This window comes from Carassius auratus, chromosome 16 (genome assembly GCF_003368295.1).
Source record: "Carassius auratus strain Wakin chromosome 16, ASM336829v1, whole genome shotgun sequence".
Classification (NCBI taxonomy): Eukaryota; Metazoa; Chordata; class Actinopteri; order Cypriniformes; family Cyprinidae; genus Carassius; species Carassius auratus.
This window is the reverse complement of record NC_039258.1, coordinates 21,902,068-21,974,156: the sequence shown is the minus strand read 5'-3', so window position 1 is coordinate 21,974,156 and position 72,089 is coordinate 21,902,068. Positions and strand designations below refer to the sequence as shown.

The window sequence follows — 72,089 nt, the reverse complement described above, 5'->3', positions numbered from 1 at the left end:
CCGTTAATTATTCATTATCACCAGCTGCTACTCATGCCCTGTCTTTCCTCTTGTGTTTGTCAGAGCGTTGAAGTATCGTTGTTACAAGTATCCAACTGGATGATGCAACAGCAGCCATATTGCGCCAGAACGCCACCACACAACAGCTTATTGGGGGAGAGGAGACCGAATGATGAAGCCAATCAGTGTATGGGGATGATTAGGAGGCAATTATTGTCAGAGGCCAATGTGGAAATTTGGCCAGGATGCCGAGGTCACACTTCTCTTTTTGAAGGACATTTAATTAAAATTTAATTAACATTGCTACTAAATTAATTAAAAAATCCACATACAGCTATCAGCTGTTCCTTCATTTTGGCTGAGCTTTCAACATTGTTACGAAAAAGGTAAGGAAGTTACATGACCTGCAGTGGGCTTGCGGCATTCTGAAAAGTTGAGATGTTTTTAACTTGATGCGGTGAGGACGCGCCTGGAAAAATTAGCTCGTCGCGTCGCTTCCATTATGACCACGCACCTACATTTGAAATAACGAACTTGAGCGCGCAAAAGATGCAATATGTGAATGGCCCCTTATGTGTGTGTGTGCGCCGCGCTCGTTCTTGTTGTGTGTGTGTGTATGTGTGTGTGTAACTGACAGACAGCCTCCGCAGCGTGCATGAGAGATCTCACAGATTTCACAGACAAATGTCTTAATATCGCAAATTAGAAATGTTTGGTTAGATAAAATGTGCACGATAACATTATTAAGCAAATCTCTTCGCCATCGACACTCTTTATTATTAAGCGGGAGTTTTCATACTGTTGAGCGTGCATCGCGCTCATTGTGGTGTGTGTGTGACTGACAGACAGCCTCCGCGGCGCGCATGAGAGATCTTGCAGATCTCACAGACAAATATCTCAATATGATCGCACATTAGAAATGTTTGGTGAGATAAAATGTGCACGATAACATCAGGCAAAAATACATAGTACATTAATTTTTTCCCCTCCAGTACCGAAAGCAGAACCGATACCGTCAGATCTTACTGATACTACGGTTTTTCATAATTTAGCCCCAGGGCCATTTTAATACTGGGTTTCAGTACCAAAATCGTACAGGAGGATTCATCCCGCCTTCCATGTTTTCAAGATTACGCCCGTGTTTTATTAATGAATTAACCTGCCCACCCCAGTTCCCCCACCGCCGCAACTCGTAGATAGATACAGACGGTTGGTCTGGGAACGACCCCGGGAATGCCCCGTCACGTGATGTGAATTTAGCCCGTTGGGGAAAACATTGCTTTGGCGACAATTGAAATACACGGGACAATCACGCCGAAAAGAGTTGATGTGTCGTTTTGTGTACCTCCAATAAACTAACAAATTATGAATTGAAGTTCCTTCCTAATAAACATACAGAGCCGGAAAAGATTACAAAATGGCTACAAGCAATAATAATAATAAGTTGTGAGGATGATCAAGGGAAGTTGTGGAATCCAAAGACTAAGCATGTGTGTGTGTGTGCAGTCGGCATTTCATCACAGGCAGGCTATATTAACACCGTGTTCATTATTAACATTATTAAAACTGTGTAAGGTTGTTTCAGAAAGTGGAATGCATATATAATTAGCCTTATCATTCTACCTGAAGCAAAACTATGTAACGTTAGCCTAGTGTCAAACATAAACCCACATAAAAAAGCATGTGGACACGTAACAACTTAGTTTTGTGTCAGAACTTTTACACTTTCATTCATAAATTCACCCCGTCTGTGTTTGCGAAACGATTGAATCGCAGAATCCAGTCAAAAATAGAGCTTGCTGTATAAAGCAGAACGTCACGGGATTTGGCAATTTTTTAATGAATACATCCATATTAGGGCTGTAAAATGAATCAAATATCATTATGGACTAGTGTATATGAATATTAAAGTTAAAAGAGACTACAATTGTTCTACGTGTCTCTGTGAATGAGTGCTCAATATGTGCATTTTGCCATTCAGATACACACGATGCTCGCAGTGTTTTCCCCCATGCCGACTCCGCCCTCACCACGCCCCCAGCTATGACTAGATGCCGACTGTATCTATGGGGAACTCACCTATTCGGTTAATCGTATTCTGGACTCGAGGTGAAGGGGACAAGGATTCCAGTACTTGGTGGACTGGAAAGGTTACGTTTTGGAGGAGTTGGGTACCTGCTAGGGACATACTTGATCACTCCCTGACTGATGATTACAATCAACAGGTAGGGTCGTCTGGGAACTCCAGGAGGCATTCCTAGAGGGGAGGGTACTGTCACGGTTGGTAAACCGTGGCCTCTGGTTTTGCACCAGAGTGGAGTGTGGTGGAGTGTGAGTGCGTCAGCACTGATTGTTTCATGTGGGCGTCTCCGTTAATTATTCATTATCACCAGCTGCTACTCATGCCCTGTCTTTCCTCTTGTGTTTGTCAGAGCGTTGAAGTATCGTTGTTACAAGTATCCAACTGGATGATGCAACAGCAGCCATATTGCGCCAGAACGCCACCACACAACAGCTTATTGGGGGAGAGGAGACCGAATGATGAAGCCAATCAGTGTATGGGGATGATTAGGAGGCAATTATTGTCAGAGGCCAATGTGGAAATTTGGCCAGGATGCCGAGGTCACACTTCTCTTTTTGAAGGACATTTAATTAAGGGATTTTTAATGACCACAGAGAGTCAGGACCTCGGTTTAACATCTCATCCTAAGGACGGTACTTTTTACAGTATAGTGTCCCCGTCACTACACTGGGGCGTTAGGAACCACACAGATCACAGGGTGAGCACCCCCTGCTGGCCTCACTAACACCTCTTCCAGCAGCAATCTAGTTTTCCCAGGAGGTCTCCCATCCAGGTACTGTCTTGGGCTACAGGTGACTGATATGGCTGCGTCATGTTATAGTCCAAATTAAAATGTTAAAAAGTTTGAAAATAAATAGCTTATCAAGTCTAAATATTTAAGTATATGGCAATGTAATTAACACTAAAGTGAATACAAAAATTTGAATGGCTATTTAAATAATTTAAATAAGTTTCAGAAACAGAAAGTAGGGCAGCTGCTTGTTTCCAGGGTAATGGCATCATTTACGCTTTCCAGCACCACATGCTGTTGAAGAGTGAACGCGCTTTCATTCAGTGTGTCTCTAACGCGTTCAACCATGCACTGCTCACGTGTACTTGTTTACATCAGAGTGCAAAGGCATTTTCAGAATAATTTGTAATAAATAATTATTCTCTGTATTTGGCAGTGCCCACGATAACAATATCGTACATTTTCATTATCGTGCTATACCCCATTACCGAACCCTGGAACATGTCTAATTGACAATGCATGTTTGGTTGTTAAATGCTCGACAAGTTTTAAATTCCAGTTCAGTTTTGGTATTTTTATTGATGTAGCAAACAGGAACAAGAATTGAAATTTGATGAAGTAACTGAATTTAAATTCAAAGGAATGTGTGTAACCCCACTAAGTTTGCAAAAAAAAATTCTCAGAATGCCATTGCCTGTTGAATTATTTCACTTCCACTTTTAACATTTAAATCCACTGACTTTAATTCCAATTCAAAATGAAAAGGAGCAAATTCTTAAACTATCTTTCTGTCTGTATAGAGTTGGCTTGATATCTATGTAGTGCGAGTACATGACCAGGCCAGAATCTGTCCAAGCTGATTAATGAATGTAGAAACAGCACGGGAATATGAATCATACATCATACCCCCTACTATCATGATGGTTTGTTGATGAATCTGGTTTGGTGAACTCTGATCTTGTAGCCTTGAATTCACCCATGGGATGTTTATGATATCTGTGCTGACAACACAACTCTATAACAACACAAAGCACTAGGTCAGAGGCAACTGGAAGAGAGGGTGTGCATGTTCCTCGCTGCCACGAGAGGGGATATGTAGGACTGCACATTCTCATAAGTTCAGGTTGTTTGAATGATTTGTTGACCATAGCCATGTATAATTAATCTGATTAATCTCGTGTTTATGAAATTCGGATCAAATGTGTTTTTCAGAGGATGTGTAATGCATATCACAATAGAATGCAATTTCTAAACTTTAATTTTATTTAGAACTGAAGAACATCTTCAAAATGCAACGCTCATATAAAACTTGGGAAAACAGCATGAGATGTAACACTTCGCACAAAGGCGTCCATCTGCATCTGCATACAGGGACCAGCTTTTAACAGCAGGGCCTGAATCCAAGAACACTCGGCCAAGGTTGCTGACAACTTAGACCAAATATTTATAATCTTCTCTTGCGTAATATAATCTCAGTCCACTCAAAAATTTTGATTTATGAATTATGATAATGACAGAAAATACTGACAGTCATTTTGGTAAATTTGTTATGAAAACATTACAATAAATCGCACACTGATACCATGTTAAAATCCTCACAGAGATGTTAGAAAAGTTTAAAGGACAGCTTAGAGCTGAAGATCTTTGCCCGAACCCAACAGGACCCGATGGGTTAAGTCGGGTTTGGGGTTAATTTATATAATTTTACGCGGGCCTGGGCCGGGCTCGGCCTTGCGCTCCGGTTTGTGAGGTAAACGAGCGGTCATGTGATGTGTTTTGATAAGCGCAAGAAAGATGCGAAAAAGTAAGCTGAGTAGGTGAAATGGAGGCTTGCCAAATGTATGGTTGCTCCAGCAGCTAAAGCAAAGTCTGAGGTGTGGAAAAGTTTTAAACATGTTTATAATGAGAATAATGAGTGAATAATGACGCACCATCAGTGAGCGCAGGAACACGCTGAAGCCATCTAGAGTGGATTCAGTCATTTTCCTCCACAAAAACATGTACTGTAGGTTTAGCCTAATCTCTGTGAGTAAAGGTATTTTAAATGATAACTAAATATTAAAGGCAGGGTAGGTAAAAAATGTATAAAAAAACTTTTTTTCCATATTTGTTTAAACTTTATTTATATATCAATACATAATTAAAATGTATGTACTCTGAAAAAGAAAGTATAAAAATCGAGTGTTTGTAGACCTCTCACGACTGTTTTAAAGACAGCTCATTATTTCCATTCACTCCACCCCCTCCCTTCTGGGCTCCTTCCAAAGCCACGCCCCAAAACACATGAATGCGCGACTCCGACCACTGAGCTGGAAGACGCATTATTTACCTGAGACGAGCAGAGAGGAAGGAGCACAGTGCATGTAGTGACATCGTGTCAGAATCACATGTAATAAAAATAACTTTATAATTATGAAGATAAACAAACAAGATGTATTTTAGTACTCCCTATCAAGCTAGCATATTGATATTGGTAAAGTTTAAAATATATATTTTTTGATTCGCTAACGAGCTAGTTGTCTATAAGGCCAAGCTAAAAACAGGTTGCATGATACACGTTTTTCCATTATCATCATTTACACTGTGATGAAGATGAATTTCGTGTAAGATTCATAACGTTGTTCTGCATGTAAGAGTTTCCATGATGAAAGCATTGTCGACTCTGATCAGGACTACACTCCAGAGACAAGTACCGCATCGTCAGCTCGAGGACAGGTCCGGGGTCGAGGGCGAAGCAGAGGAGGTCGTGCAAGAGGCCATGCAACTAGGGTCCGAGGAAGTAGACGCCGAGGACGGGGTGGTCGAAGTGCAGGGCAAGGAGCACTTGAGTTCCCTCAGTTCTCGCCATCGCTGGAAAGCCACGCCGATATTAACTCGCGTTTTATTTCTTTGTTTATCCAAATACTTTTTGTTCATTGCCTTTTCTTGTACAGTTACTGTCTTCCTTTTTTTTGCCTGGTTTGCCTTCACTAACTGCATAGGCTGGTACTGTGAATTTTGCTTGCTGTTTCTCTGCCATTGTTTTGGTATTCCTAGGATCCGTGCCTCTTAAATTTCCTCAAATCAAACGTGCGTGCGCAAGTGGGCAGGTCATGTGTGGCAAAAGGGTGGTTGCCATGGTTGCGAGAGAGTGACAGTCGCCTTAGCCAATCCTATGTTTCGTCCCGAATGGAAATAATGAGCTGTGTTTAATACAGATTAAACGGTCTAGAGTCACTCGATTTTTATACTCTTTTTTTATCAGAGTACTTAAATTTTAATTATGCATTGATATATATAGAAAGTTTAAACAAATTTGGAAGAAAGTTGTTTATAAATTTCTTACCTACCCTGCCTTTAATTGAGTCTTAAATGCATAATGTAGACGATAATGTTGGCATTATTATTTTATTAAATGTCAGCTGCTAGTGGTGAAGCAAATCCGGCGGAAACTTAATTTCCGGAAAATCATAATTTCGTTATTGCCAAATACCCATCTTAATTTAAAATTTATCTTAATTTCATTTGTTAAAAAAGACTTGTTTTTATTGGTTTATTTATAGGATAAAATTAGCCTATAAATGTCTATTTAGAGTGCTGTGATTTTAAGATGTTACAGAGGACTTATTTTATTTCTTTGTTTCATCTTCCAAGTGTTCTAGTCTACATTAGTTATAAATAAATTAATCAAAATAAATAAATAGGCATGTATAAATGACTCATTCTTGACAAAAAGGCAAAAGAGCTGTGTGTGTGCACACATTTGAATAATGTCGGGCTGTAAACGGGTTTGACTTTTAAAAAGCTTTCAATCAAAATGTACTTGTCGGGCTCGGTTCCTGTCGGGCATAACTTTTAAGGCCCGATTACAGCTCTAGCACAGCTACTACAAATATTGAGGATCAAACTAGTCAGATAAACTAGTAAGCTTGATATGATGTCAATTTGTCTGATTGACAAAGGCACACATATTCTCTCTCTCTCTCTCTCTCTCTCTCTCTCTCTTTAAAGCTCAGAATACAGCTTCATACTCTGTTTGGTGTCATATTTTTCGCCATGGACATATTGAAATATAAAATAATCGCTGCAAGGTTTCTCTTCCAACCAAAGATATAAAAGGTTACTCTTGTGAATATATATATATATATATATATATATATATATATATATATATATATATATATATATATATATAACTCTACTTGCAGATATTCCAATGTTAATTAACTAAAAGGTCACTTAAGTGTACTCAAATAGAGACAGTTTGATGACTAATGTCAAATTAAAAGATTTAAAGTTGATATTAAATCACTGTTTTAATAAGCTTATGTGATGCTTTAATTAAAGAAGTACACATCTTGATCTGTTAACTAAAATAATAAAGCACACATAAAGTACTTGATTATAATCAACTGTAGTCTTAATAAGTATTTTTTTCTACTTAAAATATACCAAATTGCAACCTTATTACAAATGTGTAATAAGCATGTGTAATAAGCAATAAGCATGTTACAAACATATTTAATTATATGACTTACACATTTCAACAGTAATGACTTTAAAGTATATATTAGTTTAGCATAAATGCTTGCCAGTACATTCAGCAGTAACTAAGAATATTTCAAAGTCAGTAGACCTACCTGTGGATTTATATATAAAGATTACTTAAATCCTACTTAACTGGGTCAAAATGTACTGCAGTTATTAGAAATATAAAATAATGACACATTTTCTTTTAACAACAATTAAGTGTTCCCAAACAGATTAAGTTTTCACTTAAGAATATAACTACAGTACATTATTTCTGTAAAAGGTTCTCTTTTTTAAAAGTATGTAGAAGTATACTTTATTTTCACAAGGGTAGCATTCATTTAATTAATGTGTACGAAAAAGAATAAAAGAAAGCAGTCCAAAAAATAAAAGCATGGCAGGCGGACAGCAGGGAAAAGTGTGTATCCCTTCAGTCCTGACTCACCATATCTCAGACGTAGCTCATACGTCACACAGGCTAATCAGGAACTGCTGTGCAATTATGCAATATGTAAAAAACGTGTGTGTAAGGCAGCACATATGGGGAGGGGTGTGTTTAGGTACCATTATCGCTCAGGGTGGATGCAGTGCAGATGCAGTGAGTTTTATCAGATCCAGATGACCTAATAAGTGTGAAGTAAGTTTTTCACTATACAATACCAGCACACATCTCTGCATTGATGATGCTATTTGCTCAGTTTCGAGAAGTAAGCAAAAGCTATAGTGGTTCTATAATGTAGATGGGTTGCAGAGTTCACTCGAATACAATCGTAAACACCTAAATCACAAAAGACAACTATTAAAGGAAATAAACTTTGCAAACAGTGCAAACCTCAAACCAGGAAGTGGCTTGTCTCACTTAAAATCGGAACTGCATAATGTGCATTGTAAATGGTGAAAGTCAGGTTCTCTTTCTCACTACAAAATGGTTTGTAAAAACAACAACAAAACAATAAACAAACAAATGAAGAAGCAATTCAGTGGTTGAGAATTTTTAATAATCATAATAATAACAATGATTAATACAATTATTAATATTATTAACAATAATAAATGAATACAAATTATGTAATAATATCTTATGTTATATTAAATTAAATATGATTTAATTTAAATAGTAATCACCATCATCATTGCAAAAATAATCCTAATTATGTTGATACTCTTAAAAATAATAATATTCTTGTCTGGGAAAAACTATGCAAGTAAATAAAGTTGAGAAGCTGAGATCTTGTACAGTGTGAAATATATATTATATAATATTGACTTGAATTTTGAGTTGATAATATTTTTAAGTGTGAAATGGAAAAATATTTATGTAGAGTGTAACAGTATGCAACAACTTGTTAGTGGAAGATTAAAAAACAAATCGTTAAAACGTTATAAACCATGAACCAAACCAACCAGCTACGAAGTTATAATTGTAATGACATCATTACAAATGTCTGATTAGAAGCACAAATGCATTTGAAAATTAAAAAGACAAAATGCCAGCCTCTGTACTTAACGCTGTTCAACAATAGACATGCCTGCAAATGTTTATATGTTATAATTCAAAATCAGTTCCTCCATGGAGAAAATAAATGGGATTTTACTCCTGAAACCGGACTGCTGTACACTATTGCTAGTAAAACATGACACTGTTTTGAGCATCACATCCTAGTTTTTCAGTGTGACTTTTGATGTATAAGCGAGAAACAGGCAATGTTAAATGTTTTAGCATATTATAGTCAAAATACAGTTGCGATATGATTTTGTTGGCCAAATCGTGCTGCCTCTCTCATGATATTGTGCAACTATAGAGGTGCAGAAATGTGCTTGGTGAAATTGATTTGACCGATCCATCCAATAATCTAATAAAACATGATGCCAGTGACAATCCCAGAGGAGCTGTGTGTAAAGACGACAAGCTCCACATCCAGACCCACCCAGATCCTCACGGCCAAACTACAGCTCTTTCACTTACTCATTATATGCCTACGGGCATAACTGTACAATGTAGCATTACTTAATTTATTGTACTTTTTCTAGTTGGCAGGGGATAAATTCAGTGGAAAAAGCTTTGTATACAGAGTGAATATTAGTACATGCTGTCAATGGATTTCAGTGAATCACACAGTCACTTAAATCAGCTACAGTACGTTTGCTTTAGCAATCTGAACTTGTGTTTAAAGTAGCTTGACTCACTTAACCAATATTTATGGTTTGCACAAAAGTATAAATATGTTTTTATTTTTTTATGTTAACCAAGGGTGCATTTATTTTATTAAAATATAACCGCTTGCTGTGATCAAAGCTGCATTTTCAGCATCATTACTCCTTCAGAAATCATTCTAATATACTTATTTGCTGTTCAAGAAACATGTCTGATTTTTTTTTTGTGGAAATTGTGATACAATTTAGTTTTCAAGATATTTTGATGAGTAAAAAGTAAAAGAAAAGAAAAAAACTAATTGAGCTATTTAAACTAAATGTCTTTATTGTAATATTCTAGTAAAGTTACATTATCCTTGCTTAAAAAAACCATCACCAGTAGCCATGTGAGCAGTGAATGCTCTGCATAAAAGTTTTAAAAAGTTTATTCTAATATGGTTTCTTTCTTCAGTGGAACACAAAAACAGGGACTGAGGAATGATTTGTTCTCTTTTCCATACGAATAAAGGTTGACAGAGACCAGAGTATTTTGAATTGATCTCAATGGTGCGTTCTGGACAGTAGAATTGTTTTAAAAAATATGGTGAATTTTGTCATAAAATGTGTCTTAAAAAGTTGAGACAAACTCAGAAATTACTGAGAAAAAATAAAAGGGATTTCTTTACATTTTTTACCCTCAGGAACAATATATATACAAGCCAGAGCTCAAGCAGACAGTTGTTTAATGTAAACCTTATAAATCCAGTCAATCCTGACTTCATTATTTGTTAAACGTGCATTCTTTAGCACAGCTATCTTCTTTGCAGGGAAATGCCAGTGCGGCTGCCCTCATTGTTCATGAATGGACAGTTGTGCTGGTTTTGAGTTAGACCAGGCCTTGTCTACACACACAATATGTTCTGGTCCTGTTAGCTCAGCTGAGCTCAAACACTGAACACATGTTTCGATTCAGACTGTTAGTTTGTCTGAGGGTGATTGATACGGCTGGGATGGCCCACCCCAAACATCGCTGGGATTAACCTCAGAAACAAGCCAAGACACACAGAACCGTGATATTGTCACAAACACAAGTTCAGATATGGCAGAGGGCAGCAGACGGTTTTCTCTGACATTAACCACATCCTCCTCACACCAAATACATGCGCTCAAAGCGGCAGGAGCAGGTCCTGATAAAGGCCTGGCCGGTATGACGGTTGAAATGTGTGCTCGCTTAAGATTTTGCTGTATGGTTTACATGTGACAGTGACAAAGAAATTTGCAATAAGATGAAAATATAGAGTAAGACGTGTCCCAAATAAGCCAACATGAGGAAGATGCTATGGGATGTAAAGATAAGTTTAGTCGTTTGTCTCAACAGCTGACCTGAATAAGATATTTCAAATAAAAGATGTTTACATATAGTCCACAAGAGAAAATAATAGCTGAATTTATAAAAATGACCCCGATCAAAAGTTTACACCCCCATGAGTCTTAACACTGTGTTGTTTACTGAATGATCCTTAGCTGATTTTTTTTATTTTTTTATTTTTTTATTATTTTATTTTTTTATTATCCTGAACAGTTAAACTGTCTGCTGTTCTTCAGAAAAATCCTTCAGAATCCACAAATCTTTGGTTTTCCTGCATTGTTGTGTATTTTTTCCAGAACATTAAAAAAGACGCTAAACTTATGAATGGTAGTTTATTTAAGGCATTAATTGTTGAATTCCCAGCAAAGAAAACTTGTTTTAATTATGTTTTTCTCTTTTAGCTCAATCAAAATAAATAAATAATAAAAAATAATAATAATAATTGCTGTTTAAAAACCTTTACTGCTTATGTTTCAAAAGATCTGTTGAACTCTGAGTCTTCAAAGTTTTTTCCCTCAGCATGGACTCCAATAACAAACTAACTCTTTTTTCCTTCTTCATTTCCGACATGGTGTATACCTCTATAGGGCGTTCTCATAACTTCCCAACATATTTTCCATAATCCCCTTACCCCTGTCTGTGGTCAGAGGGGAGGATATAGGCTGTTGTATAATTAGCTGTAGCAGGCATGACCTCTCCTGACCCCTGCCCTGTTGACCCTGTCAGTGGCGGGTGGCCCGGTGTGGTCTGTTCAAAACACACACACACACACACACACACACACACACACACGCACGTCTGGTTCTGTGACTGCCCTGAAAACCCACCGAGCTGCAAATCACAAACTCAAGAGCACCCCCTCATCTTTACAAAGCCTCACATTCTCTGTTTACTTTCTTTCACACCTCATAGACGTCTTAAGTCTTCATGTGCCCGTCTCTTTGTCTTCAGGCATTCACAGAAGCACAAAGGCCCACATTAAATTGGTGTACCTCATTAGTCGGCATAAATTCAGCCTCACGGCCCATTTCTTACAACTGACAAGATACTGCATCATAAACTCCCTGCTGGCATCACGTCAGAAGCGGAAAACTGGCATAAAGCTGAACTAACAGCCAGTGATCAATACTGGCTATTTTCAAGGTTCCTAATTTATATCTATTATTATTTTTTTAATGCATAAAATATGTGTATATATAGTCCATAATCCATATTAAAACTTCCACCATTGAAAATTTTGGCTGGTCTGAATCAGGAGACAATCTGTGTAGATCGAGCACTGTTTACAAGCCAAAACAGTTCTAAACAAATATGTTTTAGGAAGGAAATGACTTAATGAATTTGTTTCTTACAGCCATTCAGCTTTTTGTTGCTTCTCCAGATGCTAACTGATGGACTGGAGTGATGTGGATTATTGTGATGTTTTTATCAGCTGTTTGGACTATTCTGACGGCACCCATTCACTGCAATGGATCCACTAGTGAACAAGTCATTTAATGTGACATTTCTCCAATGAATATATTCCTATAAAGAAACAAACTCATCATTTTGCAGATTTTCCCTTTGGGTTAACTTTTCCTTTAATATATTTTAGTTTAAATTGTTCTATGAGGCATGTTTGTCAAATACATCTTTACTGTTATTTTGGTGATGTCATTCAAAGAAGATTCAACAAACTTTTGAGTAAAAACATCTACAAAACTTCTTGAACTATAATAGCCTACATCTGCAAAACTTGTCCAAAAAGAGATGCAGTCAAGGGATTCAGAAGACGAAGTTCTTGTATACTCAGTTATAATCACTCATTGTTAGTTAATGACTTTCCAGAGGCTTCAGGGTGAACTTCAGTGACATGACTCTAAACACAGACTCCCACTTCTCTTAATAAGCGCTGAGATGAGCACTGACAGCTTCTCAAAACTCAGTCCGGCAACATCAGCATGTCTAAACAACATTTAATCAAAACTGAATTCACTACTGCAAAATTGAACAATATAAAGACAGAACAATGTCACTTATTTACTTTTTTTTTAATGGCTGTCACCAGCAGTGACACAACATGAAACTGGCACAACATGTTGAAACAATGTTACAAAGTCCCATCTCTACCCTGCTTATATGTAAGCTCATATATGATGTGCTTAAGATACTGTAACTAGTCGTTTTTATATTTTTAATCAGTTTTGATTAAACACCATTGTGTTCTCTCAGTTAATATGAGGCCATGAACTGCATGTTACAACAATTAGAATAATTCAGTTTAAAGTAATTTTAGATGGATTTCTAAAAAGCTTTCACTATATATATATATATATATATATATATATATATATATATATATATATATATATATATATATATATATATATATATACACAGTGGGGATCGAAAGTTTGGACACCCTTTGCAGGTTCTGTGAAAATGCGAGTAATTTTCAAAAAATAAGAGAGATCATACTAAATGCATGTTATTTTTTATTTAGTACTGTCCTGAGTATGAAATTGTACATAAAAGATATTAACATTTAGTCCACAAGACAAAATAAATGCTGAAATTATTAAAATAACCCCACTCAAAAGTTTGGGAACCCTTGGTTCTTAATACTGTGTGCTGTTACCTGATGATCCTCGATCCTCGTTTAAAAAGATTCAAACATTCACTGAAGCTCCAGAAGGAAACAAGATGCATTAAGAGCTGGGGGGTGAAAACTTTTGAACACGATGAAGATGGCCAAATTTGTCTTATTTGTTGAAATATATATTTTTTCCATTTAGTTCTGCCCTTCGTAAGCAACAGAAGATACTTGTATGTTTCCCGGTACACAAATTAAGTACAATTTACCTTGATCTTCAAATTCCAAAAGTTTTCACCCCCCAGCTCTTAATGCATCTTGTTTCCTTCTGGAGCATCAGTGAATGTTTGAATCTTTTTAAATAGTTGTGTTTGAGTCCCTCAATAGTCCTCAGTGTGATAAGATGCATCTCAAAATCATAAAGTCACTGCTGGACAGGGTTCAAATATGCAAAGATGCTGGAAAACTGAAGAATCTGCAGGACCTTAAAGATTTTTCTGAAGAACGCTGCTCAGTTTAACTGTTCAGAACAAACAAGGGACTCGTGCACAACCATCACAAAACAGAAAAACAGTAGAGGATCATCAGGTAACAGAACACAGTACTAAGAACCAAGGGTTCCCAAACTTTTGAGTGGGGTTATTTTAATAATTTCAGCAATTTTTTTGTCGTGTGGACTAAATGTTAATATCTTTTATGTACAATATCTTACTCAGGACAGTACTTCTTTCAAGGATTACCAACATATTAAACATTTAGAAAGGGATTGTGAGTCACTTGAATTGGCTTCATGTTTGAGGTCTGACTGTGTAATTGATGTCACTGAACAATACTTGAATAACTCTGCAAGTATCACAAACCACACACTCTGTTTTACTCATAAATGAAACACTGACATTCTACAAAGCCATGTTTAATTTCAGAGGGAACCTAGTGAAAAATGCTTCTTCTCTTCTGGCGTTTAGAACTACAAACTAAACAGCTCTAACAAGACCTGTTGCCACAAAACAGTAATATACAAAGATAGCATGGACAAATACCAAACCATTGTTTTGGTTAAAAAAATAATCACATATTTGATAAAATTACCACATAATGAAGTTATTTAAACCAGTTTGAACAAGAATTCTGGGTCACACTTTATTTTAAGGTCCAGTTCTCTATGTTAACAAACCATAAACTATGACTTTTGCTTCATTAAACTCCTAATTTGCTGCTTATTAATCGTTAGTAAGGTACTGTACTTTTTAAGTTGTACTCACGTCACTCATAACCAACTAGTTAAAAGCTAGAATTGATCCCTATACTAAAGTGATACCGTATTTCGACACCAAACTCTCACACTTCACCATGTGACGACTAGCCCCAGTTTTCTGGAAAATATTGTGTCTCTATGTTTAAAGGGACAAATCTTTCATGAATACACTGCGAGCTGTAAAATAACGGGGTTTAGCCTGTAGTAAAATACTGGTTTGCGGGGAAAAGGAGGTTTATAGGACAGCAGCTCCCAAGAGCGGCTCCAGTCTCCTGTGTCTGTATCTTTACAGGGCTAGAGAGATTCATGCAGCACGGCTCAAATGACATCCTCACACGTTACTCTTAAACCGCACTCCACCACGCTGACTAAGCTATGCCATCTTTTCCATAAGTTTTCCAGAGAAGTCATACAGGTTTGGAAAAGCATGTGCTGACTAAACAATGACATATTTTTCCTTTAAATGTGTTTTTTTTAAGTGACACTATTTACCCACTGACACATCTTAAGCTTTTTGACAGAGTCTGTCAGATTAATCGCTTTAGTCATATTTATTCACATTTACTGACTGACCAGTTGCAAAATCTCAGAAACTACCCAGACTGCTGACAAATGCAAAGTCATGCTTTCCCCTATGAAGCATCAGTACTTTCTCCGTCTTAATTCACTTTAATCATGAACGCAGATGCTTCACCCCTGTTGGACAAGATTTGTGGTCAAACCGAAACTAAGGCTCTCTTCTCTGCTTATTTTTATTTATTTATTTATGGTCCTGAGCGCAGGCCACCAACAAAGCCATGAGACGCCATTAAAACTGAAGTGTTTTCCAATTCAAGACAAATGAGTGTAATTCACATATTGTCTCTTGGCATACACAACTTCTTCCTAGTGTCAGATCAAATAAGCACATGCTTGGAAAACTGATGCCCATTACGCACCACAGAGCATCCATCCCATTAATCACCCCTAAGATGCGTCTCAAGTGTCTCTCTTAATAAAAAATCAATTAAAATGTCTTACAATAATAAGTAACACCTATTCTCAGCAGATTTCGATGTTTTGAAATAGTAGTGAGTGTGTGGGCTGTGGACCATGACGCATATACAGTGTGATTCTCTTGATTGGGTCTTCATCTCCGATGTGAATTAAGCCGGTCCTTAGGTGAATGGTTTTACGGTAAAACAGCAGGATGACCGATTGAATTAAATGAGCTATAAAGTACTGGAAAGTATTGCTTTTGGAGGGCAACAAGAATCTTTCTGATTTGTTATAGTTGGCCTCTTTTTCTCAGAGTAATACTGTATAGAGTACAGGAAAAGAAAGAAAATTAAACTTTAACCCAAACTATATTATATAGATTATACTGCAATGAGAATAAACATGGTTTGCACTATTTCTGCCATTTTTGATTACTTAATACATAATTATGTTATCATGTTTAGTCACGACTTGATGTCTAATCAATCAATTAGATAATCGAATGATTAGACAAGATAAAGAAATGGAAATAGTTCTGATAATTTCCTGCCAGGACATCATGTGTTATACCGATAATTTCCTTTAAACCTTAAAACACAATGCAATGCGTAACACAGGGAAAAACCTGTGAAAATCAATTCGGAAAAGTTCCTTCATATTACTCACTCGCAGTACATTGTGGCCTATTTTTAGTGTGTTCTTTCATGTATTGGACTAAAAATAAGTCTGGCAGAAGTGAGTGAATGTGTGCAGGAGTGTTGAAATGAATTGTCAGAAACACTGTGTATATCCTGCCACACACACACACACACAATCTTGTATGCTATGTATTTAAACGTTTGCTTATAAGTGTACTTTTTAAATGTTCTTACAGTAAGCAAGTCATTAAAATTGAATCATGAAAGTGAGTGCAGATTTTTTTTTTATATACTTCTAAGATTTGAAGTATACTACCAATTCACATCATATACGATTAAGTGAAGTTATTTTTCACAAGTAAATCTACAATCCAGCGACCTAGCAGAAAATGTATAGTTAGTTACACTACTGTATTTAAGAGGAAAGTATATCCATATTGGCATATTTGTTAATTCAAATCACATATTCAGTCATTTGTTATTATATCCCAGTATATATAAGAGCAATCCTTTGCTACTTTTAGTTGGCTGTCGATGGAAAACGATGCATCTGGCTGCACAATTGTTAAGCTACAGCATTATGCAAAGTATTCAAACCTTCAGACCTTGGCATCAGCTATGAAGATCCATGTTTCTGCAGTAATCCTGAGTGACAGATCATTTTTGTGTATTTATACACCTGTTTGATACATGAGACTGTCTGTGTATCACGGAATATGTGTGTTGCTGGAGCAGATGCTGGCTGTGATGAATGGTGTTTACGTGTTGGCTACATCTCCATAAATCCACAATCAATCGGAGCCGCTGAGTTGCTTCACCAGACCCTTAAACTTCACTTGGGGCCCCCGTGGTGGCCTGGGAGGATTCAGACCCAGCGGAGGTCACCGGGACGGGGGAGGGGAGCTGCTGGTCATCCAGAGGGGCTCAGGGTGGGCCCAGATAATGTGAACCTCCTAATTACTTCAAGAAAAGCACTATTCTGCGGGGACTGCTTACACAACAGAAGGGAGAGTACGACACAGAGCAGCTCTTATGCAAGAGATGTCTTTCCAAAGTAAACATGTTTTTCTGTTCTGACATTTTGACACTTGTGACTTTTATCAGCAGATTTGCTTTTTGCACCACAAACAACTGCTCTGACATGCTGAGAGCAGCTATGGGGAGAAGTTTTATTGCCACTGAGTACCATGACGGTACACTTTTCACTTTCTGTCTGACAACGGGCTGCATGGTTATATGAAACATTCAGAGCTCTGATGGATCGGTTTAGACAAATCAGGGAAGTGGTTGTGTGTATCCAGTAACATTTTCCAATCCAGGCTCAAAACTTTAAAAACATACCACCCATTTAGTCCAGATTTCAGTTTAAATCAACAACAGTGACAGTAAAAAAAAAAAAAAACAACATTAGGTATGTTTACATGCATTCATTTTCATCAGACATCCAATCTGATTTCAGATTCTGAAAGTTCTGTATATATGAACCCTAAACTTTACAGTCAAATTCACATACACACACATTTTATACATGTATAAACTTCAGCAAATGCACAGTGCCTAATCATTGCATTAAGAAAACCAGAGAAAGCCACCGTGATAATGTCACCAGATCTGCCTTGAGTAATAATAATAATAATAATAATAATAATAATAATAATAATATCTATCTATCTATCTATCTATCTATCTATATCTATCTATCTATCTATCTATCTATCTATATATATATATATATATATATATATATATATATATATAAAAAGCAGATGGATATTCATATAAGAAAATGTTTTGGGGGTCATGAGAAGTTTAGCTAGTGGTGGCTGGCAACTTTTTTTTTTATCTAAACAATGGCAGGGACTGGGCTAATAAAGACTTATTTTCACATGGAACTCTTTCACCATAATCAGTCCCTCCAGAAAAACGCGATTACGCAATCGCCTGATTTAATGCATAATCAGCCAAAGGACGCATATTTATACGGGGTCGCATTTTTTCAAATACGCCGCTCGTTTGCTGCATAAATTGCCGATTTCAGAAAACAAAATATGTGGGGCTAGAATGATTTTCGATGCAAAAAAACTCATATATTAGCAGAAAGTTGAAAAATGTTGCGTTTTCTTCACACAACTAAAGCGCCATTTTCCCCTATTGCCATGGGAACCTTATGAAGTGATGTAATTACATGATGTGAACCTCATCTGCAAACTCCGCGGTGGTGAAACTTGAAGCGCGCAAATCATTCTTATTTGCCAACAAAAATAAGCGCAAAAGAACGTGCGAAGCAGTTTCCCGATTTGTTACATGACAGTTCTCTTTTTCATCAAACCGCAGTTTTTTGCAAGTTCATGCAATTTCATCGCATAAAATTGCAAAAATATCCCGCATATTCCATCGCATTTTTTAAGAAAACGTGCCGCAAAATCAAGGATTTTTTCCCGCAACAATCACACAAAAAATCCGCGTTTTTCTGGAGGGACTGCATAGTGCATGATTTGTACATGAATACATTTTATGTTTGCATTCCATAACCAGCTCTATATTTGTGGCTTTTCTGATGCAGTAAATTTGCTCGTTAGCTTACCCGGTACAGCACTGAACTTGCATTTCAGAGAGAACACTCCACAGAACTGCTCATACTGTACAAGCAAAATAAAATGCCTTTGTTGGTTCAACAAGTGCATTATATCTAACATTTTCTGTCATTAATACTATTGGTTATACTTAGGTTTGGTAAGATTTTGGTTCCAAAATTTCACAATTCATGCAAGAACCAACATTGTGCCAGTCTGTAGAGAAGAATGAATTAAAATTTAATGAAAAATTAAAGTTGACAGGTTACTCACTGGACATTTAGCTTTTAGAGTGCCATGAAACATGCAAGATGCAATATCATAGCATTTTGCAAAAATGTCCCCATAAGCCCAATTAATTCCATGAGATATTTTCCATGGATATTTTCACATTTTTGGAATAAAAGTGCAAACTGTTTGCCTGTGCTACATATACAGTTTTTAGGTAATTCTATTAGCTTTTTATTACATTGCTAATGCAAAGTTGCTAGGGGGTTCTAAGATGTTGCTAGGGTGTTTTTCAGCACTTTGTTATGCAGTTGCTACTGTAGGATGTTCTTGGTCTCAACACACACAAATCTCATGTCTGATCACTTGGGAAAGTACTAACATGCTCCTTTCAACAAGCCCCATGTCTGAATCACAAACAATGTGGGATTAGTTAGTGCCTAAGTTCAGTACTTATGGTTAGGGTTTTGTTCAAATCTTTAACCCTAAGTATGGACAAAGGTAATGGTGTTGCTTGCCTTAGTTAACACCGTTAATGAGCAAAGGATACGCTGACCTTTGGAATCTTGACCACACACAGACACACAAACACAAGTGGTTGTGTGTTTGCCAACTAAGCATGCTAGAAACCCAATTACTGGTGAAAGCAAGGTAAGAACTGATCAATAACTCTGGACAAAGCACACTGAGAACAGCACCACGACACACACTCTTTGCTTGTATTTACATGGTAGGAGAAGGGTTTTTTAATGTTTTCAATTCTACGAGGTTCCTTTTAAAGCAGTTAAGAATTTTTAGCAGATGGCCTAAAATACAGCCAAAAAAGTTGTTTTTGAAGTTTAATTTTTTATATAACATAGTGTAATTTTAAGAATCAATCTCTGCCACAGTTACATGATTGATGGAGGTCCCAGATTATCTAGGATTTGCTTCTATGTGCTCGAGTGAAGCTGTGTCAGCAGCATTGTTCACCAAACCACCATTTACAGACAATTCCTCACTTCAGAGGCATGCTATTTGTGTTTCCAGAGCACAAACTATATTGAATTGAATTTAAAAGAGAAGCGGTTGCAGTTTTGGAGCTGTAATTGTGGTCCTTTAAAAGCCACATCGAGTGCATTAGAATCAAATCCTACAGTGGATCCCAAGAGGAGCTCGACTGTGTCTTCAAGATCTCTCAGTCTTTAACATTCACTCAACCAACAAATCTCTACAGACAGATTGAAATAAAGCAGCCTTTTATGTTGTAGAGAAGGAAATAACATCATATGGGTTTGAACATGAGTAATTTATTTATTTATTCTTTCACATTAATTCTTTGGATGAAGTATTCCCTTAAGAGGAAAGATGATGAATAGTTACATAATACATCTGAAATTGCATGTCCTTCATCTTCATACATGCAGTATATCATGTGTGTGAATAACCATACTCATTTATTAATAATATTATATTTCTTGTTATTTATGTACAATGTAATTGCACAAGACTGTTTATAAGACAAATACTCCTGGGAAAGTAAGTAAAAAACAAACGAAAGGCAGCTACTTCAGGGAAGTTTACTTAAGAGCATGCTGGGTATGTTTCAGTGTCTTATGACCCATTTATTTGTCTTCTGTTGACTGTTGTGTGAAAATAGCAAAGAATGATCTCAATCCCAGAGCATTATGTTTTTTTTTATGAATAGCAGAGACCAGATACTAGTGTAAAGGCATCATTGACTGTTCCAAAACATAGACGGCATAGTTATGGTGCCTTTTACGTTACCTAATTTTGGCCAGATTCTAAGGCAGCATCGCAGATATCCTTTGTGTAAAAGACAAGCTCTCTGGAAATGTGAGAAATATTGACTATAAATGTAATTTTTTTAGAACCTACAGGGAATTTAACTATTTTACTCAGTATCTACAGTTTTACACCCTAATATTGGCATCTGCATTGGCTATCCAAAAAATGAATTTTATGAATTTAGAGATTAATTTTTAGTTAGGATAGGAACGATTTTGAAATTTATAATAATAATAAGATCTTTGGCTACTCACTGACCACACCCCTGTTCTTGTTTCCTGCCATAATTAGTGAATGGTCCTTTTATTCGCCCTTGTGTATATAACTTTAGTGTTTCATTTATTACTTGTCAGTTGATGCACGCAATGATGCTGATATGCTCATTTTTGTTCCTTGTTCCCCATGTTCTTCATTGTTTGTTTCTCTATTCTTCCTATTAAAAACCCTGCATATAGATCTATGCTTCAACCGGCTTACTCATGCTTCCTGCATGTTACAGGAAACACTGAGTTAATAATTAAACTGAGGTTTCACTTTGAATTTCACTATATAATTTACATTGGGGGGGGGGACTTCATTTAGAAAATTGCTAGTAAATTTCACAATTCATTTTCTCAGTTAATTACAAAGAAATAGCAAGTAACACATTGAATTAATTGTGAAATTTGAAGAAAGAAAGACTGAAAGAGTATTTTCTTGTAAGACATATGCCACTAATCTTTGTTTTATTCACAAATTTCACAATTCACATTAAAACCTTTTTTATTACAGTAAATATATTGTAAATGTACTGAGAAAAGAAAATAAATAATGCTTTTTATGAGAAAGAAAAAGTCTCTGTTGAAGCATGGGCACAGCAATGCACATAATCAGGGCTTGACATGAACTTTTCTGCTCACTAGCCAATGTGGCTAGAGGTTTTCCAAAGTTACGAGCCACATAGCATTTTTACGAGCCACATTTTTGTTGTTGTGAATATGCTCTCATTTCATATACCAGCCATTCTCAACCTGACTTCCACTTTTCGTTGAAAAGTCTTTTGTTTTCCTTTGTCTCTTCTTCCTTTTTGGTTTCATCATCAGGTTTTCTTGTGCGTGTTGTCTGCTCACTGGGTTTTGTTATTATGTTGCCACATAGCTCCACCGGCGTTCAATGACGTAACTCCAGCAGGGCAGCTAGCCGTTTCTTCGTTTCTGTCATTAGCGCGCAAGCGCAAGGCAACACTGTTTGCATTAGTGATGCGCGGGTTGTCTCATAAACCGTGGACCCCCTGAGTTACCAGCGTTTCGGGCTGGGGCAGGTAAAGAAATTGTCACTTTATTTGCGGGGTGGGTTGGGGCCATAGACAGTAAAAATAAATGGACACAGCAACACCATTGGATTCAATGAAGACAAGTGAAGTCAATTAGAAGCACGCACTTGCTAGTTCACATATAGTCAGACGCAGCTGTCATACTGTATTATGCGTCCTGTGACAAATTTGCTGCATCCGCGCACAGAAGTTATTAGTGTGCAATGTCAACGGTGAAAATCAATAGTATATTTCATTTGAAGTCCAACAGTTTAACACTAATATTGGGCATAAACAAACACGTTAAATATAAAGTAGGCTATTCAAAACAGGTTCATATATTTGGAGTAAAGTTGAATTGAACTGATGCATCAGTCACACAGCGCTCAGGAGAGTGCACCTGACGAGACCGATGCACCGCAACAGAAACAAGAATGAGATGCATTCTAACATAACTGTGGCATTAAACTCAGTTAGTGAGGGCTCGTTTAAAATATTGCACATATATAGGCCGTTCAGATTACTTGTTAAAGTGCAATGAAATGCCTTATATCTGCAGATGATGTATACTGTTTGTGGATAGAGACTTCAACGGCTACATGCACTAATCCTCATTTGCACGAACGTGTGTGAAATGCGGTGCTGAAGTAAAATAGCTGGGCAGTTTGATAGCTGAGTTATAATAGACCACCTCATAACCTGCCGGTTGGGTTGGGGCGGGTAAGGCAATTTTACTTTATTTGCGGGGGTGATGTTGCATGCACATCACTAGTGTGCATGTAATACTCATGGGAGTTGTAGTATCACACTGCAATATGGCTTATTTCAGATGCCTTTTAAAAACACTAAAATTATTCAACCCACCAAAGTGGCTATGTCACTGTGTTACCCGACAAGAGTAAAATCCACCCGCAGTTGGCGGATTGGCAAGTGTTAATGTCAAGCCCTGCACATAATCATAAATAAAACATTGATTACACACCAAATGTGCATCCTTTGCTCTTCTTTTTGTTGCACTTTGTTTAAAAGCTCACACTGTTTGGATCTAAGTGAAAAAGACAGAATAAAACACGCCCGTTGAGCACATCACTGTATTCCTACCAAAATCACTTTAGCGCCTGTCATGTCCCAATAATTCTCAGCTTTCCATTACGAGCTTCCCAGAAAGCCTTGAAGGCAGCAAAAATTCCTTTTAAGGCAAGTCACACACCCGTTCAGCTATTTTCTATGTAGGCAATAGGTCTACAAGCTACTTTCAAATTTTAACATTGTGAATACTGTATGTCAATTGGTCTTTCTGCAGTTAAACACAGAAATGAACAAACAAACTGGATTTTTTTTTTTTAGCCTGGCCCTGCAAATAAAAATACAGCAATGTTTCAAAATGTATTTACTGAAAACGTTGCTATAGCTGCCATATTGAGCATTATGATCATTCATTTGTCTATGAGCGATTCGTCTCTGTGGTAGGTCTTACATCAAACACAGCCTGATGATGTCTCTGGAAGTTACACTGTTGCATTGCCTTTACAGGCAAGAAAATGATTCAAGCACACACACGTACACATCAAACTAATACGTCAGGTTTATTATCTAAGATATTATGGGAAAACCCTAAACGAGGAAATGGAGATGCAGAAGTGGTCATGTATGACTGCGATTACTTTTTAAAACATGACGTATCATGCTTACGGTGAAGGAAGAAGGAATATGTTTACCATAGAAATTTAGGAGAATGAAACCTGTTTGTTGAAAAAGTTATAGGGAACTTTGGAGTTTCTGGAGAATAAGTGACCAGTATGAACCAGAATTAATATTTTTAATATTTTTGTATAGATGTTGAAACAAATGTTGATGGCAGCAAAACTGGAACTGGCTTAAGGAATAATTGCTTCATAAAGAATTGAACTCTTACGAACAAATACGCACATTTTTTTCAGTTCCCTTTTTTATTTTTATTTCTCACTTAAATCAGAAGCAAACTGGTTCTGGACACAGTATTGTGAGTGCAATGTAACTGAGGATTTTACCATCAAGAGTTAAGACATGCACATATGCACACACACACACACAAACACACACTGAAGGCTTAAATGTACTGACTTTACATATTGTCTAGCATTTAGTACAGGCAACAAAGATCTAGACTTATTTAACAGTCCTAAACTAGTGAACTAGTTCATTCAATTATTATAAGATTATACAGTATATAAGATTATTTTCCTCACACTACAGTATATTCACTTAAAGTGTGGCAGATTCTTAACAGGCTGGAAGGACAATGAACTGACTTTACAGAAATTGATTTATTCAGTCTGGTTACGTTAAATGCAAAAAGACACAGAGGGCTCCTTTCAAAGCAATGGGGTAGAGTCGGGTAGTATTTTAGTTTTTGTTTTAGTTCAGTAGTGCTCTACGCTAAAAAAAATGTCAAATAACTATGTAATTTAATGAAAGTATATATTTTCATTTTTTTTTTTTTGCCACACAATAAAACGCATATTTTAAAAAGACAACAGAAAACATTTATTTTAAGTTTTGAAGTGTTTTTTTTTTTTTTTTTATAGAAAGTAAACTAAATTAAACTAACACAATGTTTTTCGTTTTATCTTAAATGAAAATTCTACTTTCATATTATAACTAATTTAATTAAATATCCTTTTGTTTATGCTGAAATAAATTTGTAAAAAAAAATAATGAATAAACTTTTTGTATTGCATCTATAGAAAATTATTTGACCTGCCATATAATTGCCTGATTACAGTAGTGTTATCTCATGTCAACAAACAGGAAGAAACTATGCTGTATGCTTGACTATCTAATGCAGAATCTAACATCAGATGCTTTGTAATGAGCTTGACTGAGTGACTGGAATGTCCTCTTCTTTTACCTAGAGTCCCTTTGAAAGGATGAGAGCGGCAGGACGGTGGTGACAGACAGAGGAGAAAAGGAATGAGAGAGGTCAGGGGTGGAATAATGAACCATGTCACCGTGTGTTAAACAATCGGGAACCTGCTCTTTCTCTCGCTGTTTGTTTGTTGATGCTATCATGGCTTGTCTGTGGAGAAGATTAATATGTGTAAGTCTGCAGGAAGGAATGGCTGGAATTTCTATCATACATGCAATCATTATTTTGAGGAGAGTCCTTGAAAAGCATTGTGTAGCTTGCACAAAGACTATGTTGATGATGGAGAACTAGCATGCTCCTTGCAGCATGCAGTGCTATATACTGTTTACTACTTGCTATTTGTGTAAAGATCATGTGAAATAGCATGCAACGATAAATGATTTATATATCATTCATGCAGTATAATGTTTGCATTATACTATAAAAAGTATGCAAACTTAATGCATCAGACTCAGACTCATAAATCCTGACTTCATTAGCAGCCTCTGCTCATCAATCTCTGATTGTGTTCCCTGCTAGTTTAAGAGATGGAAGATCCGCTGTGTAGAAAGTATAATCTGTGGACAAGTGAACAGTCAGGTGGAGTTTATAGGAAAGCACTCTATTACCTCTCTTTTTTACACAAATTCCCTAAATCCTGTCCTAACATTCCCCTTCCTGCTGTTCACTTAAATGCAAACTGACAAGTGATCGACTAACATCCCTCAAAAACTGCAAAGACACTTATTTATTCAAGAAAATCTCAGCTTATCTTCCTCAAAGAACACAGAAGATCCAGGTGACAAGTGACTAGCATTCTTGTTGGCATAATAGCTTTAAACGGATGGGACAATGCTACATTTCGTGGCTTTGTGTTCCCACCTGTGTTTTCCTAAAGGATGTCACGTGCTAAGCTAAAGTCATCATGCTAAGTGTGGCGTGCAAACATTAACCTTCCTTTCAAGTCAATGCTCTTCTGGGTCAGGGAGGAAGGAATGTTTTGAGTCTGTCAGCAGGTTTTGTCATTTGCAGCATTATGATTTTCTGCAGTCTTCGATTGCGTGACCTGCTCTTCCGAGTCTGTGGGATGAGTGGATGGGATTGTAATCAGCAGACCAGGTTCATCAGGATCAAGGGTGAAGGAAAAGCTGAGAAAATGAGATCTCGGGCTGAAAGATATAATGAGTGTGCTATACTCATGGCTAGTGAATAGAGACACAGTGTAACTGAGATAAAGCCATTTATCAGTGGGTTGAGGATGTTGCGCTGAATCCAACCATGTCCAACTTGTAGAAGAACCATGTATATATATATATATATATAGTGAAGAACTAGAGGACTAGAGAACTAGAGCTCTAGAATCTGTACCCAACCCGAATCGACCCGAATCACTTCTTACCCGAATCCAATGTGCTTAAATACATTTTTTTTAAAGAAAAACCCGACCTGAGACAGAGCGATGACATTAGAGCTGAGTCCAACAGTATGTAATTTCGAACCCGAACCTAAACGGCATTAACTGCAGTTAATAGCAACACAGTTAATAGTGAGAATTGATCCCTAAACTAAAGTGTGATCCATTTTAAAGTACAGTTTCTGTAAACGTTTTGGCCATATCTGATTATTGCCCCCCTCAGTGTCGATGGTGGTTACAGCTCATTATGTAATGATCTGTTGGAGTCAGCCGAATTGCTTTCATGGAGCTGTTCATCAGATGTAAACAAGAACTTGACTTGACCACAGTTTGATACTATTGCGTAACATGAAATTATGCAGTGAAAGGCTAAGAGTTTGACTCAGGAGAGATCGGAGTGTGTTTGTCCTTTTTCTTCAGTTTTCAGGTTTGTAAAGTGCACAAGTCTTTAAAGGGATAGTTTCCCCCCCCAAAAAAATTAAAATCTGTAATTATTTACTCATCCTGTCATTCCGAATCTGTAAGACTTTTATTCATCTTTGAAACACAAAATTAAGATATTTCGAATGAAACCCAAGAGATTTCTGTCACTCCATTTATAATCAAACTAAAATATAACGCTCTAAAGTTTACAGACGTTGTCAAAATACTATGCCATCAAATGTGGTAAACAGAAGTTCAACCATACTTGTGTGACGCACGTAAACAAACCTCACAAAAGAGCTGCAGTTTTCCAGATTTGAAGAGCACTATGTATGTGTGTCGATCAATGTATATGTATAAATAAAAGCCTAAATTAAATCTCTGTTCATCATATAAAATGACTGTGTCTCTTCAAAACACCTGGAATAAACAGCATGATTTATATAGGTTACTTTTATGTTTTTTTTTGTTTTTTTTTTGTAGTTTTTGATAAGTGAAACTTTGGTTGCATTGACTTTCAATGGAAGGATGTAAATGATGAGAAAGTAATCGTTATTTGTGGTTCCAACACAAGGATGAGAAAATCAGTTTTGGGTGAGCCATCCCTTTAAAGCTCCTGAGACTGGCATCCTGGGATCTGCCAAGCTATAATTTATATAGCACTAGAGACAGTAAATTACCGATTGTATTTCTGTACCATTTATTTACAGTAGTGGTTCTCACTGGTAAGTTGCAACCCAAAATTGGATTGCAGGTCTGTTCTGACCACAGCAAAAATGATTTAATGGTACATGCAAATAATAAAACAAAACTAAACATAATCATGATTCATGCTTATGATAAGTAAATAAATAAGGCTTCACATTTTTGTTGTTGAGATCAAATGCTGTGCTTTCAGTCTTTACATTTTCCATAATTGCATTTTGGTGCATTTATAGAAGCTACCCATTTCAGACAGATGGACAGGTTGTATGAAGTAAGAATATGCAACCCAGAATATATTAAATAAATGAATATGAACAGAATTGTAAGGACTTTTTTGTATTATTTATTTATATTAGTTAGTGTAATTTTAACCACTTCAATATAATCACAGACTCTACTGTAGCAGGGAAATGCGTTCTGAATGTGTTATCCAGTTGTGTCTGCGCTGCTCTATCGGATGTGCTGGTGTTTAGTCTCTGCGATAGTGTCCATGGTCCGAATTGACTGGTGAACTGTGATTGTTACAGTATGTGCTGTGTGTTCCTCAGCCGTGGTCTATTCTTATCGGGTAGTTCTGTGACGGTACAAGTCAGTTTTGATCTCAATCTATAATACATTTTCTAAAAATATAGAGCATTAAGGTTGAACCTAAAAAAAAAAAAAAAAAGTAAATTTAAAGATTTTCATTGATATGAAGCTGCAGGAGGAGATTTTCTTCATTCACAAGAATCCACTGACTTATAGACAGGTTTTCTTTTTTTCTTTTTTTGGCATGTCTGCGTGCCGTTATGCACTTGGTACACTGTGACACCATCTGTGGTCTTGGCTCAGAGTGCTGGGAACTGGCTTACAATATTACATTTATGATGACTATTTATACAGGGGGGTCAACAGGAATTTTTTGTTTTATGAAACAAATTCCTGTGGATTCCATGCCATATGTTTAAGATAAACCTATAGTAAGTCACTCCATCAGCATGTAACCTCTTTCCTAGCTTAATCAAATTGGCATTTATTCAGTATCTACATCATATATCCCATCTTTTATTTTCATAATTCTCTTAAAGCCAAAGTCACTGTTAAACGTCTCTGGCCCAAAGAAGAGTGAGGATTTGCTCTCAATTATTCTGTTCTGTTTTATGTGGCCATTAAGAAAACATATTGCAAAATTGTACGCCAGGGAACATGTCTGATGTGAATGTGACACTAATAAGTAACACACACAAGTAATGGTGCAGCTGTTACGTGTCTTCATTACATCTGGAGTGTTTAGATCTCCTCTTTATGGTGTATACAGACGCTGTGTTTATATACATATAACTTGGTGTTAGTTTAAAATCTTAGAGGGCACGTGGTGAACTCAGTGATGTTAAATTTAACATTTTAAATGCAGTCCAAAACTACAGTTTGGGAGGTGCATGATTATAATTCCCCAAATTACAATGGAAAGATATATTACCTCACTCCTAAAAAAAAAAAAAAACCACTGGCCCTGCTGATGGTCTGAAAAAATGGTCTGTTTTTATGCACCAATTTACCAAACTCTTACTTGGGGGTAACACATGGCAAGACTTGGACTCTTTCACCAACAATTTGCCATTTCTTTTTCAAACAGTAATTCCAGCTTCTCCATTTGTCTTCCTAAATCAGTCTTTTCTTTTCAGTGTGTCTCCTCAGAAACAACCAAAAGGTTTTGCTACTTCAATATATGCAATATATATATATATATATATATATATATATATATATATATATATATATATATATATATATATATATATATATATATATTGACTTGAATAAAATCAGTTAATTTAGATGTTACCATTTTTACTATCAACAGAACCTGAAAGGGTAGCAGTTAATTAAAGGGACCGATTCCAACTATTAACTAGTTGCTTATTAGCATGCTTATTAATAACATGTGTGGCTGTTTATTAGTACTTATTAACCACCAGTTCTGTGACATTTTCTAAATTTCTAATCTTAATCAATACCTAAACTTTACAACTACCTTACTAACTATTTATAAGCAGCTAATTAGGAGCTTACTGATGCAAAATTCCCAGTTAATAATATTAATAATATTAAGTTCGTTAATAGCAAGAATTGGACCTTGAAATAAAGTTTGACCCCTGAAATGGTAAAAATCCATTAATTCGCCAATCCAGACCTTGTTTTATTACTCACTTCATAACTAGGCCATATTCCAAAGCTACTCAACTTGAGCTATGAAGAGTTCTCAACTGCACAGGCTTGCGTCCAATCCTTACCTCTCTATAAATCTCTCAGCAGCATTCAAGAATCAAATATTTGTTTTGAAGCATTTCTAAGCAGTTTTTTCCAAATCCTACACTTAAACAATTCACAACACTAAATTTGCACAAGTTGAATACCTACTCAATGTAACTTCAGTTAACACTCACACAGACACACACCTAAAGTCTGCTAAATTGGAACAACTAATTTTGTACTTAATGTACTTTAATTGTGTTGAATTAGTGCTGAAGTCCAACTAAATAATGAAGTATATCTGATTACTGAAGTGGAACTATTGAAAGGTACTGTACACATGAACTATCTAGCATTTAAGGATATTATTCAAAGATCCTACTAAAGATCCTCATCAATACTGACATTAAAACACATTTTAAGCTTAACATTATGGAATGTGCATTGTGCACAAGTAGTACTCCATTTAAAGTTTATTATAATTTGTATAGCAGTAGGACCAAGTCTCGAGCGATATGTCAGTAAGAACTACACTTAGCAAGAAATAAATGCATTTTAAATATATTACTGTTTTACTAAGTTGTGCCAAATAAGTTAAAGAAATACAAAGAGCTGATCAACATAAAACACATGCTCTTCAGTGTTATGAAACTTCAAAACTGTAGCTTGTCAAACTGAAAAATAGTATAAACTCATAATACAGTATAAAGAAATATAAACTCAAAGTACTTTATTGAATATCACTTAATAAGATAAAAGATTATTTTGAAATTATTTTTTTTTAAAGGAATCAGAAAGAAGGCATAACCTTTGATTCTCGCCGTGGTATTGTTGCTGCCGTCATGTCATGGAGACAAAAGAGGACACAACTAGAAATCAGTGGTTAAGTTGTATTTACAACACTGTTCCAGAACAGTTCCACCCAAATATTACAGTGTGTGCAGCACATTTTATGGAGATCCTTTATGATGATTTATGGAGACTTTTTCCAGATCCTGTGAGAGAAGACTACAGACTCTGTAAGTACTGACGAGTTTTGAAATCACGAGTTTTGAGCAGTGTAGAATAGCGCTTATTGTTTGTTGTTTCTCAGATCACAAATGCATGGTTTTATGCGATACAACACAAGACGTAAAAACACAGCATAACTCATTATAATCAGTAATTATGTCCCCACTGGATGCATGCAAATGGCTTGTTTGTAATGGGTTTTATTGTTTTATTTTGTCGCACCGGTTTTCTGATCGGGACACATATCACAGTTCGGTGAGGGGCGTAACATTTACATCCCATGCTTGAGGAATTTGGCCAATCACAAAGCACTAGATATCTGGCCAATCAGAACACACCTCGCTTTTCAGACCGATGAGCTTTGTAAAAAACGACACGTTTCAGAATTTTCAAAAATAAATGGTAAATGGTAAATGGACTGCATTTATATAGCGCTTTCAACAGACCACATGGCCATCCAAAGCGCTTTACAATTTGCCTCACATTCACCCATCCACTCACTCATTCACACACCGACGGCGGTGTCTGCCATACAAGGCGCCATCCAGCTCGTCGGGAGCAGCTGGGGTTAGGTGTCTTGCTCAAGGACACCTCGACACTTGGTCAGGTGGAGCCGGGGATTGAACCACCAACCTTCCGGTTTGTAGACAACCTACATGAACCACTGAGCCACTGCCGCCCCAGTAAAAAATATCTTCTTTTGTGTTTCACAGAAGACAGAAAGATGCACAGGTCTGAAACGAAATTAGGATGAGTTAATTATGTCAATTTAAATCTATTGGTGAACTGTCTCTTTAAATGAGTTAGCAGTGTCACTTCTTTTAGATAGTTGCTCCTATAGCACAGCTATTTTCTCTATACAGAATACTGTGTTCTCGGCTTGAATCGAGTATCTTTCTGAAGACTTCCAAGCAAGCCAGCTGACCAGTCTTATACAGCTGATTAGACAGACTATTACAGACACGGGATTGGACTAATCAGTTTTTTGGAATAATTTGAACCATGATCAGCCCTAAGTCAGTTACAGAACAGAGACAGAGCTCAAGACTCTGTGGGACACGCTGACCATTGGTTTGTATTAATGCAGCAGCTGCGTTTAAACAGTATGCTCCAGCAGGCCTGTGTGTGTTTAGTGTGGGTGTTGATGCTGACAGGGCTCATTAAGTTTCTCTGCCCATACGGTAACATGCTCCTGACATCAGCAAAAGCGAAGGAGGCTTTTAAGCTGCAGATGAACCAGCATGTTGTTCTTCAATTAAATCCTGGTAAGGAATGCCGTAGCAGGAGTTCACCACGTCTCCCTGCTCACGTCATTTCACCGCTGAAGGAACTTCCCCAATCCAGCGTCTCTTTCTTTCTTTCACACTCTTCAGTTCCTCACTGACCCTGTCTTCCTCGCTGTAACTCTCTCTTAATTATTATGCAATGCGTTTGCAAGCTCTGTCTTGATCTGCAGCAGCTCATGTTATCATTGTGACTCCCCTGGACATGAGGCCCAGACTAAATATTTTCACAGAAAGCATGTGAGACGTCTTAAAGAAGTCCAACTGGCCTTTAGGATTAAGGAGCGTCGTTTGTGGGTAGTTAATGCCGTGGGTAGGGTCAGTCCAGCAGAGTAGGTGCGTCCAGTCCCGAGAGAACGGCTTCGGATATCTGACTTAATTTCACATGTCAATCTTTTGCGGCTTCACATTTTATTTGGAGTGCAGCTGTGAGCTGTATGCTTGCAGAGACACGTGATGTGAATTATCAGAGTGTGTGCTCCTCTCTGTGTCAGAAACTATCAGGCCAAATACAGAGACATAATACACTCAGACTCAGACTGTTGGACAAGGTGACAGATAAACCTGGGGGACAGACCTTGGCTGGAGTGAGGTTTTCAATGCAAAAATCACTTATTAAAAAAATAGAGCAGGAGACTGTGAGCTCATGGACTTTGTGTCCATGACACTGATAGTTTCAAAGAAGAGTCTAAGAAAAAGATTTAATTGAAATCTAAATATACATTGTAAAATTGATTTGAAAGTTGAAAACAAAGGTTACCGGAGTATGTTTTACAAGAAAATACAGTTTCAACCTGTTTACTACAATGTAGTTTATTTCAGTGTATAGCAACTTTGCAAATTATATTTTTATTTATTTATTATTATTAATTTTTTTTGTAGTGTAGAAATTGAATCTAATCAGAGTTTGCATCCATATATGAAACTATTAAAATCAGATTCAGGCATTCAAAAAAGATAGTCCATAAGAGAAGGACAGTTCAGTTTTCTGTTATTCATGTTAACTGTGAATATATGAGACCAGCTGTAATTATTAGAACAAGAAATGTTCTAAATTACTCAGAATATCTGAGTATCCCTTTATTTGGCAGTAGAAATAGAAGAATCCACATTTTTTCCAACTTGTGGAAAGGCACAAGTCAGGAATATGGGTATAAAACATCCCAATAGCATAATATGAGATGGAATACAGTCAAATTTAAAGAGTGCATGGATTCATCTTTTGCTAAAAAAGACACTCCTAGAAACTTTCAGTAAGCCACAGGACCTTTAGAGCAAAGACTGATCATTGTGTGTGTGTGTGTGTGTGTGTGTGACCACAATATCAAAAGCGTTCCAAAGATCCAGACTGTATTACATAAGTAAATAAATAAAGAACACATAAAACAACTCAAAGATGGCACAGAAAAAGAAGTACAAATTTCACAGTTTTGTATTCAAGCTGACAAGGTTCTAAATCACATCACCAAAGTAAGCTGAGCTTTAAGCACAGGAAGATTAACGTCCTTGAATAACCCCGTTAAAGACGCAAACCTTAATCCAAACCTATTTGGAGTGACTTTAAAAGGATTCTGCACACTTTGATTAAGTTCAAATAATTGCGAAAAAATCTCCAGCCCTGATGGTGCAAAGTTGGTAAAGATGCAAACATATGACTTTAATTCAAGTAAAAGATGCTACCATTTACATTAGCTCCAACCCAGCTGTATTACTCAATGCATATGTTGGGTTACTTTTCTTGTAGATGTTTCTAGAACACTGAGCTGAATACACACGGATGTGCTGTCGAATCTTGTACATTAGTATCTGTGTAAAGATTAGACTGGGTTATGTGCTCTGTAAAGACTGGTAAAGTACTACAACTGTTAACTTTAAAAGTTAAAAACCAGATTTAACCTATAAACATAGTATTTTGGTTGATTCAAAACCAGAACCAGACTTCAGAAAAATTATTTGCATATTACTATTTTATGCAAGCTTTATTTTCAGTGTGGTTTGCTGAATTGTATGGTATTGGATTCTACTGATGTGACTGTGAGGGCTTTACATATAGCTACTAAACACAGAATCTATAGTTTGAAAAGTTGTAGCTGCTCTTAATGTGCGAACACTTGCAAAGTTTATTTCTTTAGGCTAGGCAGTGTCTACACAGTGCCCTCTGTGGGTCAAACTGAAACAATGGCCTGTGAGGAGAACCAGAACTTCTACTGCTCACATTAATTCATGCATGCCTTTATATGAACACAAGCTCTTTCTCCTCTCTTCTAGCATAAGATAATTAGTTCTCTCTTAAGTTCAGAAAGCTATTGAGACTGTTTGCCTTCTTCTTTAAATGCACTGGCTGCTATTGTCTGTTGGGTCGCTCTTCAGATTTTCCGTCGATGCTCCCAAACAAGCTCATTAAAGTTTTACTAAGAGCTAATTCGTTATATGAAATCTGTCTTTCAATCAATGAATACCTAGTACTGTTATTGTGCCAAAGGATGAGTACATGGTTTACTAGTTTAACAGGCCAAAAAATTCCACAGTGAGAAACAGCTAGCGAGGACCAGGACAGAGCATATAAAGACGAGGAGACTTTAAGTGGCTGGCAACCATAGAAACAGAGTAAAGTGTCTGACTCTGAGCGCCGTGGGAGAGAAGGCCGTGACCCATCTGTGTCAGGGAACATGGGGACTGAGTATTTTGTGTGTGTGTGTGTGTGTGTGAGAGAGAGAGAGAGGTCATGGTGGTTTCGAAGGGAAATGAAGCTTCATCTAAATCTCCCATATTTCTACTGGGGCGCCATCCTTGAGTCTTCATGTACCAGCTGACTGAATTCGACTTTCTCAGCAGTTGTACTCATGGGAACCTGAAAGCCCCAGTATTACCCCTGCCACTTCTTTCAGGCCGCAGGGGAGTAAACATCAGCTAATGTTTTCATTCATCCACATAGGTTTTTTCTTTTATCTTCTTACTGCAGGTTTCAAAATATGAGAGGACTGCCAAGCACAGGCATCTGAGACCAGAGAGCACATGAGTGACAGGCACATTTGTGAAAATGAAAAACATTTTCACGTTTACACAACGACTGTATTTATAAGATCAAATATACATGATTCATAATGCATGTGAACCTGCAATATTAGAAGTCTGTAAATATTATTGTGGTAGTTTACAGTGAATGTTTATCACAGTGTAAATGGATTTGTGTGACATACTTTAACCTTATATGAAGTTATAATAACACGCATCTTGTCATCTTATATGAACACCTGAAAAGCAGCAAAGAGTTATAATTGCCCACATAAAATACTTTTTTAAAAAAAAAACACTTTACAATAAGATTTAATTTGTTAACATTAATAAACATGAGCTGTTAACATATTTCTAAAACATCTTGGTTAATGTTCATTTCAAGCTTTTTTAATATTTTACTGCAATCAAATGCCATGTCTGTTGATATTATTTAATGGACCTGAGCTAACATGAACTATCAATGAACTAACATTACCACGGATGATTAAATACTGTAATAGCACAAATGTATTGTACATTTAATGTTAACTAAACAGACCTTATTGCAAAGTAATTATTAATTAATTTCCATATGAAGTTGCTACAGAAAGAACGACTAATGGTTAGTAAGCATTAAACCAACAATCATTAAGAGTCACATCCTTCCTTTTAGTAGAAACTGGTCAAACCTGTACAAAACAAATAGGAAGGTGTAGTATGAGGAAAAAAGAATAATGGACCTACTGATTTAATACAGTTAAAATGCTTTCGTAAACCTATACCTATTTTTGTACTGTCTATGAAGCTGAATAACCCATACGCAATGGGCATTATGCATAATTTCCCACCTTCTGGAGTCCTGCTCAAGTCGAGCCCTTCGCATTGGAGCATCGCACATACGTGTGACTCTACGTAAGACTCTTGACCAATCAGCGCCTGTATGTCGATTCTCCAAGATCTGCTGCCTTGAGCATTAGAAGCGCTGAACGACAAGAGCGAGTGACAAGACCTCTCCACTCCACGCCAGATACAACGTCAAGAGACTACAGAAACCAAAGCAACAGCGGAAATAAGACGAGGAAAGAAGGAAACGTCTGCTGCTGTTGAACCAGGGACTGCCACTGGATCACTTTATACCGGCACATGTAGCGTCTTGCTCTTGATGATAAGCATATGCGCAGAAGCCGTTCTCTGGCCCCTATAGAGAGGTTGCGCTTGGAAGTGTAACTTACGAAACTTTTTGATATTTTGTTTTGCCTGTGACGTTTTGGAATTAGATTTATTAAACGTCGACTTTCCGTTATACTGTGGATTTTAAAGGAGAAAAAGAAGGCTTATATATAGTGTGGATTTTATCCGGTTTCTTTTCTTTAGTACTATTATTTTATTTTATTGTTATCGCTATTATTTATATAGTAGCTAGCCTCTTATATTTTCTGGAGGAGCGCTACCGCTCAAGACGCCCGTTTTCGTGGATTCGACGCAGGTGCTTCGCTCCTGAAGCGCAGAATGGAATTGTTACTTTGACCCACGATATCACGGTTCATTCATATTCAGCAGCTTCGCTTTTGACTGTTTTGAGAGCCAAAGACTGTTCAGTGAACACACCACTGGAATTACAACCATGAACTTTGTCGTTTATTCGATACAATTATTCTTTGTGGCTCTCCTTCATCTGTCTGCTGTTAAGGTAAGGATGTGCAATTTAGTGGTTTTCAAATGATGGAAGGATAGAGCCATTCATTTTTTATTAATGTGTAAACCGAGCTCAGAGGATATAATGCACTTGTCCAGTGCCATTACACCATTTAAACACTAGGTTACCTGAAGTTTCACGTGGGATTTCCTGCTTAAAATAATAGATACTGTTATATTAGGAATATTTATCTATCAATATTGTGCAGCCCGACCTGTTCCTTTTCTGAGAAGTACAGGGATTTAACATGAATTACACAAAGGGTTTTGTTAATAAATTAAAATTACTACGTAATAAAACAGACTACGTGCTGTAACGGGAGTATACAGGCTACGGGAGGCTAAATGCGATGAATACAGACACAACATTGACTTTATGATTTTTATTAGTGCTCGCAATGCATTGATACTTTAAATACTGCAACCAGCTGCTCTCTTGACGAGAATAATGTCAAGATATCACCTGAACGCTTTCGTTTCTTTGTCTCCCGCCTAATTAATTCATTTACTTGAATCGTGACATGGCAACGCACGTAGCCAATGTTTGATGTCGTGAAATATATTTGTATGAGGTAAACTACCGTCGTTTGTTGGTTGGTTGTTTTGTCGTCATTGTCTCAATGTTGGGCGCAGAATACAAATATAAGATTTGTTATATATATATATACATATATATACATATCTGGTAAGATATAAAGCAGATGGTCTGTGAGGCAAACCGGCGAGATTCTCACGCAACACCGAGAGCTGTTGCGCCAGTCCACACGCCACGCCACGCCACCTGCAGTAACGCGCCCAACCAGCGACCGATCACGCGCTCACGCCAGCGAGACTAATCTGTAGGCGGGAAAAAAGAATAGTCTTGAGTTGTAGCAGCAGAATCATTGGCTCTGCGCAGCCGCTTTGAATGACAAATGAACTCCCATACTAAGAATTTAGAAGATGAAATTCCATTAAAAAAAAGGATTATGAGAGATTATATACTCTGAAAAGAATCTTTCTGAAAGCATTCAAACTCCCATAGGCTATTAGATTTGGAAAGCCTCTCTGGTTTTTATAGGTCCGGGGCCCACTAGAGGGCCTTAGCAAACTTCCAAGGGGACCATTGGATGAATTACAATTATTAAGATAAGTCTAACTTAATCTAATTTAGTTAACATCCAAAAAGGTTGCAGTTTGGGTTTATTTGCGATTACAGGGATTCTTTAGTTGTACTCACACGGATCATAGCTAAAGGACTAATTTTTCTTCTTTAGGGGTAGATAAGGTATAAATGCCAATAAATTGACATCATATTTCTTGCTTTTTTATTCGCACCATCAACAGCTGTGGATTTTACTGAAGGACATATGGTTCTCGAAATCATGAAATAAACTGATGTTGATTGTCTATTGAGACTGCAAGTTTATGTTAATCAGAAGATTAGAAAACAAGCAACTTTTTAATCATTACAGCAGTAGCAGAGGAAATATTTTAGACTAAATAGCCTATTGGCGGTACACCTATAATAAGTGTTTATATTCTGACTATTTTAGATACCTTCGGGGGTACCGCGGTGGAGTAACCCAGTACCTTTGTGATCCTTCATAGACATAAACAGAGAGAAGTAGTTCCGGCTACGATGTTCTTCCGCAAGACGCAAGCAGTTCTGTTAATTAACCGCTAGAGCATCAAAAGTTCCCTACCGCAGCTTTAAGTCAAAAATCCTTACGTACTGTATATACCAAGCATCTACAGTAATTCTAGATTCTGGCTATGTATTGAGTTAAATGAAGTGCTTTTGGTTGTGTGAAACGTAACGAAATGTTCCATTTTCGAGAGTTTCCCGAGCATTACTATTGGTTTCTTTCAGTGGCGTATAACGTAGGTCAGATTTAACCTGTTTTATGTGTTCTGTGACTTACAATTGTCACTTTTCTGTCCTGACAGGGTGCCCACATACCCAAAGAAGGGATGAAGGGCAAAAATGAGGGTAAGTCTCTTTATATGTACAGTGTTCGTAAATGTTGAAGTGTGTATGAAATGAAAAGAGTCCAGCACCACCTGGAGGATGTATATGTAATGACATTCTCAAGGCAAAGATTAAACTGCCAATGGTTTTATCCCAGTTGTGAGGCAGGTAATAGTCTACAGTACATAGCCCATCCAATACTGTATGTTTGCTGTTCTCTTTTGTTATGCAACACTCTTTTCCGCAATCAGTTTAATGTCACTTACATAAATATTTGCTTGGACCCTCGAGATTAGGAGTCAGGGTATATTTCCCACCCTCATTAGGATCGTCAAAGTGAATAATTTATTCTACCCGCAAGCAACCTTGTGTGGCGTCATTGACCATGGCTGTGTTTGTTTATTAACAAAGATTGCGTGATTTATTCCTGATTTCCCCTCAAGGTCACAATTATTTGTTAGCAGTGGACCTGGTTGTTTGTATAGAGTCCCTGTTACGTTTCTGGGGGAACGCGTGTTGTTATTTTTACGTCATTCCCAATCTGCTTCCATTCATAAGCACTTTCCCACAATGTAGAGCTCTCTTATGCTAAACGGTTTCGATTTGCATTAAATAAACATACTGAATCCTGGTTAGTAGTATTAAGTCTGTTTATATCTGACTTTGCACTTTGCTAAATGATACAAACATCTTGGTTATAAATGAAGAAGTGGCATGATAGAGCACTGGGTGAAATGTGTCTGGTACCACCAACTGATTACTAGCAGTTCCTGACTTTATCATGATCAGCATCATGAATGCTGTTGTGTTTGGTTTTCTTGCATGGCTCTGGGGCACTGACAGATTCATGGGTGGCAGGGAGTGTCTGGCAGGGTGGGCTTCTCCTGGAGGTCAGGTGTCTGCAGTGAAGCCTGGCGCCACACTGCCTGAGGTCACGCTTTTCCCTGGCAGTCTGCGGGTCATGAGGCACTGGGGTCAGAATGAATGATGGGAAGTCAGTACAGACTAGGGTGGATGTGCAAGTGGGGCGCATGTGCTGCTCAACATGTGTGACATGCCTTTTTTTGCCCACTTGGGAAAGTCAAGTGAAGTCCCTAGTGAGCAGAACAGGCCTGAGTGAGGTGTTACGCCATGGATCTGACATTAATGGTGCCTTGCTCAGGAAATATTTGTTTTTGTAAAGAATGGAAATGATTTACTCAAGATAATTTGATTCCAAACAAGCATGCTGTTATTTTGACCATATAACGCAAAAGGAGAAGAATCTTCACGCCGCTCTTTTCACTGTTACCATGACTGCTGGCTAAAAAATCTGCAATTTAGTAAAATAAAAATATAGCAACTTTAAATGTAATCCTGAGTAACATATTAAGGTTAAAAAGCATAATCACATACTTTACATGTGGCTTAGTATTTTAGTTAACACATCAAAATAAGTGTCTTCTTTAAAGCACGAAAAAAGATTCATTAAACAATGATTTAAAATATGCTTCAAAGTTCAACTTTAAATGTGCACTTTTTAAAAGTTTACTTAAGAATGTTAAGAAACAGTCATGAAATTCACCTTTAGTTACATGAATATTATATAATGTCTAAATGTACAAAAAAATAATTAATAATAATACTTTTAAGATCTGTACACTACAAGTGCACATTCAATTCAATTAAATGCACTTCTTTTTCACAAGACTTCTGAGAGACAGACTCAGTCATGGTCTTTATGAACTGTCATTACAGGGAAAAGAGCCGCATGAAGATACTTCAAAAATTCTCTTTCTGTGTTTCACAAGAAAAATAAATAACAGCATACAGGTTTGGAAATGCATGATGGTAAGTAATTACAGAGAGAACTTCATGTAAACTGTGCCTTTAATCTGACAAAAAAGAAAAGAAAAGAAGGCATCAGTAGTATGACACTGACTGAACTCTCACTTTGCTTCCTCTTTAGTGATTCCCTTCATGGAAGTGTACAAAAAGAGTGCGTGTAAGACGCGAGAGATGCTGGTAGACATCATTCAGGAGTATCCTGACGAGATCGAGCACACCTACATCCCGTCCTGTGTGGTTCTCATGCGCTGTGCAGGCTGCTGCAACGACGAAGCACTCGAGTGTGTCCCTACAGAGACGCGCAACGTCACCATGGAGGTGAGACTGGTTCAATCCAGCGCGTGCTTCCTATGACTTCATGCTTGCCCAACACTGGGACAGCGAGGTGGTGTTAACTGGCATGTCAGCTATGCTGTTTACCGCTGCACACTGTGTTTACACCCCGTTTATGTGGCTGAAGTTGCTCTTGGCCACAGTTGAGGCCTGGTCTTGTCATTCATTTAAGTGTGTAAAATAAAATAAAAATGACAAAGTACACTCATGAATGCATGATTACATACTAAATGGAATTTTTGTTTTGTGTTTTCTTGTAGGTACTGCGAGTCAAACAACGTGTATCGCAGCATAATTTTCAACTGAGCTTCACAGAACACACCAAGTGTGAATGCAGGTACGTCTCTAAATCTGAGATTAAATGCATCTTTAAGAAATGGTTAATTCCAAGATGTAAACTGTCCATTATTTTTTAAGTTTTCACACTTATTGTTTACTATGATGTTATTTGTTCTGTTAGAGCACATCATCTTCAATAATTCAATACACATAAAGATATTTATTGGCATCTATGGTTCCAAGAAGAGCCTTTAACATCCATGAAAACATTTTTTATTGGACAAAAGCTTTTGTATAGTGGAGAAAGTTTATTTGGGTAATTAAATTGTTCTTTAGATTTAGAAGAAGAAAAAAATGTTATTTTAAGAACTGTTCACTGAAAGGTTCTTTAAAGGAAAATCTTCTATGACATCACTGTGAAAATCTCCTTTTGGATCTGTTATAATGTAGTGTGTAAATGGTGACGATATTTATTTTGAGTGAACTGTTCCCTGTAAATCATGAAACGTGATTTAAACATCTGTTGCATCTGTCTTTTTCAGGCCAAAGGTAGAAGTCAAATCAAAGAAAGAAAAGTAAGTTGAGTTTTATTTTTGGATTATTATTATTTCCTATGTCAAGCTTTTGGGTGATTTTAAGATAACAGATCTTTCTGAAATGGTCAATTCTTCCACTTTTCAACTTGGACATTGTGGGATTTGGTTAAGATTCATTTGTTGACAGTGTGGACGGTTCTAGATGGCTCATGGGAAAAAATTGCAATGACTGGGTTGATTGAGCGGCGATGAGAAGCAGCCAGCTGGACACTATGTTAGCAGTTAGCACAGTTAGCACTTATCAGTCAGTCTATTAGCAGTAAAGCTCAAGTGACGCAGTATATCTCTAGCTGCACGCCTGGACTGACCAATCAATTTGAGAGCATAATGCACTTTTAAGAATGTGTTTTCAGTAGGAGCTAGTCATTCAGACTTGATTTGTCAGTGGGTCAGTGTTTATATTATGTACATTACATGACTCTTTATGAGTCTTTACTGTCTGTATGTGAGTGGAGCGAATGTGGGTGAGAAATGAAAGTATGCATATCTTCATCATTGCCAGATTAATGCTTGCTTTGTCATAACTGGTGCATCCCATTTGCTTATTGTTGAACACTAGTGTTAAGGTGATTCACAAGAATTTTGCCTTGAGTGAGAGCACTCTAAATGAACTCTGATGTCCACAGTGCTAGCACGGTTCACTTTGTAAACACACAGCACTGCCAGTTTACTTTATGTTCACTTACATGTAATTCCAAACATAAAGTTATCCAGCTCACAGCGTCTCAAGGTCATAAAAAAATGATAAAACCCTGTCTTCAGCGCTCCCTCTACTGGATTAGTATCGCCACTGAGTACTAAAAATTCACAAGCATTGTCCTAGCATTATAAAGAAATAAATGAGTGCGTATTAAATATAACAAAACCATGGTATTAGTCATTATGATGCTCAATTGTTTGGTAATTTTGTCGCAAATATATTGTGAGAATTTATCAAATCGCCCGGTTACTACTGCAACCGCCTCGACACACCCTCAACCCTGTTTCCCACAACAAAGCTAATAAAGTGAAACACTCGACTGTTCTCACACCCACGTAGTCAAATCAGCTTCCACTAAATGATACAACAGCCGAATCCCTCCTAATCCTCAGGCGCAAACTCAAGACTCACTGCTTTCAATGGCACTTAATCATGACGCAACACCCCAAACAAACCTGCTTTTTCTTTTATTTGGCTTTATATAGTTACTGCATCTCTATTTCTGCCAGGTAACCATTCATAATTTAATGTTTCCCATCTGCTGAACATGGCGCTATCATAAAGAAATAGTAATTATGCAAGTCATTTTGGATAAGAGAATGAGCTAAATTCTGAGTATGCGCCCTCTGATAAATGTCCAGTCACAATAAATAAAAAAAAGAATAAAAAATAATGACGCTTGCTTGTTTGATCTGAAACAAACACATTTTACCATATTTTAGCACATTTTACCAAATTTAAATATTTTTTAAAAAGGTTTGCAACAGCAATTTGATATCTATTTTTTTAAATGTTCAGATTATATGCCTTCAAATGTGGTAAATCTCAAAAGTGGAGTGTTGAGCTGATCAGGTGTCCTCCAGGCCTCCCTGAGGTTTTACAGCCCATGGTGCTTGTGTTAAAGCCTGGATTGCTCTGTATATATCTCTTAAGAGTGCTGACCTGCTGATAACGGAGTCTTTTAAAGGATTGTTTCCGTTTTTCTTTTGGGGCGAGGCTCCTGCACTTTATGACGGTCTGTGAAGACCACCCGCCGCTCTCCTCATTCCGCAGTTGCTCAAGTCTGACCCTTGACTGCTTCCCCACACTAATCATAGTAACAAGTGTCTGTCGTTAACCCACTTTTATTTTTAGCTTTTTAAATAGTAGGTGATCCTGAGATGGAGGTCATTGTTGGTTATCTTGAGCTGTTTCACAAACCTCATTTAATGCTATTGTTTCTTAAAGCGATAGTCCACTCCAAAATGAAAATTTTTGTCAATAATCACTTTACCCCATGTCGTTCCGAACCGTAAAAGCTTTGTTCGTCTTCAGAACACAATTTAAGATATTTTGGATGAAAACAGGGAGGCTCGTGACTGTCCCATAGATTACCAAGAAAATTACTCTGTCAAGGTCCAGGAAAGTATGAAAGACATCGTCAGAATAGTCCATCTGCCATCAGTGGTTCAATCGTAACGCTATGAAGCGATGAGAAAAGTTTTTATACACAAATAAAACTAAAATAATAACTTTATTTTACAATTCATCTCATCTGTGTCTCTCCACATCAACATAGTTCCATTTTGGAGAATATGAGCTGAACGCTCTTCTGTGTCATCAGTGACACAAGGATAAGATTTCTACGTGTATTTATGGTTTGATTTGAAAGAAAACAGCGCATCCTTGAGGAGCGGCTGACACAGAAGAGCGTTCACTGTCTGCATACAGTTCATATTCTCCACAATAGTGCTATGGCGATGCGGAGAGACACTGAGAAGTCATTATCTTTTTTTTATTCGTGTACAAACAGTATTCTCGTCACTTTATAACATTACGGTTGAACCACTGATGGCAGATGGACTATTCTGATGATGTCTTTCATACTTTTCTGGACCTTGACAGAGTAATTTACTTGGCAGTCTATGGGACAGTCACAAGCCTCTAATATCTTAAATTGTGTTTCTAAGATGAACAAAGCTTTTATGGGTTTGGAACGACATGGGGGTAACATTTTCATTTTGGGGTAGAGTAAACTTTTAATGGGATAGTTCACATAAAAAAAGGCTCACCCTCAACCTGTATCAATTTCTTTCTTCTGATTAAAATATAAAATATCTAGATAGTTTCTGGTCAACATTGACTTCCATAGTCAAAGTCAAAGGGAAACAGCAGCTGTTTGGAGACCGGTTTGGTTTTATTCACATCAAAAATAGAATTTAATATAATGAATCAACCCAACTAGATTAATTTATACCAAGAAATCCTCATTTTATGAGTAAATACCTCTTGAAGGTAACTGGTAACAGAAAAATCAAATCAAATATTCAGAAAAATATATAAATAAATAAAAATTTTAAAATCACACAAAAAGGCTTTTTTTTCAAACTACACGTTTTGTTCCTTCAACTAAAAACCGCCTTGACACCAATTGGTCAAATGTCATTTCAAAAATGGCTGTGAAAATTGAAGTTAGTGTTAATAAAAAAGCTCTTTCAGCATCTTTTTGCTCTGGTATTTTATGTAATGGGAGTCGGGTAGGTTCAGGTCAGGGAATGTTCCCAGTTTAATTGGATGAGCGGCGGCCGTGTGCGTTGCTGCACCTATAGGTTAATGCGAGCGTACAGAGATGGATGAGGTTAGCTGAGAGGGCTAAATGAAATCCGTTGGTCATGGGGCTAAGCGCCGGCTCTCTGCGTGTCGTCTCTCTCAGCACGTAGGCAAGCGTTCACACTGAGGGCGGGGAGCCCAGCGACTCTCGCTTCTGATTCACAAGCTCAAGTTCAGCTCCTTGTACTTCGATCCTTACCTCTAAGCTCCTCAAACACACACACACACACATACACACGCGATGGCTCCGTTCCTTTAGCTGCTTATTTGGATATTAGTGTCTGCCGTTGACTCCTGCTGAGGACTGTCCGTGACGCACTGCTCCTCGCTTTAACTGATGGCGAGTTGGGTTGTGTCAGTAGGATAATTTTAGTGGTCTGTACTAATACCAGGGGAATTTCACAAATCTCGGTGCAAATTTAAATATAACAGCAAAAATGAATAATGAATATGAGTTTTACTTATTGAAAATACTAAATAAATAAAATAATAATAATAATAATAATAGGTTCAAAACTGCCTTTGCACTACACACATTAAGATTTCATAATGTTTTCTAAATGTTAAGATCTATAAATAATTTTTAATGTTTATGCTCAATAAGGCTGAGTTTATTTGATAAAAAATACATTAAATTTTGAAAGTTGTGCTGCTTCATATTTCTGTGGAAACCGGGATAGAAATGATAAATGAACATTAAATGTCTTTAAAAAAAAATTCATTTGCAGTGTTAGTTAATATCAAAGTAGTATTTTTCTTAAACAAAATGTTAATTAATTATAAAAAAAAAATAAATAAAAAATACATATATGTAGTGTTTATTAAAAAGTATGTTTTTTTAAGTATCAGTTTTTGACATCCCTAGTGCTGTTTGATCTTTCTCAGCAGCTTCATTTAGATGTCCATTTCTTGCGTTATTTTCCTGTTTTGCAGAAAACCCAGAGTGGGGAGGGTTAAAAGCCGAAAGAGAGCAAGAGAGGGAGATTCGGGCGATCTCAGCGCCTCGGCTCACCTGCGCTCAAGCAGTATTTTGCTCTCAATCATTGGCTTTATTTCAGGGCGGCTTGTTTGCTCTTTGTAATCTCACTTGTCCTGTCGGCTTAAAGCCCCAGTCTGCATTTACTTGTACTCTAATTCACACGGCCCGCAAAGAGGAAAGCAACCAAAGGTAAATAAACAGTGGTTGCATGGCTGTCTCTGTCATTATCGTACTAATGTCCTGCCACAGCTGGGATGACGCCACGCTCGTGTGATCCCTCACCTGTATTTCGGCCCCCTTCATGTTTCTGAGATCAGCAGTTGAATCTCTCTCCTGTAGATGGGCTTGTCTTTACTGCACTGGAAACAGTGACATGACTGTGCCATTTATTTAAAATGCATTTTATTACTGGTCTAATTGAAAATTTGGTTTAAACCTCTTTTGTTCCGTTCAAGGCAAAAATAAACAAAAACTAAATAAACAATAAAAATGGTATTTTGTGTGTGTTGATGTGCAGAACACATACTATTATTACCTTTTAATTTATTTGATTATTTTTATGTGGATAAAAGAAAAATATTATGCATATTTTAAAACAACATCATTATAAAAATTAAGGTATTTCAGAGTCTCCTTTATATTAAGTCAACTTAATGAAACATTGACTAATAAAATGTTTTTATTTTTACTGTAAGTGAATATTTTACTTTCATATTACAGTTGGTTTTGATTTTGTTAGTAATGTTTTTTATTAGATTAACCTACATTAAATAACCTTTTGGCTGATTTCTAAATAAAATATATTGATTAGGTATGGTTTGGTCTTTATGATAAATAAACATTTTACTTTGTGTGAAGGTTTTTGTCTTTGGGAAAATATTCATATTAAACAAAAATGTAAGGGTTGAACAAAGCAAAAACAAATACATTTGCCTGCTTACGTTTGTTGTTGTTGTTTTTTCAGCGTAGGTGCAATTACACAATTAAGAAAGTCACATTTTAGAACAGATAATGTGCCTATGAAACTGTTTTAGTTCAAAACTGTTAAAGATTTGTGCTCTGTGTCAAGTTTCTGTAGCTGAACAAACCACTTTAACTTTGCTTTTGCTTCATACTTCTTTCATTGGTGTATATGTGAATGTGTGTATGTGAATGCACTTGTCTGTCAGTCCAACAACTGTTCTCGTCTGATTTCACTGTGTCTCATGTGTGCTCCCTGATGGATGAATGGATGAAGTCATTATTTCCTATCATCACACACAATCTGCCACTAATGCTACCCATCTTCAACACAAAGCAAAAAAGGACCCAAATTTGTGCAATGAATGGAGGTGGTGTGTGATGGTGAGGTGCATGAGCGTGTGTGTGTGTGTGTGTCTTCAGCTCTCTGCCCAAATCACTAGTGCTTAGATGTCTCTCTGTCTCTTCCTTCTGCTTCCCTTGCAGCCACTGTGAGCCTTGCTCAGAGAGAAGAAAGCGCTTGTATGTGCAGGACCCCCTCACCTGTAAATGCTCCTGCAAATTCACACAATTGCAATGCAAGTCCAGACGACTTGAGTTAAACGAAAGAACTTGCAGGTTTGTTTATAAACTGTCACCACGTGCAACATGCATCTTCTTATCGAGTCATTTTCCCTTCTATACTGAATCTGCATGGTGACGTGGTGTGTGTGTGTGTGTGTGTGTTTGGTGTATTTCAGTGAGAGACATTTAATGTCCGAATCTGGTGCAGTACTGCTGCGCACTAACAGTCACATCATGTGTTTGGTGTTAAGCATAGAAATGATTAACAGTGTCTGAATTTGCCTGTATTCTGTCAACAAGCAACATGGTTTAGTTTTTGTGTAAACAGGCAGGTATATGCTGCATATGTGTGTGTGTGTTTGTGAAGTGCAACTCACACATCCTGCTCTCAGTAGTTTGTTGGTTTTTGTTTTTTATCTTGTCATTTTATGTTCATAATAGGTCAGAATTGAATTCGGTATTATTGATTTTGAAAATCATGCCATTATCTATTCATATTTCAGATAACTAATATGTGAATATATACTGTAAGTGTGTCCATGCTGTCTGCTTCTCATCAACTGTCCCACTAATTTAAACTGTGTGGCCATATGCTAGCATTCTGTATTTGTTGTCCAAATGTTACTGTTATGTTTTGTGGAGATCAAAGCATACTTTGATCCTGTGCTCGTTCCACCCAAACCAATTTTTTTCCCCATCCAAAAATCCAACAGCTGAACATTTTTACATATCCACTATACAGATAAACTAAAATGTTTCTGATTAGACTTCCAGAAATACAAAATTACTTAATTGATTTCTTAAGTATTAAGAACTAAGAGCGCTTAAGTATTAAGTGCTCTTAATCATACTGAATGTTCACTTGAAGTGTACTTCAACAAGCATATCAAATTCTGTACTTGCTGATAATATAATATGAATGAAATAAAAGGCAGCTTAAGTGAATTAAAGAGAGGGACTTTCACGACTGCTTCATAACATACTTAAGTACACTTTTAAAAAGCAATAAAAAAATTACGTTTTAAATATAATTATGTTTTACTTTTTTCAATACGTAAAATAGTTTTTATGTGTTCACTAACACACTGCACATGACAATTACTTGATTATCATTTTAACTACTGTAGCTATTACTTGAAATTAATATATATTTGAAATGCATAAATGTGTAGTTACAAATTTACTTGAAATTTACTTCAAGTACTTGAAATACAAGATTCAACATGAATGCCAGTACAAACAGTGCACTTTATTTATTTATTGAACTAAATATAAAGATGTACTTAAGTCCTACGTACAGTAAGTGGATAAAAAAATCCCTTTAAAGTTCAACTACCTGCTTTTTAAACTTAAAATTAACATGCAACTAAATGTGAGAAAACATTATATTTCACACTTATAGTATATAACTGAATATATAATAAATATATATGTATGTTTAATTGTGAGCACTACTTTTCGGTTGTAAAAGCGTAGCGTGGGAAAAGACTAATTAATTCTGATTGGTTGGGTGGCAAAAAAAGCACAGACCAATAAGTGCATAGGATTTTCTTGACCTATTTTGACACTAATTTCAAACAGATCTCTAACCAGTCCATTGTTCTCTTTCAGATGTGAAAAGCCAAGATGATGAGCATCGTGCTGAGCAGAACAATGAATGAAGGATTTTTTTTTTTACGGCACAGCACTTTTTAAACCTGAGAATGCATTCCCTGGACGAACTGCAAACACTAGCCTGAACGAAAAGACATAATAAAACGAGGGCAGGAGATACCATCCCGATGTAAATTTTTAAGATAGTAATATATTAATATATAGAATATATATTATATATATGGAATGACAATGACAATGTGTGACGCTGCTATCACCTACAAGTAAACGAAGACGCTGCTTGGCGTGTGAATGGGATATATTTCAGTGTCACTGCACCTGGGCCTGTGATTGGACAGAACACAGTGAGGTAACGCTGTGGATTCATATTTAAAGACTCGGATCGAATGTCCAAGACTTGAGTGAAAGGTGCAAACGACAGCCTCCAACCCTTTACATGAACAGTTACAGACTGTCAATCAAAGGAGAGGATGAGAATTCTTTCCGGAATGTTCGGAACATTGGGTCCAGGCATGGGATACGAATGCGGAACTATCTCTTTCTGTGATGTCACTCTCACTAGGGTGAAGTCACCCTGTACTGACTAACATCCAATAGGACTTGGTGTGATAATACTAAAGGGATATTACATATATGTACATATGGAGATAAAATAAAAATAAAAAGGTACAAAATTCAAATCGATTCTGACTTTTGCTAAGGAACAGGCTCGTTCCATTCACCGCAGTAGTAAAAGATAACACAGATATCTAAGATTAACGTTTTCCAAAGAGAATATTGCACAGGACTTTAGGAACTGTTCATTACCACACAATATCGGTGTATTCATATCTAATATCCCTTTGTGTAGTTCACTACATCTAATTTATAATGTTAGAATATGTTCAGTATTCTGTGTATTTAATTTGATCTATTTATATTCAGTGTTATTGTTGATATTGTTTTGATTTGTTTCCTATTGACATTGTCACCAATTTGAAAAACTGTGGACGGCTTTAAAGAGCGAAAGACAAAAGATAAACAAACACTTCAACATTCCTGAAGCGCCTTTTTTCGTTTATTGTAACGTTTCTGACTGAACGATCAGTTCGGTGGAGACACGAGGCCTGCGGACGAGGTTTTATGATCGAAAAACAAAACATTCTCTTTGTATGAAAGTGCCAGAAATGAGTTTTTGTTTGTTTGTTTGTTTGCCATGTACAGCCACATTTTCAGTATATATTTCACAGTAATATATTTATTGGTGCTGTTAATTATTAACATCCTTTTGTGTTTTTAGTATAACTAGTAAACATATTTATTTTCAAATGATATTGTTTTTTATTAAAGCTAAAATGGATTTCTGTTTGGCGAGTGTGCTGTTTTTTGTCAAATGTTGGTACATTTATAAAAGTAATAATACATTTTACTTGTGCACTCACTGTAGGACAAAGCAACTGCAAATTACACTTTAAGTCAAGATGCTATAAAGCAATAAAAACAATGCCTAATATCACATAGTCCATACAAATATTTAATGAAAACTCAGAAAGAAAAAAAAGAAACACTGGGGTAAAATTTCACTTTGACTTTTTTACATTGAGATGAAAGATACATGGAAACTGCATAAAAGCCATCACATTTTTCTGAATGATCTGTGAAGAACTACCATCATTTACAAACCCTCATGTCATGCTGACCATGTACTGTTTTCTTTATTCTTTAAAAACTTGCTTTACTTTTTCATATAACTATAGTGGATGGTTATTTATGCTTCCAAGCTCCAAAAAGGACCAAAATCACCAAAAAGTCATACTGACTCATACTCTGTATTTTAGATCTTATGAAGCCATGTGATACGTTAGTGTGAGGGGCGAATTTTTTTTGATGTAATTTATTTAAAAAAAATAATTAATTAATAAATCAATGATGTAGCATGTGTTGTAGAATAAAACATAAAAAAAAAAAAAAAAATTATATCATTATGTCTCATGATGGTGCCTATTTATACTCATCTCGTTTTTGACCAGGCCGGTAAATATATTATACAATAAGTCAATATAGACATATACAAAAGAAGAATGAAATTGATAGAAACAGGACCATGATTTGTCTGCGTTTTCTGCATTGATTCCCAAACTACTGATCCAGACTTAGTTTTACAACAGCACAGAAATGAAACAGAGTAAACTGAATCCCAAGGTTAATTACATTTGCATGTTAGATAATACGACTTTAAGGAACAATTTACTTATGAAACATCCTTATGAAGGTTAATGATATAGATTACAGCACCTTTTACACTCGCCATGTGACTGATACAAAATCCTGATCAGGATTATAAGCACTGCTTTATTTCCTTGACCTTTGGTTGTGTCTAATGAATGTGAGGAGATTCAAACCAACATTCACCATCAGAAAGCTCGGAGAAGCTGTGTTATTTGCCTTTTAAATCAAAATTTAAAAGGCAAATAAAAGGATTTCAGAATACTTAGAGAGAAAAAAAAAGGATTAAAAAAATATAGCTTCTCATAATGTTTTTTAACGGAATTGCTAATTATCATCTAGCATATCACAGTTTATCTCTTGCATTTTTGAGTTTATCTCTCACAATACTGGAAAATGACTGAATTGTTAGATACAAACTCAGAATTATGAGAAAAAAGGTCTGAACTGTGAAATAAAACACTATTTCACAGTGATTCAAGAGGTCATGGAGAATCGTGAGATCAAATGTCACTAGAGAAGAAAAACACATGGAGGACAGTTGACTTTGTCAGTTGGCTCTCCTGGCATGTGTCCTGTTGTACAGTAAAAAAATATGAGCGATGTCCTTTCTCAGTACTCTAATTTCGTGGCATATTTGTGCTGCCAAATTTTGGCTATAGAAGCACATCTGGTCAGTGATGTTTAATCACTAATCGAGATCGATTTGAGTTTGGTTACACGCGTCTCGATAACACAATTTTTTGGATAAAAACTCTTTGCAACAAGCCTAGAATTGGGCCGGGCATTTAAAGCCATATTGAAAGCAACAACAGATGGTTTACCTCAAATCTTGAAAACAAATGAAAGAGGTCATCAGATACCCATTTTCCACAAGTTTATATGATTTTTTAGGGCCTTAATGAAAAGTCTATAACATATTTTGGTTAAAATTTCTCAATGATAGTGTTAAAACCCTGTCAAAAACAGCTCTTTTCACAGCAACCCGTTTTGTTGCATGTCCCTTTAAATGCTAATGAGCTCTGCTCACCCCAGCTGCGAAACTTGCTAACTAGCACATTATTAGGAAAGGTGATTTGCAATGATTCATAAAATAACCTTATAACCTCACTCACTTTTTCTGTAGATCACAAGTGATTCATGTTAACATACAGTAGACCCATTTAAGCAGATCAGGGGTGCATTCCCTTAAAAAACAAAGGTAATCCACTGCGTCTTCAGCGGCTCAGATGTCAGGAGCAAATGAAGACTGCTATGTTCATTATCAACAAAACACCTCAATCTCTTAGGAGCCATGCTTGTCTAAATCTGCTCAGGAGGTGAAACAATGACGGACTGATGACAGTCACTCAGGACGGGTCTAAGATAAAACCCCAGAGTCAATCAACAATTGTGGGAGGGGCCTGGGTCTGTGTGGCATCACACAGCCAAGAATCTGAAAATGGCTTGATTTGAGAAAGGGGTTAGTATTTTGTGGTTTAAAAAAAAAACAAAAAAAAAAACAAGGGTATTTTTACTATTATACACTGCAAACAAACAACACGTGAAAGTGAATGTTTCATCCGATGACCCCTTTAAAAGCAAAGATTTACGTTAAAAGTGTGAACTGTGATCCAACAAGCATATTCTATGACAAAGATGGTATCTGTCACCCAGTATGTACATTTAACAATGTTAAAAAGGTTTCACATTTATGAATTCGATAATAAACATCTATTTTGTTGCCAGTGCAGCACGCTTCCAGCGAGAGCTTGCCCACACATGCTTCCAATGGGCTGTTATTGATTCTGTTTCATTACGTTGTTGTGTCATGTCTGTATCTGACACAACGGTGTACAAATTGAGATATTTTTTTATAAAATCTTTTTTTATAAAAACAACTGCAATGTCCCCAGGTCCAGAAAAATAGCAAGGAGATCGGTGAAATAATCCATGTTACAACAGGGGTTCAACTGTAATTTTACGAAGTTACGTAAATTATTTTTGTGTGCAAAAAAACCCCCCCAATAATAACATAATTTATTCAACAATTCTTCCCCCCCGAGATACCGTCTCCAACCATTTTGGAGAGTATCTACTGAATGTAAACATCGTCATCCGCATTTTTTACGTTCAGGATTCGTGCTGTCTTCTGAATGTAAACATCGTTTACAGAAGATGGCAATCGGGGAGAAGAATTGTTGAATAAATTGATGTTACTATTGTTTTCTTTGGGCACAAAAAGTATTCTTAAAATTACGATTGAACCCCTGATGTCACATGGACTATTTTACCGATGTCCTTGCCACGTTTCTAGACCTGGGAACATTTCAGTTGCTTTGCTGTCTATGGGAGGGTCCGGGAGCTCTCAGATTTTATAAAAAACATCTTAATTCATGTTCTGAAGACGAACAAAGGTTATACAGGTTTGGAAAGACATGAGGGTGAGTAATTAATGACAGAATTTTCAATTTTTGGGTGAACTAATACTTTAAGAGAAAGGCAATAAAAAAATCTCAATCTAGTGCAAATGTTGTGGACTTCTTATGTTCGTTTTGTAGTTTGCCATTTTAAATCATCCATTTCAAGGGGGTCATAATGTAATTATGGTGATCACATTTTTAATTAATTAATCTTTTTTTTTTTTTTCTTGCCAGTGAACCTGAGATCCAGAGGCATCTCTGCTATTGTTGTTTCTTTATTAAAGGATGTATGGCCAGGTTACACTAAACCCTGCAGTGAATGTGGCCACTGACTCAGCAAATAACAGACTTAAACCCAGAGGAGCTGCGCTCTTCTTTGTACAGAGAGACTAAGGTTTGCTCTTTAGTAAGCAATGCATAGTTGCAGCGTTGAGTTGTAACAGTCGTGTCTCTTGAGGCAGCGAGCGCCTGACGGGTGAGAGATTAAATGCTCCCTAAATGGCCCTTGTGTAAACCTGTCTGTGGTAACCATGAACCTTACACCCCATGCAATGTCTACAAAGAAAGCCAGCAAAATTAAATCCTGAAAATGGAATGGCTTCAGTCTTGTAGCTGAATATTTTTCATCTAGATGTTGAATGTGTACTGAGTGAATTAAAAGTGTCTCGTTAGGAGTCCATCTGAGATTTCCCGGTTCACATGTTGTCACCAGAGCAACGTGCCTGCGATCAGGTATTCTGCTGTGGAAACTGCCCTCGCAAGGATCCAGCGCACGTCATCCAGTCACCTGCTCTGCAAGTGTTGCTCACTGTGTGTGTGTGTGTGTGTGTGAAGCTGTTCTCTCATGCTGCTAGAAAGGACTGACCTATATTTAGCTACCTAGGAAATATACAAAGTCATCTGTCATCTGATCTAAAGCAGAACACAGACAAAGATAGAGATGTATCTTTTCCTTTGTATCAATCTTGTTCACACTGGTTTTCTAACATCAGACCCAGATCCATGCCATTTCTGTCACTGTTACCCTGTAACCATTTTATTATTTATAGTAAAAAGAACAATTGCATGAATGATGCATAATGGCCTGTCCATTATACTTCTAAAAGTTATTCGATTTTCTTTAATGTTTTATGTTTTTCAGTATAGGGATAGTTATAATTCAATTAATTCAACTCTGTCACCATACTTTTTTTGTACAGTAATTCTACTACTGTAAAGCTGCTTCTTAGAAAAAAAAAAAAAAAAAAAATCATGACAGAAAAAAAAAAAAGTCAACCCTGATACAATTATGAAAGTAAAGCTGAGTTTTCAGCACCGTTACTTTGATTTTCCGTTTATCAACAAATAACATCTTAAACTTTTTAAGCGTAATGTAATAAAATTCCAAGAGATAATAAAATGTATTAGTAGAATCTGTTTTATTTTGATTCAGATACATTTATTTAATCTTAAACACATTTATTTTTAATAAAATGTTATAGTAGAATGGCTGACTCAGTGGCTGACTCACTCAATGAAGATATAGCACTGAGTGGTAAAATAATAATAGAGTATATTTTTTCCATTTTACCTTTTAACAGACTTTGGAGTGGATTGAGTAACTGTAGCTTGTGATACTGTAAATGCTTGGGTAATTATTGGAGTGTAAAGTCAATGCTTAAGCAAACAATGCTGGTGTCACATTCTCCTGTCTGGAGGGCAGTTCAGACCAGTACTGACTGGAGATGATGGATTGAATCCAGATCATATATCAGCTGACAAAAGAAACTGAAGGTTAAGAGTGACTTTATGCATGTCTGACAAGTCTTATGAAATTCTGTTATCTCCAGATCTTTATGAATTCTGTGTAGGGAAAAAAAAAAATTGAAATTAAAGTTATATTGTATACGTTTATAGAATACATTTTGTTAAATGAAATTGGTTCAAATTATGAATTTAAAGACAACAAATATTTGCAGACAGTTTATTTAATATCCATTTATTATTATTATTATTATTATTATTATTATTATTATTATTATCATTATTATCATTATTAAATAAATAAATTCATGGCATTTTAAAATACAGTTCTATAAAGCACAACTAAGAAAAATTGACAGCATGGTTGTATAAACTATCCTTTATTCAGTGACTAAATTATACTTTTTAATTGACCCCAAAAAATAACACAACAATGGTATAGTCATGGTGTCCGAAACCAATGTCATGAACACAAAAGACTGGTTTCTATGTATGTTGTCAGTACATGCTTTTCTTTATTTTGACTGGTTAAGTAGCACGTGAGAGGAATCAAACTGGTTGATCATCTGGGTGGCACACACACACACACACACACACACACACACAGGCAGACAGATGGTGTGTTTTGTGGATAAGGGAATCAACAAGAATGAACTGATGTGGGGGTTGAGCAGTGCATTTAATGGGATTCTTTTGTAAACCTGCCTGTTCCTCTCCGATAAGACCCATGTATGAAACACTTTTAAAGACATATCACCCCTTTTCCAACCTGTCAATCACACTGTGCAGGATTTGGCAAAACATTTATGCAAAACGTTGCATTTTTAAAATAAATAAATAAATAGACAAAATATCACTCTACTGATTATATATTGAGCACTTATAAAAATCGAAAAATTCCCAAATCCATTGAATAATTTCATATGTTAATTCATATAGGTCACATTTGCAACACCATTCAAAAGTTTGGTGTCTCTTTTTGTTGTTGTTGTTGCTGTTGTTTGTTTAATATATTTTTGAAAGACATCATATGCTCCCCAAGGCTGCATTTATTTAATTAAAAAGAGAGTAGAAACTTGGATTAATTTGCGGTAGTAGTGTTTTTTTTTACAAAACAAGCAAGCAAGCAAACAAACAAACAAATAAATAAATAAATAAATAAATAAATACATCTGGAGAATGGGATACGGAGAATTCAAATAAATAAATAAATTTAATAAACTAACAATAACCAACCAACTCAAGATACAAACACAGGCAATATGTACATGGGGAAAACCTGAACATACCAGAAAAATATGCAGGTGAAGAACATAATCGGTGACCATTACTACTTAATATGAAATAATTAAAAACCAAGGCAAGGGCAACAGCTCTGAAAACAGAAACAAAAAGTGAAAGGAGGTAATGGTGGACCTCAGGGGGTGGGAAAGAGAGCTAGGTCTAGGTCCCCTGAGAGGGAGAAGACCACGTTTAGGGGGTGGTGGGGGAGCAGGAGGCCACCATGGTCAGTCTGAGCTTCGTTCATCTTCTGAACACATATGAAGATATTTTTTTGATGAAATGTGAGAGCTCTCTGACTCTGCATAGACAGCAAAGCAACTGAAATGTTCCCAGGTCCAGAGATGTAGGACATCGGTAAAACAATCCATGTGACATCAGTGGCTCAACTTAAATTTTTGCGAAGCTACAAAAATACTTTTTGTGCACAAAGACAATAAAAATAAAAAATTGTATCCCCTGAGTTACATCTTCCACCATTTTTAGAGAATATCACAATGCATATGCACACTTTCCCCTGAACATAAACAATGCCAATTATGCAGTTTATGTTCATGTACGTGCTTTCTCCCCCAAACGTTAACAATGCTGATTACGTAGATTACTCTCTTGCATACTCTCCAAAAAGTTATAAGACATAACTTGAGGGAGAAGAATGGTTAGATAAATTATTTTATTTTTCTTTTCTTTGTGCTCAAAAAGTATTCTCATTGCTTCGCAAAACTAAATTTGAGCCACTGATGTCACATGGACTGTTTTACCGTTTTCCTTACTACATTTCTGGGCCTAGGAACATTGCTTTGCTGTTTATGCAGGATCTGAGAGCTCTCAGATTCCATCACAAATTTCTTAATTCATGTTCCGGAGATGAACAAAGGTCTTACAGGTTTTGAAAGAACTAAAAGTGCTCTTAGGGATGCTGTTTAGTGGACCCTTACCTTTCTAACTAAACTAGGATTTACAGCAGTGGATGCATTTATGACTCTTTATTACGATGAATCTGGTACGTTGTGCGTTTTGATTATGCATGTTTTTATGTGTACAGCTTACACAAATTTAACAAAAGCATTCCTTATAAGCTTTCCATTGAAAAACAGAAATCAATCGTCAATGCTTGAGGCTTAGACCTTTAGAATGATATATAGTTTTTCTAGATTAATTATGTCCCTTTTCATATAATCTATCCATAAACATTGACATGTGCTAACAAAGAGCGTTCAGTGCGCCGGCGTCCAGGTGTGGGTTAGCAAGTTAAACTTCATGGTCCCAATCTCTGGCTCCGCTTCAAGCTTCCGAGCCTATGATTCCACATTGGCCTATCAACCCATCGGCTCGACCTTGGCTTTCTGATCCCTGGGCTCCACCACGGGTCCTCATCCCTCAGGTTCTGTCGTCTCCCTCAGTCCTCTAACCCTCTGGCTTTGCCAGGTTCCTTCTTCCCTTCATCTTTACTATTGTCCTCGCTCCCACTGGCTTCTCTGTGTGCTAATCCTTGGTCTTGGCTAAGCTGTGGCTACACCTTCCTTGCTTTGCCTGGGTTGGTTACTGTCTCCTGTATCCCTGTTCATATGTTGTTGTAGTTACTCATTTGTTAATTGATTAACCCCACCTGTTCCTTGTTATCTTCCTTGACCTTTCACTTAGACAGTGTATCCATAGCTCTCACTTTAAGATGTTCTTGTCTGTATTACTATGTACTATGATATATTTTCTTGAGTATAACATAGAGAGAAAGTCCACAGAAAGCATAATATCAGAAAACACAGACTGTTCACAAGTTTCTCCCCAGAATCATGTCTACTGCATCACTGTCTTTCACTCTCTTAAGTTGAAAGGGGTTTCCATGCTGAGTTGGAGACCTGAGAGTTATGAACTTCTCAGCTACTTCATCTCTTACCCAGCATGCCCCTGAGACATATCTAGTAACACAAGCAATAAAAGTGCTGTGCCACAGTGAAGTGACTTCATCTCACAGTAAAGCTCTCAGTGATATATGACACAGAGGGCAAAAAGGGGATCCCAGCATGAGCGCTGGAGCACCATGGACCTTATTGCCCGTATATGCCCCTTTGTAAATTAACACAGAACAGTGGAGAACAGCTGTTACTCTCTACAGAATCTTTATGTAAACTTCTACAGTGTTTAACTTCATAAATTTGCTAATATCCATTGGGATCCTGATTTTACTACAGGAAGGTATGTTTTAGTGCTCTTTTCAAAAACTCCATACTTATTCAGAAAGCTCTCAACATGATCCCTTACTACAGATTAGGGACACATTCCCATGCCCAGAAGCCAAGGGTGAGAACACTTAATTATTGGTTTGCTTAGATGGGTCAAGTGCCCACATCATGCCCATGTGCCAGGTATAAATACCTTATGAGTTATCCATCTTTGCTTGCTCATAGGGAGTTTACACACAAATATATTAAGGCATACGTTAAAACTAGTGGAGCTCAATCTTTCAATGGAGCTGCTCAATGACCGGCTCATCAACAATGTGCAATGTGAAGCACTATAAAGTAAAATAAGTTGACTTGACCAATGAAAAAAAAAAAGTAGATTTTGGCCTACTTTTAAAAGAATTGTAAGAGAATCAATATTCTTTCAGAGCACATACTTGTAATTTTTTGGATACTTAATTGCATGTTCATTGCATTTAGAAGAAAATGTAATTATAATAAAATTTTATATGGCATGCTATTAAATTTATGCATTTAGCAGACGCTTTTATCCAAAAGCAATTTACAGTGCATTCAGGCTAACATTTTTTACCTAACGTGTTCTGTAAATATTTTTTGCTAAGCTGTTAGCTTAGCTTTATGAATGTTTTTTTTTTCTTGATCCACTTAAAGGGATAGTTCACCCAAAAATTAAAATTATGTCATTAATGACTCACCCTCATGCCGTTCCAAACCCGTAAGACCTCCGTTCATCTTCGGAGCACAGTTTAACATATTTTAGATTTAGTCCGAGAGCTTTCCATCATTCTATTGAAAATGTATGTATGGTATACTGTCCAAGACCAGAAAGGTAAGAAAAACATCATCAAAGTAGTCCATGTGACATCAGAGGGTCAGTTAGAATTTGATGAAGCATCGAAAATACATTTTGGTCCAAAAAATAACAAAAATTACGATTTTATTCAGCATTGTCTTTTCTTCCATGTGTGTTGTAAGTGTATTCACAATGCTGCTGACGTATGATGCTGCTGACATGTTTTCTGGTGCACCAAATGATAAAGATAATATGTCAGCAGCGTGACTGCAGTGTTGCGAACGAGTTCACAACAGACCCAGAAGAGAAGACAATGCTGAATAAAGTCATAATTTTTGGACAAAAATTTATTTTCAATGCTTCAACAAATTTCATTTTTTAAGTAGGACTTAAGTAAATGTACTTCTATTGTATTTGTATGGCTAAATATGGTTAAAGTGTACTGCAAGATGTACTGACAATAATTTATTGTATATCTAAAATATACTTAAATGTCATTTCTATTGAAACTTGTATGTCATCTATTTAAATAGAATTTAATATTATTTAATATATCATAATTAAACATTTGTAATTAAGTTAGTTTTATATATATATATATATATATATATATATATATATATATATATATATATATATATATATATATATATAAAGTTCAAATATAATACTGAATAACACACTAAATGTGTAACCTAATAAAAAATTATAAACAATTTATAAAAAGTAATGACTTTACATCAAAATAAGCATACTGTTTTAATTACTCTAACTGATCAAAAAGTGATGCAATAAAGTTAAACTAACACAAACAGATACATTTGAAATTTAGCAGTGGATTTTCAGCTCAACTGGATGAGAAGAAAGAAAAAAACTATAACTATACTGTAAGTGTTTCTGGGAAACTGAAACAGAGTTATTGCTGTTAGTGTTGAACATGACTGTTGTTAAAATTTAGAAAGGAGTTATTTTGAGGGTTACTGTTGTGGTGACGAGTGGAGACTGTGGTTGGGACAGAAACAAGCTGTTATTAGACAAAACTATTCTGTAAGTTGTTTCAGCGAGCAGGCATATTCCTGATAATTTTGATGTTTGCATGTTATAGTGTCATTATAGTATGACCTGATCCTTTTGTTATAAGGACAATATCTATACAAAGCAGTTGTATCTGCAATAAGAAAATTAATTTAAAATGTATAGAATTGCAAAAACAATATTTATCATAAAAGTGACTTAAAACTATTTTTGTTTATAAATAACACTAAACAGCAACCATGGTGGTTACAGAGAGGCATCTGTGTGTGAAACCCTTCCTGAGTGCTTTGGCTCTGAGGAGCAATAGCTCTGTATGCATGAATGGGTTATTGGGTACCGTTGCATCTACAGGCTCTCTTTGGTCCTGGTCAAATGGGACCCATCATCTCTATCATTAGCTGATGGCCTTTCGTTGGGCCCTGCTAGTCTGCCCTTGTAGCGCTCTGGTGTGGAGCACATCACGCACATATTTTTGATGTACCAGGATGCAGTCCAGGAGGTGCCATTGTTAAGAGTATGGATGTTGCTAAGTAATCTTGAATCTGACCTTCTTCTGAAATAGGATATTGGTGATAATCTATGTTAGACTAATAGACTACGCTCCATGCAGAGCTCCAACAGCATGTGTCCACAGTCATTACAGTTGCCAGCTTAGTGGTGACCCAGTACTCCAGGCCAGGCAATGTGATCTTTGATCACTCTTGCATTTAGATCACCCATATTGAGAAGCTTGTCTACCTTGCATACACACACTAGTAATTAAATAGATAAACAAATTAACTAATAAATAAATAATGTATTAGGAAAATAAAGTAAATAACCAATAGAATCCAAAGAATGTGGTCATTGCATGACTGAGGTATATTATGCTGGTTTCGGTATGATAATTGTTTTAAAGAATGTGAGTATTGTATGAGTGAGTGCTTGTGCGTGATTTGCTGTGGACAGACCTGATGCCAGAAATATTGAAAAAAGGTGACAGTTGGGCAAGTCTTGACCTGCCGAAAACATTCCAGAGCAAAGCATCAGGAAACACCATATCAAGAAGCACAGGGGATTTCCACTGCAACAATTCAAATAATACAAATGAACTCATACAGCAATTAAACCATTAAACTGACCTCTCTTATTATGTAGAGATTAATGTCTACTTGTATTCCCAATCACAAGAAAAGCCCCAATAAGGCTACCTGGAGGAAATGGTGGCGTAAATGACACCGACTGCTCCACCTCTACTGGAACACACATTCCAGAGCTCATTCATGCAGTAAAACAGCGCCAACTATAACACCTACAAACCAGACCACACACTTTCCCAACACTCTGATGATCACATGGACTATGTAAGCAATGCTTGGGGGCCGGCAGTGGGCCTGTCCGAACACACCTCTCTTACGCGTACGCTGATAGAATGTAAACAAACCGGGAGCTCTCATTTTATTGGCCATCCTTTGGAAAAGCTTTGCCACTACCTGCTCAGGTGATTCCTGATCTCCTGTTGCACAGAATGGTGTGAGCCATGTGGTTGAGATCAAATTACACCTTTTACAAACATCTAATGAAGTCAATGACCTCAAAGTTACTACATAAACCCTGGTGCCACTGTCACTTCAAGCTTTGTGTCACAAGGACGTTCAATGATTCTATAACATGTCCATTTGAGACAAATAAAAGATGCTGATCTAATAGTTATGATGAATAGTTGTGACATCAACATTGGGAGTTTACAGCAGTCTATCCTGAACCTGAATATATTATTTATAATATATTATTGCTGAGCCCATTGCTTCCCTTCTTCCTATAATTTTTTAAGTAATAGTTCACCCAAAAATGAAATTGTCCGTGAAATATCTTGAGCCATTTGAAATATAGAGCAGTTTGTTTCTTCATCAGATTTGGAGATATGTAGCATTCCATCACTTGCTCACCAATGGATGCCCTGCAGTGAATGGGTGCCGTCAGAATGAGAGTCCAAACAGCAAATAAAAACATTACAATAATCCATTGCAACCATTGCAAACCATTGCATGGGGAAGTCTTCCGCCTTGCCCCAAAATTCCTTATCGTGTGGATTCCTGATTCCCCAAATTACACTGAACAACAGTAAATGTGAGTGCACCTTAAAAAGACACATTTTACTAACATATTCTGTATTGCTGAATGACATATATAAATGATTCTGACACATATGAAGGAAGCATGATCCTCTTTGTGTTCCTTATCCATGTTCCTCTTCATAGCAGCATGTTTTAGGGTGTAGCTGATGGCTCACGGGCCAAAGGAGGGTGTTGTCTCCACCCGCCTGCACTTGTACTTTCAGATTTTCAGACAGTAATGTCCAACTCTGGCGCCAGTCTTTTCGGAGCTACTCATTTTCTCTCCATGCCCCATTTCAGCTGGATCAGCACATCCGCGCCATCGATGTCATAAAATTTTGTATGTGCCATGGAGAAATCCAAAAGTTGCCCAAATGAACAATTGGATGTTTGTGTGAAATATATATATAAAAAATGCTGCATGGCTGTATGTTTCTGTTAAGTTAAGGGTCAGTTCTGGGAAGGTCAGCACTTGCCCTTTTTGCAAGACCACAAGAGCTAAATTACTTCTATACCTAATATCAGCACGATTGCAAATGTGAAATTGATTTTGTTTAACAGTCTAATAAGCAATATGCTTTTAAAAGTGATGACCCATACTCAGAGTTCATGCTCTGCATTTAACCCATCCAAAGTGCACACATCATGAACACAAACCCAGAGCAGTGGGCAGCCATTTATGCAGCAGCACACAGGGAGCAGTAGGGGGTTCGATGCCTTGCTCAAGAGACTCGAACACACAACCATAGGGTTAAGAGTCAAACTCTCTGACCACTAGGCCACGATTTTCCTACGAACATGCAATAAACACAGCAATATGCATTTTTTAGATACAATATTGCCAGTTTAGGGTCCTTTCAGTTTTGAACAAATCAGGTGAGTCAATGATTCAATGATCTGTTTATAAAGGCACTCAATTGCTTCTCTTCGTGAATGAATTGTTTGGTTTGAACAAATCAACTGAATGAATCAGGTGAGTCAATGATTCACTGACTCTTTCAAGAGGTCACTTGCTTCTCTATATGAATCAGATGGTTTGAAAGAATCAGCCAAATGAATGATTCTATGACTCACTAATTAAGACTTGCCACAACCTACTGCCAGTTTATGAGTAGCATTCCAGCATTTTAGACTTCTTTATTAAAAATACATATATATCTAAAACATTTAACTCATATTTAATTGTAATGGCACTGTAAATGCATTAATTCCACCTCTGAGCTGCATTAAAACATCTTTATAAAAACTACAATCTACATGATGACATCTATTTCCAAAGATGGATTTTGTTAATATTGCTTTTCAGTGAATAACAACTTAAATTTTGGACTGTCTCTCACATAAATTATAATACTTCTACTATGATTCTTTTTTGTGCTTTTCGGAACTTGACAGTTGTAGTTGTTTCATGAGCTTGCTATGAAAACAATTCACCGTTCATGTTCACTGAAAAAAAAAAAAAAAAACTCAGGGTTTACAACATGTGTAAACATGTGAGTAACAAAACCTGCTTAATTAAAAATAGACTGAGTAACAAGGTTAAAGTTGTCAAAGGAAGTCACAAGCAAAGGAAGTGTCTTTGTGTAAGCAAGCCTGGCTGATGACATAGCGACTAGAAGTTGCAAGTCAGAGTGATACAGATAGACTCACATGAATACACTAATTGAGCCTTTGGGAAGGCTGTCTGGGCTCATTCATATTACATGTTTCACTTTAGTCTTTATGGTTGCTTGCTTCACTGAAGTTTTCCAATTGTGAAATATATCAGTTTGTGCATTTACTAACATCAAGTAACTGTAATAGTAAGACCCCCACCCGGATGATGGCGATTAGACCTAAGACTGCTCTAAGCTATGATTAAAACATTCCAAATGTGCATAGTTCAAATGTCAATTTGTGGCTGTTCATTTAATTCACAACTGATTGCCTTCTGCCTAAATATACACACTAATCTGATCGCCAGGAGTGAACCTGAATGTGGAGAGTGAGCCAAGTCCCAGACGCTCAGACGATGTCCAAGGGAATTCGAATGAAAATGCATCACTGCTCATCATTTCTCTTTAACCTGTATTATGATCCTCACCAGGGCCGTAGCTGGGGTTAGCAGGTGGTACCAGTGGGCCCTGATTGAATGAGTTGAATTTGTATGTTAATTCTATTTATTTATTTGAGCTGTTTACACAATGTTTACGTTTTTTCAAGTTTGTGTCCAGGTACAGAACCCAAATAATCAAATGTAAAATAGCACTGCATAGTATTTACGGTAAAAATTAAATATACAGTCAAACCAAAATGTATTCAGACACCTTCAACATTTCTAACATTATCACAGTTTAGTCTCTATAGTTTAGAAAATAGTAATAAAATATGACAAGAACTCAGAGTTAAACTATGTCAGAACAAATTCATCTTGATAATGTCAGATAACTTTGATAGAAAGATATGTAATGAATTACAATCAACCAAAAATTTATGGTGAATTGAAGATTGGTGAATGGTTAGTATGACAATATTTACACAACTATCAATACTTTGTTGACCATTTACCAAGCAATGCTTAATTTTGTTCAGTCTGTGTTGTAAAAAGGTTTTGTTAGCAATTTAATAATTTAAATTTTTAAATAAATACTTAAGCAAAACGTTGTCGGGTCAAAGTGTCCGAATAATTTTTGTTCCCAATTTTTATTTATTTATTTATTTTTATTATTATTATTATTATTATTTATTTATTTTTTTTACAGGTAGTCAACCGTGTAAAGAATGTTTGGGTATAATTTGAGCAAATGTAATTTTTATGGGTGAACTCTTCCTTTAAACTTGTATTTTCACTGATAAAACTATAATTGTGAGGCTTTAACCTTTTGTTTTAAAGTAGGTAAGCACCTGCAAATCAAAAAATCAAATAAGCAGAAACTATAAGTATGGGAACATTTGTTTGTGCATTTATTTATTTATATTTTACCTATGAATCAATAATACACCAGTTATGTCAACAGTTCGTTCTCATTAATGTAATTTCATCCTGCAAGTGAACAGCTCGTGCTGTAACAGCTCCCAGTCAGAATGATCTTTACTCTGTAACTTATTGTCAGCTCTGTGTTTTCTAAATTCCAAAGCCTCTGAGGAGCTGGCCGTTGCTATAGAGGCGTAACGTTTCCTTTGTTGTAGATGTTATTTGGCAGAATGTTTTAAAAGATTGAAAGATTGTCATAAAATGTATCTTGAAATACATGGTGTAGAGAGAGAGAGAGAGAGCTCAAACACTGAAAAAAAGATAAGAACAGGATGATACAAAATGTGTATACAGTACAGTATGTTCTAAAATGTACCAATACACACTTGTATATTTTATTTTATGATAGTATCTGGCATAAAATTAACACAGATTTTGTCAACTGTTTAAATTTGATTAAAATAAATATTGCAATTATATGTTTAAAAAAGTAGAATTTTCTATAATAATCTAACTTTTAAGGTGGATTTTTATACCTTAAGTCTGAAATTCAGGACCTGGGACAAGGGACAATAAAATTTACACAATTCGACATGGTTTTAAATCATATTTCTATTGAAAAAATTAAACATGAACACAATAAGTACATTAAGTAGTTAAGACACTTTCCATAAAGTAGGACAAAGTTTTTAATTTGAGTTTCACATAAAAAATAAATATGCTGTAATTTGTGTGAATAAATGCTTCCAGTGCAATTTAAATAATAATTTAAAATAAACGTCAAAGAGAAATACAACCACAGTAGTGCATTTGTCAGTCAGGGACAATGATGTCTCTCATGTGTCTTTTTCTTTCGTTACATCTGTTGCATGAATCAGTTCTTCAGTTGCACTGTTTCTCCACATTATAATCTGTGAATCTTTGTGCCTCTGTATTCAGTTGCACAGACAAGAATATCAGAGTAAAATCAAGTCTATAGGAGCATCTGTCAGATCAGATAGCAGCCTTACTGACTCTGTGCCCACACTTCACCTTATCCCCATGTCTCTGAGGATTCCATTCATCACGCTGATAAGCAAAAGGCAGACATTTAGTCACAGTATCTCCCTGATTCACACACAGCACACCCCACTAATCTCTCACAGCCAATGATGACCAGCAAACGCAGACAGACTCTGACACATACACGCAGAAGCCAGTTTCTCTTCTTTTCAGGTTACTTTCCTCTCCACACTTGAGTGTAACATGTTGTTCCATACCAGGAATCGCAGCGGGTCTGTTGTTTTGCCCAGCTATCAGACATGATAAGCCACTGTTGACACAGCAGTGGAACAGTATACATTTTTTGATTTCCCCTGTTCTTTGTCCTGATTTAAAGGGCCTTTTTTGTAATAGAATTCTCCATCAGCTGTTTAGAATAGGACATAAACAAAGCAGACCAGAGCTTTGAATAGGCTAAACAAATTCTGGTGTGATACATAATTCCATCCAAAAATGACAAACCCTGGAATATTGGAATGCTTAAACCAGTTTTGGAGTCTAATGGTTGAATAGATGTAGGAGTCTTTGTAGTCTTTGCTAAAGATACCCTCTCTGAATGTAACTACGTAACTATTTTACACAGTTATGATTTTGTATCAGTTAAAAAAACAAAAAACAAACAAACCGACAATTAGCCACTGAACTGCAGTGACATTGTGTTGCAATGGTATGAGTGGCATTTGTGTGACAGTGAAGACAATATATATATATATATATATATATATATATATATATATATATATATATATATATATATATATATATATATATATATATATATATATATATATCATGTCATACATTCAATATATTATATATATATATGTATATATGTATATATATAATGCATTCATTTAAGGTATTTATTTTAAGTTTTAATAGTTAATCAAAGGATTAGCCCTGTAAAGCATTTAAAAATTCCCACACAGTAATCAATGTTGTATGTATGTGTATTCCCAGCTCTTACTATTATGTGAACCTGCAATGTAACTTTATCCACCATCGGATGACTGGAATGGCACTTCACCAGGAGCAAACCGCATCATTCACACACAATGAAAAACGATGAAGTAGTTTGTCAAGGGGTTACATCAGGATAACATTGACATGTTGCTTCTTGACTTGCTGTCGATATTTTCCCAAGAGAACTGTTGTAAAGACACTCAGGAAGCTCTTTCTTGAAGCCACTGGCATAATTCATTGGAACAGAGATCAAAGGCAAACTAAGTCAGAAATCAAGAATCAAGTTTACTTTGGTATGTTGATACTATCACTTTTGCTAAAGAAAAAAAAAAAGTTGCTGGTAAACATACAAGTGAAGTAAATTTGAATCATCTGTAGACTTGGTGCAATTACACAACTAGATCACAACTCGTCCCCTTGGAATTATAAGGTTCTATCTGCGTTCTGAGTAGTTTTGAGATATTGAGCTTTAAAGTTTTTGTGTTCCATAGACTTCTGTAGATAGAACCTTTTTGTTTTTTCAATAAAAAATCCCAAAATGTACACAACTTAAAATAAAACATCACATAATGTAAATAAATTGTCACAGAATAAGAATATGTGAATAACTCAATTTTGTCAAAAATGTCAGAGAGAACCTTATCAAGTTCAAGTTCAAGTTCAAGTCTGCTTTATTGTCAATTTCCACATGTACAGTACATACATACAGAGAATCGAAATTGCGTTACTCTCAGACCCCGGTGCATACAGATAACATTAACATTAAAGCCTAAAAAAATAACTAGATCAAATATAAAATGTATATACAATTATTCAATAACGGAATTATAAAAAAAAAGACATATAATAAAAATAAAAGTTAAAAATAAAGTTAAATAAAGCAGCGCAAGGTAAATGACTTATAAAATCGGATTAGGAAAGAACTGCCACTAATCAAATAAATCTTCTTTTTTTATTATTTTAATGCACTGAAAAAATTTCAAATGTGAAATCTCGTTACATGCATTTCAGTCATGTCAACTCTTGGAATATATATTTGGTGCTACACATATCTAGTATGGACTTTAGACAAATAAACACCTTACTACGTTGTGTAAGTAACACATAAGATACATTGCTGCCAACATAAATCCCATAGCAGATTTAGACAAGTGGTGCTGGGGGAGGTGGAGGGTCTCATAGGAATTGCAGGACAGGCTTACAGCAAACCAGGCTATTGAAATTTCATGCAAGCAAGCTGAATTAGAATAGGTCTATACACCTGATGTGACCGCTAGCAGACTGCTATCAGTCTGCACCATCTAGAGTTTAAAGACCAGACTAAATATTTCACTTACCTGAAATTTGTCTTTGCTTCACTCTTCTGCCAGAATAGTCATGATCCATTTAACTTCACCAATGCATACATAGCAACATCAGAAACCAAATGAGAACATCCTAATCATGTGATGAACAGGCATTCAGGCCTGCAAGTGATGTGCACAACAAGTCACATGGAAGCATAGGAAATCTGCCTTCTGCTGCCTGAATGAAAATTCCTGAAAAATCTGGTTTCCGCTGGATAAATGAGAATATCCTGGGGTCAGGATTTTCAGGTAGATGACTCACATGACAGATTACTTTTGCTTTGCAGTAGTCCATCAAAGACATGAATGTACAGTTAACCCCACCCATCCATAAACCAGGTCTTAGTTATCAAAGAAAGCAAGGTGACTTCAAATGAGTCAGATGACATTTACTCAGCCTTAATAAGCACATGTGTAAGACAAATGGATATACCTGACCATGAATCAGATTGTCAGAGTAAGACTGATCTCTTTCTTTGGAAGTAATATCATGTTGTCTTCTGGGTCTGTTTAACATAAAGGAGAGTTAATCTTGTGTTTACAAAAGACTTAATTGTATTTAGGTGTGTGTATGTGTGTGTGTGTGGATGCATGTGCAAGCGGGCCTGACAAAGGAGTGTTTCAGGTTTCATCAATCAGGCCACAATGTAACATGTCAGGAAAATGTCTCAGGGTTTTGGAAGTGTTGTCTTGTATTTCAAAATAAATTTTCAAAGTATAAATTATTTCTATTATGGCAGTAGAGTGCCTGTATTAAAGTCAACTGCATAATTAGTGCTATCACAGTGCTGGAACAAAATGAGAAGAACAGTATGTGCTGAGCCCTTGTTAATGTTTAGTCAGGATCAGCACGACCTGCATCCTTTCTTCAAAGGGTTTTATTGATATTCTTTACAGACATAGGTTCACTAATGAGACAATTAATCACTGAAAAACAAAGGGTGGTAAAAACCAAAATGTCTGACAAAGTAATGACTTGTCTGGATGCTAAGTAACTGTTCAATAAGGTGAGAGCACTGCCACACAATAAGAAACATCTGTAACCCAAAGTGCTGTGAAGATTAATGCGTAACAATATAGAATGAACATCATTGGCAAAAAATAAATAAATATATATATATATATATACAGTCTTGTTCAAAATAATAGCAGTACAATGTGACTAACCAGAATAATCAAGGTTTTTAGTATATTTTTTATTGCTACGTGGCAAACAAGTTACCAGTAGGTTCAGTAGATTGTCAGAAAACAAACAAGACCCAGCATTCATGATATGCACGCTTTTAAGGCTGTGCAATTGGGCAATTAGTTGAAAGGGGTGTGTTCAAAAAAATAGCAGTGTCTACCTTTGACTGTACAAACTCAAAACTATTTTGTACAAACATTTTTTTTTTCTGGGATTTAGCAATCCTGTGAATCACTAAACTAATATTTAGTTGTATGACCACAGTTTTTTAAAACTGCTTGACATCTGTGTGGCATGGAGTCAACCAACTTGTGGCACCCCTCAGCTGTTATTCCACTCCATGATTCTTTAACAACATTCCACAATTCATTCACATTTCTTGGTTTTGCTTCAGAAACAGCATTTTTGATATCACCCCACAAGTTCTCAATTGGATTAAGGTCTGGAGATTGGGCTGGCCACTCCATAACATTAATTTTGTTGGTTTGGAACCAAGACTTTGCCCGTTTACTAGTGTGTTTTGGGTCATTGTCTTGTTGAAACAACCATTTCAAGGGCATGTCCTCTTCAGCATAGGGCAACATGACCTCTTCAAGTATTTTAACATATGCAAACTGATCCATGATCCCTGGTATGCGATAAATAGGCCCAACACCATAGTAGGAGAAACATGCCCATATCATGATGCTTGCACCTCCATGCTTCACTGTCTTCACTGTGTACTGTGGCTTGAATTCAGAGTTTGGGGGTCGTCTCACAAACTGCCTGTGGCCCTTGGACCCAAAAAGAACAATTTTACTCTCATCAGTCCACAAAATGTTCCTCCATTTCTCTTTAGGCCAGTTGATGTGTTCTTTGGCAAATTGTAACCTCTTCTGCACATGCCTTTTTTTTAACAGAGGGACTTTGCGGGGGATTCTTGAAAATAGATTAGCTTCACACAGACGTCTTCTAACTGTCACAGTACTTACAGGTAACTCCAGACTGTCTTTGATCATCCTGGAGGTGATCATTGGCTGAGCCTTTGCCATTCTGGTTATTCTTCTATCCATTTTGATGGTTGTCTTCCGTTTTCTTCCACGTCTCTCTGGTTTTGCTCTCCATTTTAAGGCATTGGAGATCATTTTAGCTGAACAGCCTATCATTTTTTGCACCTCTTTATAGGTTTTCCCCTCTCAAATCAACTTTTTAATCAAAGTACGCTGTTCTTCTGAACAATGTCTTGAACGACCCATTTTCCCCAGCTTTCAAATGCATGTTCAACAAGTGTTGGCTTCATCCTTAAATAGGGGCCACCTGATTCACACCTGTTTCTTCACAAAATTGATGACCTCAGTGATTGAATGCCACACTGCTATTTTTTTGAACACACCCCTTTCAACTAATTCAACTAATTGCCCAATTGCACAGCCTTAAGAGCGTGCATATCATGAATGCTGGGTCTCATTTGTTTTCTGAGAATCTACTGAACCTACTGGTAACTTGTTTGCCACGTAGCAATAAAAAAATATACGAAAAACCTTGATTATTCTGGTTAGTCACATTGTACTGCTATTATTTTGAACAAGACTGTATATATATATATATATATATATATATATATATATATATATATATATATATATATATATATATATAAATAATCATAAAGCTTA

General features: G+C 36.4%; 1 protein-coding gene across 5 annotated transcripts; it reads left to right on the top strand.

The window, feature by feature from the left end:
- The first annotated feature begins 36,054 nt into the window (after positions 1 to 36,054).
- LOC113116535 (vascular endothelial growth factor A-A-like) lies at positions 36,055 to 50,530 on the top strand. Of its 5 annotated transcripts, none has more exons than XR_003294036.1 (7): positions 36,055 to 36,789; positions 38,724 to 38,766; positions 40,694 to 40,890; positions 41,166 to 41,242; positions 41,727 to 41,759; positions 46,003 to 46,237; positions 49,184 to 50,530. XR_003294036.1 is itself a non-coding variant. In XM_026284751.1 (7 exons), exons 1-7 carry the CDS (start codon positions 36,724 to 36,726, stop codon positions 49,200 to 49,202), a joined length of 567 nt encoding a protein of 188 aa, XP_026140536.1. In that variant the 5' UTR covers positions 36,055 to 36,723; the 3' UTR covers positions 49,203 to 50,530. The 5 variants fall into 5 exon arrangements, 3 of the variants coding, with proteins under 3 accessions (XP_026140536.1, XP_026140537.1, XP_026140538.1); XR_003294035.1 differs by lacking the exon at positions 49,184 to 50,530 and adding an exon at positions 47,495 to 47,626; XM_026284751.1 differs by lacking the exon at positions 46,003 to 46,237 and adding an exon at positions 47,495 to 47,626.
- The last annotated feature ends 21,559 nt before the right edge of the window (positions 50,531 to 72,089 follow it).

Bases quoted from the DNA above. Each gene is read 5' to 3' on its own strand.
- LOC113116535 (XM_026284751.1), top strand. From the start codon at position 36,724: ATGAACTTTGTCGTTTATTCGATACAATTATTCTTTGTGGCTCTCCTT. The intron at 38,767-40,693 runs GTAAGTCTCTTT...CTTCCTCTTTAG, and splicing joins GATGAAGGGCAAAAATGAGG to TGATTCCCTTCATGGAAGTG. The intron at 41,760-47,494 runs GTAAGTTGAGTT...CTTCCCTTGCAG, and splicing joins GTCAAATCAAAGAAAGAAAA to CCACTGTGAGCCTTGCTCAG.